The 72,089-nt window shown below is 42.9% G+C and overlaps 1 protein-coding gene across 4 annotated transcripts; it reads right to left on the bottom strand.

Annotated features, from left to right (window-relative positions):
- Positions 1-23,540: 23,540 nt before the first annotated feature.
- Positions 23,541-55,069, bottom strand: stxbp6l (syntaxin binding protein 6 (amisyn), like). Of its 4 annotated transcripts, XR_011603323.1 has the most exons (9): positions 54,765-55,069; positions 53,306-53,464; positions 35,514-35,644; positions 34,940-35,267; positions 34,751-34,846; positions 33,431-33,520; positions 32,841-32,900; positions 29,324-29,452; positions 29,009-29,074 (listed from the first exon to the last, which is right to left on the bottom strand). XR_011603323.1 is itself a non-coding variant. In XM_070986877.1 (7 exons), the coding sequence occupies exons 2-7, from the start codon at positions 53,448-53,450 to the stop codon at positions 24,756-24,758; spliced, it is 882 nt and encodes a 293-aa protein (XP_070842978.1). In that variant the 5' UTR covers positions 53,451-53,464; positions 54,765-55,069; the 3' UTR covers positions 23,541-24,755. The 4 variants fall into 4 exon arrangements, 2 of the variants coding, with proteins under 2 accessions (XP_070842978.1, XP_070842980.1); XR_011603324.1 differs by lacking the exon at positions 29,324-29,452; XM_070986877.1 differs by lacking the exons at positions 29,009-29,074; positions 29,324-29,452; positions 32,841-32,900; positions 33,431-33,520 and adding exons at positions 23,541-24,779; positions 24,941-25,098.
- Between the last annotated feature and the right edge of the window lie 17,020 nt (positions 55,070-72,089).

The raw sequence follows: 72,089 nt of genomic DNA, 5'->3' as shown, positions 1-72,089 counted from the left end.
CATAAGTAGCTACATAAGTTTCTCACACGTAGGCCCGATAAGGAGGATGGTAAGCAAAACACAAATGCACTTTAGTTAGAACAGAAAAAAAACACATTTATTACACGCAACACAAAAATGAAAAAATAATTGTCTCTTTCCTTTCCAGTTCAGTTCTGTTAAGTCAGGTCAATATGTCTTTTTGTTAAAGTCATATCTCAGTTCAGTTAGGGGCCCCCTTTTTAGTCTTTTATTTTCGCTCAACCTTATCTGTCTCTTTGAGTGGAAATCCAGCACATCCCAGGACACCATTGGATTTTCTCCCTCCACATGCGACAGCAGAGATCCTCACCAAACCTCCTGCTCGCTGGAAAATCTTCGTGGTTGTCCTCATCAGAGAGCAACACACAAAAAAACCAACCTGCATACCATATAAATGAACCTTAGTTAATATCAAATAGTCTCTCTCAGTATGCAGGTTAATCTGGAAATTACTTCTTCATACTCACTGCTGGCTTACATGTTCACATATTAAACACAAACAACATGCCCATAATTAAAAAGCATTTCTTGAGCAATATTGTCCACCAGCAGCAGTAACTTATATTATAAAATGCGTTACAGTGCCCTTTGTCTTAGTCACACGTTTCTCCGATTGTTTTTTTTTTCAATGCTCACATACTGTACATGTTAAGCTAGCAGTAGCTAGCGCTAACCAAGAAGAACAATTACACTCACTGAAGAATTTAAACACTTCAACATTAATCCTCCTCTCTTGCTTCGGCAACCAAACGTCCCGGAAAAAACAGGTAAGTATCTCTCGAACAATATTAAACCATCCAAAAATCACTTTTCTCCTTTTTTTTCTCTCCTCCCATAGCTCTGTATACATGCTCCAACTCCATCGTCTTCTTCTACTGCATACCACTGCGTATGATCCCACTCCATCTCTGTCTCCCGCTTAGCTACTGAGAAAAGCTTGTTCTATGGCATTTACCACCCAACTTTGGATTTCCAGTGAAACACCACCCACACAACATTTCAACTGTAACTGAACATCTGTAAAACACAAGTGTAATTACAAAAAAATGAAAAATAAAAAAATGAATGGAAATGTAACTATAACTGTACAAATGAAATGAACAAATGAGTTTAACAATAAAATAAATCATATGTTAAATTCAATGGGGTGACATCCGTAAGAACAGGGATGTGACCAACAACCATATCTAGAATTTTGGCACCAGGCCAGCAGTATGTAATTCCATTTAGAATTTACGTAAACCTTATGATGGAGTCCCCAACTAAGAGAAACTCCAAGTTTGGAGGACCCTCATCAAGGCTGGGGACAGCATTCTTTGAAACACTGTTCCCGTTGATGACCATAGTGGGGTCCTTTGCAGTCAAGGCATCCAGGGAGTCAGAGACAAGAGCAGTGCTATTGAAGTCACGGATTGTTTCAGTCGCTTAACCAGAAAGGCAAGGGTGCTTGTCCTCCAGGGATGCCAAATGGGAGCTGGCAGAGTTAGCCGGGGTTGCGCAAGGTGGGTTGGTTTGCTGTCGACAGGCTATCGACGCGAATGACATCTTGGATCAAAGAGAGGAAGGGAGATCTATGCTTTCCCTCCACCACATCAGCCCAGGAGTTGTTTAGAGGCTCACTAGGGTACACAGATAAAGCATTTTTGACGAGTACGAGCATGATACGAGTAAAACTCGTCAATATCCGTGCTCGTGCTGAAGGAAAATCCTCATTGGGTAACTGAATGTCTTCACGCTCTGTGATTGGCCAGTCACACACAGCGCCCGCCCCTCCCTCCACACACGTCTCTGCAGCCAGAGCTATGCCCTACTCTCGCACACACACAGACAGTGACTGATCTCTCTGTGCTTGGCTTGACTCTAGCTCACGTTGCTCTCTTCAGTGCGCCTTAGGTTTTCTTCAGCTCGCCTCTATTTCGGTTTGTATGATATTTAAAGTTACTTGGTGAACTTAACGTACGCGGTGCATTTGACAAGATAGAGCTGAAAACAGCTCATGTCGTCGGTCACTGCCACCACTCCAGTTGGGTTTTTTTTTTTTACCGTCTGCTTGCTCTTAGTTTGGCTGGTGATATAAAGTCAGTTGGAAAACTTTGCTCATACTGAACGCCGTGCTTTTGAGAAGAATACAGTGAAAAAGGCTGACATATTATTTCCCTGTTTGCCATCACTGGATGTTTGCATGAATCACCAAGTTCACACAGATCATTAAAAAATAAACAGTCTTACAGACCACTTACACACATACACACATATAGCTGAACACACAAAGTAGCCTATATTGATATTTTTATTGTATGTGGCTGCATGCAGTATCTGACACTTTCTCACTGCAGTTCATAAAAATAAGTATAATGTTAAAAAAAATACAAATTAAGCTTTATATACTGTATATAGGCTTTTTATAGGCTTTGCATACAGTAGGTATTTTAACTGTTACACAGCACACACACACACACACACACACACACACACACACACACACACACCTTAATCAACATTGTTTAACTTTGTGTGGAAAAAAAATGCCAAGAACGTTGGGTAGTAAAATTAAATCAACGCCCACTTCCAGTTTAGGCCAACTCCAAGTACAGATACAGATAATTTAGTTGATTGAACAGATACAGATAGTGGTGTACTCGCTCATCCCTAAGGCTCACGTTGGCTAGTCGGACAATGAGCTGCATTTGCTTTTAGGTTGATATGATGAAGTCGTTACAGAGGAACATTAATGCGTTGTGTCCACTTGATAAATGTTCCTGAGGGAATCCTGAGGGAAATATCAGACTCTTTAGCTGCTAGATGTGCCACAATGTTCACCAGGTAGTCTCTGTTTGGGGTGTGAAACTCAAATACACGGTTAGCCAAAACTAAAAAAGGAAATGTTCCAAGTCGAGGGCCAGACTGGTTCAATGTTTGTGAAAACTGACTGAAATGACCTGATTGCACATATTGAACCTGGAACTAACACAGCCTATAAGTTATTGCTTATAAAACAACATTAATCATTAAATAAATTAAAAATCAATTGCATTCATTTCTGAAGGCTTTATTCAATTCAATTCAATTCAATTCAATTCAATTCAATTCAATTCAATTCAATTCAATTTATTTGTATAGTGCCAAATCACAACAAAAGTTTTCTCAGGACACTTTGTATATAGAGCTGGTACAGGCCAAGCTCTTTTATCTACAGAGACTCAACAATTCCCTCATGAGCAAGCACTTGCACTGCATGAAAAGTCACATTTCCGTCAATTTCCGTCACTGTAAATTGCCGTGGAAGTTCTCTCTCAGCCCCTGTGACTATGAGGTGTTAAAATGCAAATGTAAATGCTGCAAAGCTATACAAATGCAAATTGGGATTTTTTTTTGTGTGTGTGTGTGTGTGTGTGTGTGTTCTGTGCCTACAGAATACAAAGATTTATTTTTTTTCATGAGGATTTAAAAGTGTGTTTAAATAATTTTATAGGTTACATACAGGATAAGTGTCTTGACTCTCAAAGGCCTTTAATTTTCCACTTAAATTGCTCAATCAAAATTGTGAAAATTAAAGCATCTACAGTTCTTGGACACTGGTCACAATTTTTTTCGCATCTTGCCACCACAACACCAGATGAACAATGCTTGTGTGATTAGCTTGCAAAATTCCAGCAGGGTAAGTCCACTGATGATTCTTTAAGTAGGAATAAAAAGGGAACACACCAAAGTAACTTTTCTTTTTTTTTTTTATTTTCGATGATGTCACTTTAAAGAAGTTTACATGTTTTATAAAATATTCAGGTACAAAAATAGAAAATCAAAGTACCTAGCATGTTTTTCATTTATGCAGCAAAAATGGTCTCGTGAGAGATTCCAAGAGCGCGACCTCGCATATGATTGGATGCCTCCTCTGACGCAAGGACGTCAGCAGAAAATGACCTCGGCGCGTCTGTGAACGCGAATCGAGCTTGGATTAGAACAGTTACGTTTCGGGTCCTGCTAAACTTTAACTCTGTTCATACAATGGCCGGACGTCGTCTTCAGTTCACCCCCGAAGGCACTCCTCTGTGACGAGTGGATGGCCTGGCTACGGAGCGACCATATCCAGAAAGTCCAAACAATTTAGAGAAGAAACTGCTAGCGCCTTCAGTGGATTGTCTCGGCTGCTAACGCAGCTGATCGCGCAGTTGGCGAGGAGAATGACCGTGATAAAAGCCAGACTGCTCGCTCTGGAGGAGCAGCCCTGACCGAACTGCAGCTGCGGAGACGAAGAGACGGGTGCGTAAGTTACGTAAGTAACGTTAGCATTTGGTACTACATTGCGCAGTTTTTAGGGCGCCAAATCTTTATTCTTATTGCACTACATTACGAACATTTGGTAAACATTCACGTTACATTTAACGTTACAATGTATTTTGTATTTTAAAGGAAAAGGTGCGACGTCTGCACAATAGCAATGGAAACGACAGGCGATATGAATCTGAGCAGGGGTAAGTTAATAAAATACACAGGAAATATTCTGCAGAATATAAGTAAACGTAAACATTGCGGGACCTGTACTTTTTGTGTTTTACAGACTAAACTCGCCCCACAACGAAATGGTGACGTCATATTTGATGGCGACTTTAACTGGGAGTCCAGACATGGATGGTGTGGACAGCAGTCTTTTAAACCCTTTCTGTTGTTTCTTGTTGTTGTTTTTACTGAAGCCTGTCTTAATTATTTCAAACCAATATATATTTTCTTCCAGCGGCCTGTAAGACATATTATGAGACAGTGCGGAGGAGCTTCAGGTATGCCCAGGCAGCTCTTTCAGTTCAGGCAGCAGCTGTGAAGATTTCAGCTCACAGCAGACAGAGAAGGAAGCGGGTAAGAGTCCCATGAATGCCGCTTTATTTTCACAACAATGTAAAAATGGGCTCTTATTTATTAGCTGCATTGTTTTTGACAAACATGCTCACATATGTTATCATGTGTCATTGTTTCTTAGCAGTACTAACACCTGTATTAACGCCTGTATTTACAGCTGCTGGAAGCAAGAAGGAGTGTCCTAGCTCTCCAAACTCTGCCAGACACTGCAAGATCGGCTGGAGAGTGACCCAAAGTATGTGGCGACACACCGCAAGGGGCTTCGCATCGAGTCCCCTTCAAAGCGACAGGCGCCAACTCAGTATGACCCAGAGCCAGCAAAGAAGCATTTCCATAGGCCTTAGACTCTTTTTCATGCACCATGGACGAGCGGCATGGCCCAACCCAGAGACTCTTATCAGTGAACCCCTCTTGATCCTTGTTAATGTGTGTGTTTACGATTTCATTAAAGACTTTTTTTCAAAATGTTTCCATCAACTGTGTTCTTTGTGTTCTTCTCTGTGGTAGTGTAGAAGGTGGATCGCCAAATAAATCAATGAATCATCAATCAAATAAAATATATATATCATTTATATTTTATATATACATAAATATAACAATATAATAACTATTTTTAATATATTAATTTATTATATAGTATTTAATTTAATATGTATTTATTATTACTATTACTATTATTATTATTATTATTATTTGTGGTGCACAGATGACCAATAGCAGCAGAGTTGTCATCCAATCACATGATCACTCACTCATGTGATTGGAGTTGCTATCCAATCACATGATGGTTTCCTTTTAAAATGCCTGTGGAATCATCCAATGGTTGTTTGTGAAGTCAGCAGGCCAGCCTGAGTAGATCAACGTCGGTAGCATTCATGTGCTAATTAGAGCTATTCGTACCTTCGCAAAGGCGCGATTAACCACGCCCCCCCTCCGACAGATGGTTTGTTTCCGATGATATACAGAGCCGGCGAAGTTCCCCGTAAACTTGCCGTAAATCGCCGTAAATCGCTGAAAATCAACGAACTTCGCAGGGATTTACGGGTCGAAAATGTGGTTTTTCATGCAGTGTTGGTGACAGCAGCGAGGAAAAAGTTCCTTTTAACAGGCAGAAACCTCAGGGCAGCCTGATAGTAAGGAATTGCAATAATCCAGCCTGGAAGTTACGAATGCATGGACTAGTTTTTCTGCATCATTTTGAGACAAAATATGCCTGATTTTTGCAATGTTCCGTAGGTGAAAAAAGGCAGTCCTTGAAATTTGTTTTACATGGGAGTGAAAGGACATGTCCTGATCAAAGATAACTCCCAGATTATTTACAGTGGTGCTGGAGACCAGCACAATGCCATCCATAACTGCTATGTCATCACAAAGTGACTTTCTAAGATGTTTAGGGCCTACTACTATAACTTCAGTTTTATCCGAGTTTAGCATCAGAAAATTGCAGGTCATCCAGGTCTTTATGTCCTGAAGGCATGCTTGTAGTCTAGTTAACTGACTGGATTCTTCTGGCTTCATTGATAAATATAGCTGGGTATCATCTGCATAGCAATGAAAATTTATTGAGTGCTTCCTGATAATCTTCCCTAAAGGAAGCATATATAAGGTGAATAGAATTGGTCCAAGCACAGAACCCTGCAGAACTCCATAGCTGACTGTAGCGAGCACAGAGGAGTCGTCATTAACGTGTACAAAGTGAGAGTGCTCAGACAAGTAGGATTTAAACTAGCTTAGCGCAGTTCCCTTAATGCCAATGAAGTGTTCCGGTCTCTGCAATAGGATACCATGGTCAATGGTGTCAAATGCAGCACCAAGATCCAATAAGACTAGTACAGGAACAAATCCTTTATCAGATGCAATTAGAAGGTCATTTGTAACTTTGACCAGTGCTTTGGTGCATTGGTGACACGGCTCACAGCTCGAAGGTCCCGGGTTAGATTCCCACTGTGGGCGCTGGGGGCGTGTCCTCCATCATGCCTTCGGTGCCTGCTGCTCGAGGAAAAAGGGCCTCTCTGTGTGGAGTTTGCATGCTCTCCCCGTGTTCACCTGATTAGCAACTGCTTTCTCAAGAGTTTTTGATAGAAAGGGAAGGTTGGATATCAGTCTGTAGTTGGCTAAAACCCCTGGATCAAGAGTAGGCTTTTTAAGTAGAGGTTTTTATCTACTTTAAAGGACTGTGGTATGTAGCCTGTTGATAAAGACAAATTGATCATGTCTAATACGGAAGAGTCAATTAAAGGTAAGACTTCTTTAAGCAGCTTTGTTGGGATGGGGTCTAAAATGCAGGTTGATGAGTTTGATGAAGAAATTATTGAAATTAGTTGGTGAAGGTCGAGAGGTGTAAAATAGTCTAAAACTGCGACAGGTTGAATAACAGTTTCTACGGTTTCTGTGTTTGAAGACAAAACAGTAACTGTTGATGGCAGGAGCCGATGAATTTTGGCTCTAATACTAAGAATTTTATCATTAAAGAAGCTCATGAAGTCTTTACTGTTCAGAGCTAAAGGAATACATGGTTCAACAGAATTATGGCTCTCTCTCAGCCTGGCTACAGTGCTGAAGAGAAACCTGGGATTGTTCTTATTTTCCTCTATTAGTGCAGAGTAATAGGCTGCCCGAGCACTGCGGAGGGCTTTCCTGTATATTTTAAGACTGTCTTGCCAGGCGAACCGAAATTCTTCCAATTTGGTAGACCGCCATTTCCTTTCTATTTTTCATGAAATTTGCTTTAATTTGCGGGTTTGAGGAGTATACCATGGAGCTAACCTCCTCTGTTTAATTATGTTCTTTTTTTAGGGGAGTAACAGAGTCAAGTGTCATTCGCAATGAACCTGTAGAACTATTAACCAGGTAGTCATTTTGGGGTGGACAAAGGTTAGCATAGGAATCCTCTGTTGTATTAAGACATGGCTTTGAATTAAATGCAGATGGGATCATATCCTTAAATTCAGCTACAGCACTATCAGACAGGAGTCTGGTATCAGAATTTTTGCCTTCTGGCTGGTAGTCTGATAATATGAATTCAAAAGTTATTAAATCATGGTCCAATAAAAGAGGATTCTGTGAGGAGACTATTAATCTATTTCTTATCCATGTATCTTATCTGCAGTTTTCCATTGTAATTTCAAAGGAAAACATTTTCCCACAGGCCAACAACAGCCAAAAATAATTGCCTTCAAAGAAAAACCAAACATGCCCAGTGGTAGCAAGAAAAGAGTACAAAAAGTAAGCATATATTAAACCTGAGTTTGCTGCTCTCTGATGCACATTAGTCTAAGCCAGATGAGAGTTGAGATATATATAATTGTGTTTCTTTACTGCCATTCTTGTACTTTCTCTTAATGCAATTTCCTGACAAATTAAGGATCTGATAAATTCATATCCAACATTGTTGAACACGACAGAGCATGGTGATGTCTGCCACCAGGTGAAATTTCTTAGCTGTCACATCACAACACAATACTCACTAAGGATTAATAGGTTGGCCTGGAGCCACCCCAAATGAAATGTGTATAATAATAATCATAATAACAAAAACAATAATAATAATAATAATAATCACAAATCATCATTTTATTTGTAGAGTGGTTTTAACAATGCTCAAAGACCCTTTACAAGAGAAGGTGTTGTGGTCCTGATTTTGTGTTTTCTGTTTTTGCTTCCTCTGACCTTCTCTCTCCCTCTCTGGTAGTGCGAGTGACAAGGGGCGGAGCGATCTCCTGGAGCGCTGCTCTCCCGGCACACCTGCAGCTCGTTCTGCCTAATTCACCTGGCTTCTTAAGCCACCCTCTGGTAATCTCCAGTGCCGGAGAATTCTCGCAGATCCCCGCACGCGGAGCGCCTCCCGAGTTCTTCTGTCTCTCGTCACAAGTTGTTCGCTTTCCAGTTCTCGAGTTCCAGTTTGATTAAGTATTATTTTTGTTGTACTTTGTATCTCGGCTTTTTCCCAGTTATTGGTGATTTTGTGTTGTGTTTTAGTTGTTACTTTTCTAGTGAAAATCTCAGTTGTTACTTTGTTTTTGCATCGTTCTGCTGAACTGATTTTTGTTGTTACTTTGTGAATAAACCGTTTCTTTTTGACACTCTGCTCCTGGGTCCTGCTTCTCCATTGTCTGGCCGTAACAGAAGGGTCAGACAAAAACAACAAGACCATAGGCAGTGCTGGGTTCCCTCCCTTCTTCCCTTGTGTTTTCCCTGTGTGTCCTTGCCCCCTTGTGGTCTTGTCTGTCTTTCCCTGTTTGTTCAGGTCTGTTCTGTGAGCAGCTCCTGCCTGCCCAGCTCCTCCAGCCCTCCCTCCTCTTGCACCTGCAAGTCATCACCTCATCTACGCTCAATCAGCTTTGTATTTCACCCCAGCTCGGTCCACCAGTATTCGTTGGATTGTCTGCTTGTCTCAAGTGGTACACTCTTCTGCCATTCTTCCTCCTCCTGAAACTGCTTGCTTGTACTTACTCAGTGTTTTCTATGTACTTTGCCCTTAGGAGCCTCGTCCTGTTAAGCCCTCAGCCCAGCCCAGCCTTGCCGAGTGAGAGGAATTGGATCGCGACCTACTGGAGCATTTTCTGCTCTCTCCCTTTGTTGCCAGTTCTTGGACACTTTTTGTTACATTATTTATTAAGCGATCTAACCAGAGCGTTTTATGCTCTCGCCTTTTGTTGCCAGTTTTTGTGGAGACTTGTTGTTATTAAACCAATTGATTTTTGCTACCACCCTGTTCTCCTGTGCATTCTCTGAGTTCCATCACTGTGAGTTCATTCTTCAGGTCCGAGTGTGTTCGCATACATAACACATACAGGATTATTAGAACACAATCAATAAAAGCAAAGCAGAGAAGAAGAAACAAGCCAAAAACAAAAAGAACAAGCAAAAAAAGAAAACATTGGGGGATTGTATGGGTGGAGCACGTCAGTAAGGTAGGAGGGGGTGAGGTTGTGAAGGGATTTGAAGGTGAGGAGGAGCAGTTTATATTGAATGCGGTGAGGGATGGGGAGCCAGTGGAGGTTCTGGAGGACAGAGGTGATGTGGTCATGAGAACGGGTTTGAGTGAGGAGTCGGGCAGCAGAATTTTGGATGCACTGGGGTCTATTGAAAGCTTTGGAGGTGGAACCGAAAAAAAGAATGCTGTTACAGTAGTCTAGGCAGGAAGTGACAAAGGCGTAAATGAGGGTTTCGGTAGCTGAAAGAGAGAGATCGGCGGAGATGGGCAATGTTGCAGAGGTGGAAGAATGCAGTTTTGGTTATGTGATTGATGTGGGGTTCAAATGTGACGTTTGTGTCAAGTATCATGCTGAGGTTGCAGATGTGTGGGGAGGGAGACAGAGTGTTGTTTTCGATGGTGATGGAGAGGACCTTGTGAGGGATTTGGGGTCAATTATGATGAGTTCGGATTTGTCACAGTTAAGTTTGAGAAAGTTTGTTTGTATCCAGAGTTTAATTTCGGCCAGGCAGTTGGTGAGAGTGGTGTGGGTTAGGGTGGAGATGGTTTTGGTGGAGATGTAAAGTTGAATGTCATCAGTGTAAAAGTGGAAATGAAGCTTGTGGCAACGGATAATGTCTCAAGGGGGAGGAGGTAGAGGATGAAGAGGAGAGGACCAAGCACCGAACCTTGAGGGACACTGTGGGACTGGGGGGCAGTGGAGGAGGTGCAGTTATTGATCTTGAAGATTTAAACCAGGTGAGGGCGGTGCCAGTGATGTTGAGGGAGGATTGGAGACAGGAGAGGAGGATGGAGTGGTTGATGGTGTCAAAGGCTGTAGAGAGGTCGAGGAGGATGAGGATATTGAGGTGTCCAGCATCTGAGGAGAGGAGGAGATCATTTGTGACTTTGAGAAGAGCTGTTTCTGTGCTGTGTTTAGTGCGGAATCCAGATTGAAAAGTTTCATAGAGGTCATTGGAGGTGAGATGGGTTTTCCACTGGGCAACAACCACACGTTCTAGAGTTTTTGATAAGATGGGGAGGTTGGAGACAGGCTGGAAATTATTGGGGGAGTTTGGATCAAGTCCAGGTTTCTTGAGGATGTGTGTAACAGATGCAAGTTTGAGAGGTAGGGGGACAGAGCCAGTACTGAGTGTGAGGTGTTGATGATTTTGGTGATGAGGGGGGAGATGACAGGGAGGCAGTTCTTGAGGAAGGTGGATGGGATGGGGTCCAGGCAAGATGAAGAGTTATTTGTTCTGGAGATGTATTTGGACAGTTCCAGGGGGGAGACAGGAGAGAAATGAACCAGAGGGGAAATGTTGCGAGGGAATGTGGGGAGGAGAGAGGGAGGAAGGAGGGGTGGGTGAGGTGGATAAGTCCATTGGTTTATACCAGGTTTCAGTGAGACAGAGGAAGTCTAAGTTATTGTCAATGATGAGTTTGTTAAGAATAAGGCTTTTATTGTTGAGGGAGCAAGTGTTAAGGAGGGCAAGTCTGCTGCCTGGTTGTGGATGACACGGAAGTGAGTGGAGATTGGGGCTGGGCTGTTTCACGTGCTGTTTGTTGTGATGACATTGTGGGAAGTTGCAGAAGCAGCAGGTCCAAATGGAGGGAATGGAGTTCAGAGGCAAGAAATTGTGGTTCAATAAACGACCGGAGCTTTTATGATAACAGGAATGGAGGTCTTCATGAGTGTGGAAGTGTTGTGGGTCCGTGGTGGAGGTGAAGAGCGGATGGGTGTTTTTTTGGTTTTTGTACTTATGCTTGTGCTCTTCTCTCCACCTTCCCCCTCCCTCTTGTGGTTTTCTCACTACAGGTGCGACAGGTGACGGGGCTGGCCAATCTCTGCCTTTGCTGGTCTTCAGATAAGGTACACCTGTGTCTCATCCTCATTAATCATCTCTCCATAAAACACTGGTCATCCCTCCACCTTGTCACCAGATTATTCCCAGTCACCTCGCCTACATCTTATCGTGGTTCTCTTGGTTACTGTCTCCTGTGGGTCGCAGCCTCCAGTTCTTGTTTCGCCCGTTACTCTGAGGACAGCCGACTCTCATCTCCTCCGTCTTTGTTTTTTGAGAGCTGTTTTTTTGTGTTATGCCTTAGCCAGCGGTATCTTCTGTTAAACATTAAAAACTGTGAAAACTGTTTGACTGTGTCCAGCTCTGCTACTGTTGGTCCAAATTTACAACCCGTAACGGAATAATCTGGCCTAGATGGACACAGCAGACTCAGACTGAATCAAACAGATCCTCTCCTCTCTACGCCAGGTGATGGAAGCGCCACAACGGCTCTTCACAAGTGTTTCCCAGCTCGGCGATTGGATGGATCATGTGGCAACCCAACTCACTCATCTCACTGCTTCAGCCTCTCCGCCGCATCCGCCTCCGCCTCCGACTGCGCTTCCTGCTGCACTGCCTCCCGCTGCTCAGCCCGTCACCTCCTCTCTCCTGCCTCGCGAGCCCTACATTCCCACTTCTAACAGGTATTCTGGGGATTTCTGTACTTGTAATCAGTTTCTGCACCAGTGTAATCTGGAAAATTTACAGGGTGATTCCATACTTTTTTCCTCAGAACTGAGTGATTCCATAATTTTTTCCCTCTGCTTGGTCTAAAAAAGTAACTGTTACTGACTACCACAATTTTTTTTTGTTGATTTCTTTTAGTGTTTCTTAAAGCCAAAAAGTTGCCATTTGAAATGACTTTAGTTTTGTGTCATGTCTGTGAACTGCTTTTTTTCTACAAAATTAAACAACTGAATGAACATCCTCAAAAAAACAAAAAAAGAGTTTGTGTGTTGATAAAGCCACCGCCTGGTCTCTTGCCATCTCCCTCAACAATCCGACTTTGTGTTCTAATTACCAAGCTTTTATTGCAGAGATGCGGCAAGTTTTCGATCACTCGGTCAAGGGTAAGGAGGCGGTTAGTCAGCTGCTGTCTCTCACCCAAGGGAGAGGTTCAGTGTCGCAATACGCTTTAGAGTTTCGCATATTGGCAGCAGAGAATGGGTGGTGAGGGTGCACTTCCCAGAGTGTTTTATAAGGGGCTATCAGATGAGGTAAAAGACGAGCTAGCAGCCAAGGATGAGACTAGTTCACTGGAGGAGCTAATAAGGTTAGCCACGCAGTTAGACAATAGACTCAGGGAGAGGTGCAGGGAGAGAGCGAAGAAGCAGATTGCTGCCATCCATCCGTCCACTCTTTGCCACTGCCTGCGGTTGTTGCCACCCTCACCTGCACCTGCACCATCCAAGAGGGTTACCAGCGGACGGGAAGGGGATCCTTCGCTGGCTCCAGTCTTCGCTGATGAACCCATGCTCCTGGGGCGTTCCAGGCTCACCCTGGCGGAAAGGCAGCGCCGGCTCCATCTGGGTCTCTGCCTCTACTGTGGCAACGAGGGACATCACCGTAGACCCGCCCCTCTTTGCCAAAAGAGTAGGCTCACCAACCGATCAGTGGGGTATTGGTGAGCTGTTCTGCTTAAACCCCCGCAATACGTCTTCAGCTGAGTGGTATGCTGCACTGGTCACACGTTGCACTCCCCATACACATCTTAGTTGATTCCGGAGCAGATGACAGCCTCATGACTCTGATCTAGCCAAGCAGATCAATATTCCCCTGGTCATGTTGCCAGCTCCCAAGGAGGTTGTGGCTCTGGACGGCTGGCTTATTTCCTCAGTCACCCACCGCACTGCTCCCATTTCTCTCACACTTTCTGGTAATCATTCTGGTAATTCCCTGGTTAGAGCATCACAACCCCATTATTGATTGGTCCACTACTTCCATTACTTCCTGGAGCAGTTTTTGTCATCAGAACTGTCTTAAGTCTGCCATCTCTACCACTGTTTCTGCTTCCTCCTCTCCTGTTGGGGCAGGGTTTTTCTTTGTCGAAAAGAAGGACAAGACTCTTCAACCCACCCTCTCTATGACGCAGTAGTTTTCACTAGGCTAGACCTTCGGAACGCCTATCACTTGGTTCGGATAAGAGAGGGGGATGAATGGAAGACTGCTTTCAACACCCACCTGGGCCACTTCAAATACCAGGTCATGCCTTTTGGCCTCACAAATGCTACAGCAGTGTTCCAGGCCCTAATTAATGATGTTCTGAGAGACATGTTAAACAGATTTGTGTTTGTTTATTTAGATGATATTTAGATTTTTTCCAGAGACATTAACAAGCATGTGGTGCATGTGAGAACGGTTTTACAGAGGTTGTGGGACAATAAGCTGTTTGCTAAGGCGGAAAAGTGTGAGTTTCATGTGTCTTCTGTTTCTTTTCTAGGCTATATTGTGGAGAAGGGCGAGCTCAAACCGGACCTGGCCAAGATTAAGGCCGTGGTGGACTGGCCCACTCCTCTTAACTGCAAACAGCTCCAAAGGTTCCTGGGGTTAAGGACTACGGTGGGTTGGCGAACCCCTGAACTCAACTGTCATCTGTTAAATGCTCTTTTGTGTGGTCGCCTGTGGCTCAGACCACCTTTAACCAACTTAAGACTATGTTTTCCAGTGCACCTGTACTAATACACTACTGACCCTCAACTGCAGTTTGTGGTTGAGGTGGACACCTCAGATTCAGGGATTAGGGCAGTCCTCTCTCAGCACTCTCCTGTAGACCAGAAGCTCCATCCCTGCACTTTTTTCTCCCAGTGCCTCACCCCTGCTGAGAAAAACTCTGATGGGGTGAACAGGTAACTCCTCGCAGTCATGCTCGCTTTCCAGGAGTGGAGACACTGGCTTGGTGCAGTACACCCATTCATCGTTTGGACTGATCATAAAAACCTCTCGTATCACTATTCTGCATGCAGGCTTAATTCTCGCCAGGCTCGGTGGGCTCTGTTTCTTGGAAGGTTCAACTTCACCCTCACCTACTGACCCGGATCCTGGAACATCAAGCCAGATCTCTCCAGTTCGCACAATTGGTTGATGACACCCCGGTGGAGACCATTTTGCCATCAGTCTGTGTGGTCGGAGCGGCCAGGTGGAGGATTGAGCAGGTGGTCCAGGAGGCCCAGCAGGATCATCTGACGCCGGAGGGTTGTCCTGAGGGTCATCTCTTCATGTCTGCCCCAGCAAGGTCTTCAGTGCTCCAGTGGGAGCATTCCTCCAAGTTGGCGTGCCATCCCAGCGCTCACCGAACCCTCTCCTTACTGCAGCAGCATTTTTGTTGGCCATCCATGGCTGCGGACACCAGAGAGTTTGTCGCTGTCTGTCCTGTCTTTGCTCACTGTAAGTCTGCTCACCAAGCTCCAGCCGACTTCCTCCATCCCTTGCCCATACCGCATCAGCCCTGGTCTCATATCTCAGTTGACTTTGTCACCGGTCTCCCACCATCAGCTGGCAACACTGTAATCCTCATAGTGGTGGACTGGTTCTCGAAAGCAGTTCATTTCATCCCCCTAGTAAAACTAGAGACCGCCAATCTTCTGGTGCAGCATGTCTTCCGCCTCCATCGCATTCCCCAGGACATTGTTTCAGACTGAGGACCCCAGTTCGCCTCCCAGGTGTGGAAGGCGTTTTGCCAGGCAGCCTCAGCCAGCCTGTCTTCTGGTTACCACCCTCAGACCAATGGCCAGTCAGAGTGGCCAATCAGGAGTCCTCCCTACGATGCGTGGCAGCTCACCTCCCTGCTTCCTGGTCCACTCACCTGCCCTGGATCAAGTACACTCACAGCTCCCTGGTCAGCTCCACCACAGGTATGTTACCATTCATGGTAGCTAATGGGTTCCAGCCTCCCCTATTTCCCTGCCAGGAAACATAAGCGCCCGCCGAGTCTGGCAAGAAGCCCATGCCGCTCTCACAAGGACTGCCACTCGAAACCAGCAGATTGCCAACCATCGCCGGACCCTGCCCCCGAATACAAGGTCGGTCAACAGGTCTGGTTGTTGTCTCGGGACCTCCCTTTGCAAGTGGACCCCAAGAAACTCGCTCCCCGGTTTATTGGTTCCTATACCATTGAACGGTGATCAATCCCAGTGTTACGAGACTCAAACTGCCATCTTCTCTGTAATGTTCACCTTTCTTTCCATGTGTCTCTCCTCAAGCCAGTGCCCCACAGCATCCTGACTGTGTCCGGCTCCGCTACTGTTGGTCCAAATTTACAACCCATAATGGGAATGATGGAATACGGCTGCTGTGGGATCCAGTTGGGGAGCGTGGAGGAGGACTGGCTGGATTGACAGGCGCAGCATTCAAACGAAGGGATGCGGTGAAACCCAGGAGTATGAACCACAGAAGCAGCAGCATGCCAGTGAGCTGAAAAAGAGGGGAAACCAGAGCCAGCAAAACAGAGGACAGTAGATGGTCGAAAAGCCAGACGGCACAGTGGCCACAGTGTGGACTGTACAACTCAGGGAGATGACTAACATGCCCGGGCTCCAACAGGAACCCACAGTGGTGAATGGGTGGCCGAAAATCCAGCACAGGGGAGGAGACAGAGGAGAAACTTAATTCAGAGTAAGTTTAATTTTGAAATCCTGTGTTATCTACATTCAGTAAATCTGCAATTTAACTTTCATTTTGATAATATTAATTTCATTTAAAATAAGTAATTTTAGTAATAAAATGTTAATCTTTTCCAAAGTGAGGTCCACATGTATATAAATAGATTTTTAAAAGTTGTAAAAGTTGTGTAGCAGAACTGACCTGTAACTGACCTTCTTTCACATTCCTTCAGGGGAGCAAGAGACACTGACACTTATACTTCAAAGGTTACCTTTCACCCAGGATGTTTCTCATGAAGATGCTAATTCTTTCTTGATAGCTCCATGAGAGATAAGGACGGTAAAACCGTCTGAATGGACAAGTGCCAGGTCTCAGAGGAAGCTCGAAAATCAGATAATGCTGATAGGTTGCAAATTAGACATTCCTGAAGCAAACTGTTTTTTAATGTCTGTGTGCCTCTTTTCTATCAAACCAGGATAATGAAATCTATATGTTTGAGTTATTTTTGGATGCTCTTACAGTACTAAACCCATAATGTGTATGATATCAATGCTTTCCCAGTGTTTCTAGCTTATAAAATGACAAAGTTGTGATTTTAATTCTCCTTAACAATTTGAGTTTCCACCATGGAAGCATACTGCCATCTAGAGGTTTGTAGCGATTAAGTTGTATATGCTTGACATGAGACAGTTACAATAATAGTAATAATCATCTGGGCAAATATAGTGTGCCTTTCTTTATTTCTTTTTCCTATTAAGTTAGTTATACCCTTAGTCTTCATGTATGTTAGGATGAGTATTGAAAAGCCTTTGAAAAGTGATCATTTAGAATACATGTGATTGACCATGGTGAGAAGCAGATGAGTCCCTTGTACGAATCATTAGTTGATTCTCACTCTATAAAATGAAATTACGTCGCTTGCCTGCAAACCATCCCACATGCGTGACAGTCTATTGGTCATTAGACACGCCCTGGAGCAAATATACTGTCCGCAGTGTGCAGCAGACTTGCAGTCTTCTCTAACTCTTCTGTCAGTCTTGTGCTAGTCAAGTCTTCCTCTTCATTCGTCCAGTTATTCCTTTTCTCTCGTTACTTCTCATTGTTTTAATCTTGTTTTCATCTTGTCTCGTTGTCCTCTCAGTTTTTTTAGTTGCTGTTCATAGTTATGCCTAGTAGCTTGATTTCTTTATTCAGAAAACATTCTTTTTCTAGTTTTTTTAATCTTTGTGAAACTTTAATTTTTGCTCGCCACGTTAAGCCACATAACTTTTCAAAAGTTAAATTGTAGTCACATAATAATAATTTTGGAGACACTTTCGACCGGCCATCAAAGAGACTCTCAACTTTATTATTAACCTAAAGTTGTTGCCATACGGCCGCCAACTCTCCACACCGAAGGCCTGTAGCCAGCCTTGACCCACCGGTCTGGGTTATATAACCATCAGAAGCTGTTCCTCATCTGTTGCCAACACCGGAGGTCTTCCAGCTCCTGAAACATCCCTGTCCAGTATCGGCTCTCAGCTGCGGTTCGATAGGTTCACCTGTTGGACCACAGCACAGATCGGAACCACGAACAACAGCCTGGGGCCCCTTCGGGTCAGTTTGAAGCAGACATCTGCCGGACGTCGCTGGCAAAGTAGGCATGCTTATGCGGGTTTGAATAACGAGTTGGTTTTGTAAGGTTATAATACTCTCAATTTTCTTAGAGGTTAATGAACTGTTTCCCCATACAGTTGGTTACTTCATTTCCTATTTAGACTGACTTATATGCCAAAATCTAATATTTATTGGTTAAGTAAATCTCACTGAAATCTCATCAATTATATTTCAGATTTGTTTGTGTCAGCTATGTTTGTGTTTGGAGGCTGATGTAACCAGGGGCCCATTGCACAAAACTAGGATAAGGGATTAAGCTGGGATATGTTGCTTATCCTGGCTCAACTTATCCGTGATCCGGTTGCACAAAAGCAGGATAGTGGAAAGTGGGATATGTTATGGGATAAGTTACCATGGAGATTTATTCTGTGGAGCCAGCCTGCTCCAGACCAGGCTAAGTTCCAGGATCTATTTAATCTCATCCCTTATCTCAGTCAGCAGTTATCACAAACGGAATCCAATAGTTATTCCACTGCCCACTACACATTGTTATCACATTCAACTAGATCCATGGTCATTATTTAAACATTAACACAAAACATAGACATCATTAATTTCAATTTTAATTAATTTCATTAATTTCAATCATTGTAGATAAAAGATGATTTTAGATGATGTTGCAATCATCAGATAGACAGTTTCCCATAGACTATATATAAAATACATATCCAATATAAATATAAATACACATCAAAGAGTAACATGATGTTCCTTTATTGAATAAGGATAAATCAAAGCATATATACGACGCAGAGGCGTGGGACGGTTGCTTCTGCAAAGTCCATTCATTTCTGATAATGGACACCTCGTCGGGCACAAAAGAAATACATATTAAATCAATTATTAATAAGTCAATGTTGTTTCTTTACCGTTAAAATCGTAAGAAGCAGCTGAGTGGACTATTTAATATCTCTCATTGTGACGCGTTGCCAAGGTAACTGGCTCTGGCCACAGAACATGCAGCTCGGTTGGCTGCAGCTGTTATATTAGGCCTAATCAGTGGAGGGAAGTGAGATGACGTTATGTTATGTGATATAAAGTATCATTTCAGAGGGCAAGTGCACCTCTTACCGCTTGTGTGTGTCCAGAGGATGATGCGAAATTTTGTTTCAAAGAATCAAAGTCCACAGATAGTTTCCTAAATCATTTTTTATTGCAAGAAATATTATCCACCATTGACTCTGATCATTAAATGTGTATCAAGCAAGTTAGTCTATCCTAAATCGTTTTTATAAATATTATCCACCATTTACTCTGTATCAAGCAAGTAAGTAAGTAAGTAAGGTAAGCAAGACAGTTTCTGTTTTTCACTTTTTAACGAACACCCTGCAGCCAATCAGAATCGAGTATTCACCCAGACCATGGAGTTATACAGTCTGATGGAGTTACATTTACACAATTTCACTTACAATTTCAACTGATTCATAATCAGAGTACAACTACGTTTTTGGAGATGTTAATCAACTATTTGTATTGTAATTGTCATGGTTTTCAGTGGAGTAGTGAATGGGTATTTATGCGCTACTTACGCAATCAGGCAGTCTGCAATACTTTGCCATGCTTTCTCTTGTTGTTTTATAGCTGTGGTGGTGTTGCCTCTCTTTTTAATTTGTTCCTTCACCTCCTCGTTAGCCTCCATGAGGACTTCTGCCTCCAACAGGGAAAAGTACGCCGCTCTAGTTGCCATAGTGAATCAGTGAATCTGCGATCGATGGCGGGGTCTATTTGAGGAAGCCGCGTGCACATACTTATCCAGGATAGGTTTCACCTGGCTTTTTGAATCCGTGTCTGCTCATCTTGGCTTGGTCTTTGTGCAACCGATTAAGCCTGGATGCTCATGTTTTGGATTGGTTGAACTCAGCTCAGTCACTTATCCTGGATGTCTTAATCCTACTTTTGTGCAATGGGCCCCTGGTTGAAATTGTATTTTTATTTGTACGTTTGAAATGTCACCAAATCCTGAATTTTGTTCTTTATATGTTTAAGGTGTGAGCTGGACGGTGGCACAGCAGGTAGTGCGTGTGCCTCACAGCAAGAAGGTCGCAATCTGTGTGAAGTTTGCATGTTCTTCCCGTGCATGCGTGGGTTCTCTCCAGGCACTCCGGCTTCCTCCCACAGACCAAAAACATGCTCATTAGGTTGACTGGTGACTCTAAATTGCCCCTAGTGTGAATGGTGTGTGTATGTGCCCTGCGATCGGCTGGCGACCGGTCCAGGGTGTACCCGCCTCTCGCCCGTTGACAGCCGAGAGGGATAAGCGGCATAGAAAATGGATGGATGGATGGATGTTTAAGGTGTGTTTTATCTCCTACATTTATGCCTGCATGTTGTATTCAGACCTAAGTCTAAATACTTGTACTGTCACTTTAAGAGGTCGCAGGCCCGTAAATCCCATCGAAGTTCGTTGATTTTCGGCGATTTACGGCAAGTTTACGGGGAACTTCGCCGGCTTCGAATATCGTTGGAAATGAACCAACCTTCGGCGGGGGGCGTGGTTAATTGCGCCTTTGCGAAGGTGCGAATAGCTCTAATTAGCACATGAATGCTACCGACGTTGATCTACTCAGGCTGGCCTGCTGACTTCGCAAACAATCATTGGATGATTCCACAGGCATTTTAAAAGGAAACCATCATGTGATTGGATAGCAACTCCAATCACATGAGTGAGCGATCATGTGATTGGATGACAACTCTGCTGCTATTGGTCATCTGTGCGCCATGAATAATAATAATAATAATAATAAATACATCCATCCATTATCTATACCGCTTATCCCTTTCGGGGTTGCGGGGGGCTGGGGCCTATCCCATCTACAATGGGCGAGAGGCGGGGTACACCCTGAACTGGTCGCCAGCCGATTGCAGGGCCACATGTAAGGACAAACAAACATTCACACTCACATTCACACCTACGGACAATTTAGAGTCATCAATTAACCTAATGAGCATGTTTTTGGTCTGTGGGAGGAAGCCGGAGTACCCGGAGAGAACCCATGCATGCATGGGAAGAACATGCAAACTTCACACAGAAAGGCCCCGCCTGACCCAGGGATCGAACCGGCAACCTTCTTGCTGTGAGGCACGCGCACTACCTGCTGCGCCACCGTGCAGCCCATAATAAATACATAGTAAATTAAATACCATATAATAAATTAATATATTAAAAATAGTTATTATATTGTTATATTTATGTATATATAAAATATAAATGATATATATATTTTATTTGATTGATGATTTATTTGGCGATCCACCTTCTACACTACCACACAGTAGAACACAAAGAACACAGTTGACAGAAACATTTTGAAAAAAAGTCTTTAATGAAATCGTGACACACACATTAACCAGGATGAACCAAGTAAAATCAGTGACTACTGGAGAAAAAAAGCAAGGAAATGTGCAGAGGGGTTCACTGATAAGAGTCTGGGTTGGGCCATGCCGCTCGTCCATGGTGCATGAAAAAGATTCTAAGGCCTCTGGAAATGCTTCTTTGCTGCCTCTGGGTCATACTGAGTTGGCGCCTGTCACTTTGAAGGGGACTCGATGCGAAGCCTCTTGCGGTGTGTCGCCACATACTTTGGGTCGCTCTCCAGCCACTCTTGCAGTGTCTGGCAGAGTTTGGAGAGCTAGGACATTCCTTCTTGCTTCCAGCAGCTGTAAATACAGGTGTTAATATAATATTAGTACTGCTAAGAAACAATAACACATGATAACATATGTGAGCATGTTTGTCAAAAACAATGCAACTAATAAATAAAATTCAGCCTATTTTTACATTGTTGTGAAAATAAAGCGGCATTCATGGGATTCTTACCCGCTTCCTTCTCTGTCTGCTGAGAGCTGAAATCTTCACTGTTGCTGCCTGAACTGAAAGAGCTGGCTGGGCATACCTGAAGCTCCTCCGCACCGTCTCATAATATGTCTTATAGGCCGCTGGAAGAAAATATATATTCGTCTGAAATAATTAAGACAGGTTTCAGTAAAAACAACAACAAGAAACAACAGAAAGTCTTACATAAAAAGACTGCTGTCCACACCATCCATGTCTGGACTCCCAGTTAAAGTCACCATCAATATGACGTCACCGTTTTGTTGTGGGGCGAGTTTAGTCTGTAAAACACAAAAAGTACAAACAGGTCATCCAACGTTTACATTTACTTACATTCTGCAGAATGTATCCTGTGTATTTCTGTGTATTTTATTAACTTACCCCTGCTCAGGTTCATATCGCCTGTCGTTTCCGTCACTATTGTGCAGACGTCGCACCTTTTCCTTTAAAATACAAAATACATTGTAATGTTAAATGTAACATGAACGGTTACCAAACGTTCGGAACGTAGTGCAATAAGAATAATAAAGGTTTGGCGCCCTAAAAACTGCACGATGTAGTATTAAATGCTAACGTTACTTACTGCAACTTATGCACCCGTCTCTTTGTTTCGGCAGCTGCAGTTCGGTCGGGGCTGCTCCTGCAGAGCAAGCAGTCTGGCTTTTATCACAGCCATTCTCCTCGCCAACTGCGCGATCAGCTGCGTTAGCAGCCGAGACAACCCACTGAAGGCGCTCAGCAGTTTCTTCTCTAAATTGTTTGGACTTTCTGGATATGGTCACTCCGCAGCCAGGCCGTCCACTCGTCGCAGAGGAGTGCCTTCGGGGGTGAACTGAAGACGACGTCCGGCCATTGTATGAACAGAGTTAAAGTTTAGCAAGACCCAAAACGTAACTGTTCTAATCCAAGCTTGATTCGCGTTCACAGACGGGCCAAGGTCGTTTTCTGCCGATGTCATTGCGTCAGAGGAGGCGTCCAATCATATGCGAGGTCGCGCTCTCGGAATTTCTCGCGAGACCATTTTTGTTGCGTAGAGTGAAAAACATGCTGTGATTTTGTTAGGTACTTTGATTTTCTATTTTTGTACCTGAATATTTTATAAAACATGTAAACTTCTTTAAACTGACATCATCGAAAATAAAAAAAGAAAAGTTACTTTGGTGTGTTCCCTTTTTATTCCTACTTAAAGAATCATCAGTGGACTTACTCTGCTGGAATTTTGCAAGCTAATCACACAAGCATTGTTCATCTGGTGTTGTGGTGGCAAAATGTGAAAAATTGTGACCAGTGTCCAAAAACTGTAAATGCTTTAATTTTCACAATTTGATTGAGCAATTTAAGTGGAAAATTAAAGGCCTTTGAGAGTCAAGACACTTATCCTGTATGTAACCTATAAAAATTATTTAAACACACTTTTAAATCCTCATGAAAAAAAAATAAATCTTTGTACTCTGTAGGCACAGAACACACACACACACACACACACAAAAATCCCAATTTGCATTTATATAGCTTTGCAGCATTTACATTTGCATTTTAACACCTCATGGTCACAGGGGCTGAGAGAGAACTTCCACAGCAATTTACAGTGACGGAAATTGACAGAAATGTTGCTTTTCATGCAGTGCCAGTTCAACACAGAACACAACACAGAACATACAAGGGTTAACGGATGTGCATCTAATCAGATATCAAACAGTTGAAGACAAAGCACGCCCGTTACACTGAGTATGTCTTGTTTTTTTTCTCTGAGTGCCATCTTGTGGTCGAAGGCTGAACAGCTAATAAGTGGGTGAGTGTAAATAAAGGCACAGTTCAACATACAAGTCCAGGCTTATTTAATTGGTTCAAGACAGAAGTAGTACCACTAAGTCAAAACAGCAGAGACATTTACATCACATACATTAAACTGTAGCCAAAAGCAATAAACAAAGCATAAAAAAATTACTCCAGGTCCAAATTGAGTTAAACTTATAGGAACAAATACTTAACTCCATTTCTCAATCAGTTTTACACCAAATTACTAGAAAAGTAATGTAAACATTAAGGGTTTCAACTAAGGTCAACATTTGGACCTTCTAAGTCATCCTGACTTTTCTACACAGACCAGCATTGCTCACTACAGAAGTTCTCTCAATGTAAAATACACTAGCTTACCTGATCCACCTTCACAAACTCTCAAGACATCTGATGCAAACTTAAAAACCACAAAGACATACACAGACCAGAGGACACAGTACAGCAGACAAAATATAAAGTGATATGTTGGTGAGTGTTCAAGACATACTGATATCAACATAGAGGAGAACACAGATTTGACAACGTGACATGGCACTGTGCAGTAAACTGCATGCGCACACATACATATCAGGAATACAGAATGATGACAACAAGTGGTAATAACAAAGTGCAGAGTAATGTAAAATCAAACATTTAGTGCAGTTAATCAAATTAAGTCCAAACTTTGTGAAAATACATAACCAAACAAACAAATAATAAATAAATCACCATTCAACCCTAAGCAGTGCTACCTGTCACATAGATCTTAGGTTTGACAGGTATCTTTTCAGACAATATAATAAGTGCTTGGTAAAAACAATTTAATTACAAAATAAATTAAAACTCAATTGGAGTGTTAAAAACTAACTATACACACAAAAGAAATGTTAAGTAACTATCTTAACTCTTATATCTTAACACTTATCTCAACAACTTTCTTTTTCCCATGAACAGCAAGGGATTCAACAGGCAAAACATTCAAATTGAACGCAGTGCAGATGATCCTCAAACCATAAGACAGATGTGAATAGAATAGAGTATCTAGTTATCTCTTTTGCACTCAGTTAGAAAAGGAGCAGTTTAGTGACAGTCCAAAGCCTATAAGAGTCATTCTTCTTCAGCTGTCTTCTCGCAAACATGCTTTTATGAGGTGTTAGCTGGTTTGGCTGGGCCCAGACTGCATCAGACAGTGTTAGTGTTCATGTTACAGAATTCCTCTTTAACATCTTGAAGAACTCCATTAATCCTTCAGCATACTCTACTTTGAATACTTCAGGGCCAGCTGCATGGGAAATACAATATCAAATATGTCTGTTGTAATAAAAACTATGCAAACACATGCAAATCTGAACTCTGATAATATACATGTATGTAATAAAGATAACAATTATTTTGCTTGGAGAACATGTGTATTTGGTAGGGATAGATGTATTTTTACGACACCTTGTGAGCAGTGTCTGCAAACTGCTGGGCTCTGTGCATCAGCTCCACAGTCTTGTTCTCAACACGAGTCAGTTTGTCTCCACGTTCCCCCAGAGACACATTCACCCTCTGAACTACATTACCCATACTGCTCCCTGTGACACGCTGTACAGGCTGACCTGTTCATACACACAAAAAAGAGAAAGCATGTAAAAAGAAATGTATTCAAGTGAGCAGTCAGAGTATTGGAAGTAAGAAATCATCAAAATAGTGTACACAACATAAGTCCTCCCCATGCAAAACTTTTACTCCTCATATCATAGGAAAGCAGCAGGTTAAACATACACATAAACTTAAAATATATACAATAAAGATGAATAAGAATGATAATAATAATAATTTATATATATATATATATATATATATATATATATATATATATATATATATATATATATATATATATATATATATATATATATATATATATATTTGATACAAGTCGATACAAAACTGAGTTGGTAAACAGTCAGCTCAAGAATCAGTTGATGGGAGTTTGTGAAGTTCCCCAACAGCAATCCGCTGAAATGAATTCAAGCATTTTCTTCTGTTTCTTTGCATTGTCTATGCCAATTGAACCATGAATTAGCAAGACAAACAGGTTTTGAGGAACATTTATTTATGGTTAATTTATTGTTTATATGTTTAGATTTATTTATCACTTACAACTTGCACATAATTTTTTCTGGCATATAGTTTATAGCTCTGCCTCTCTATCTCTCTTTAAGAATATATATATATATATATATATATATATATATATATATATATATATATATATATATATATATATATAATGATGACAATATAATATAATATAATATAATATAATATAATATAATATAATATAATATAATATAAGTATATAAACAAAGAATAACAGCAATTCTTAAAGAGAGATAGAGAGGCAGAGCTATAAACTATATGCCAGAAAAAATATGTGCAAGTTGTAAGTGATAAATAAATCTAAACATGTAAACAATAAACTGTAAGGCAATAACAGTTAGGCAACACCTGAAATCCTGCAGGAAGACAAATTCTGCTCTCTTGGACCAAACCATAAATAAATGTTCCTCAAAACCTGTTTGTCTTGCTAATTCATGGTTCAATTGGCATAGACAATGCAAAGAAACAGAAGAAAATGCTTGAATTCATTTCAGCGGATTGCTATTGGGGAACTTCACAAACTCCCATCAACTGATTCTTGAGTTGACTGTTTACCAACTCAGTTTTGTATCGACTTGTATCAAATATAATATAATCACATTTTGATTGGCACTTCCTGTGTCAGAAAGTACTACCCCTCTGAAGTGCCTGTGAGCAGGAGCATGACTACTGAACTCTCCAGACATTTTTCATACATAATTCACTAGAGCATCATACTGTACTGTCATTGTCACAGCTTGACTGCGGTTAAGCAGGAGGTCCTGTATAACTATAATTTGGTGCCTTGCTACAGCCTGGCACATCAACCACCCACTGCCCCTGTCAGTGGGTTCAATGGTGCAACATGCTCCCTTTCAGTCTCAGAGCCCCAGGCTTCCTAAAGACTGGCTATTGTACTGACATCTCCGAAAATAAACAAAGCCTGCTTTCATCTGACCGCCACATCACAGAGGCGCTTTTCTCTTACAAGCAGAGAGGTACACAGTGAGGACAATAGACAAAAAAGACAGCAGGGAAAATGACTCAGGGAGACACAAGCCCATGATGACATGACCTGAGGAGTTATGGTGGTATACAGTGAAGGTAGGGTGCAAACCTGTGACTGGAAGTTTGTTGTTTCAATCCCAGTCTGAGTCTACCTGTTTAGTGAAGAAAATTGTTGATAATGTTTGACCATTGACTACACTGAGCATCTTCTATACAGATGTTTTTAATGGATTCGAGGCACTCATACCTCCTCTCTTTCTGCTAAATATCCATGTAGGGCTGTAGCTATGAATTCTGAACAGCCTGAAAGAATGATGCTATTCCCCTTGCTCAGAGGAGGTACATAGCCATGTTTTTCAAAACAGATTTTTTCAAATTTAATCTATACATCTCTCTACACTGGCCACATAATAGCTCACAGTTCACTCACACTTCACACACTTAAACATAACCAAAACTGTATTTTTATGCTTGAAGTCTATTTTTGTGCATTTTTTGTAGTTGAACTACAGTGATTGTGGGTTGGATTCTGAGTGTTGCCATAAGAGTTGGCCTACCCAGTGTTGTGCTTCAGCACAGACACTGACACAGGACTGAAACTACCGGTCTGCCAATGTGCTGCTTTCACTAGAATCTGTCTTGACCAGGGACACTTCATCATGTGGACAGGAGGAGCTGGGGGTGCAACTGCCAACCCTGTGATGACTGGATGACTTGCTCTAGCTTCCGAGGCACAGCCACCAAAATCACTGAACATGTATTACCAAAAAAGCAACACACTCACACACTGCTTTTTTTTTCCTTTGTAATGCTACAGTCTGTGTGGTCAGCTTGTTGTCAGACTGATACTGGATAGTCTGATGCTGAGATGAGAGCTTTTGCTCTCATCTCCTTGTGACTATGAATGGTTAGAGTTTCACTTTTGTTCACAAAAGTCTGATAACATATGGAAAGATTTGTTATTGGTACTGACTGGTGAAACTGTGAAATCCATGTCTGGTACAACCCTGCTTCCAGAAGATGAGCCAATGTGTAGATATAAACAGAATACAATTATTTGCAAACAGTGTTTACCAAGAACGGTTTTATTGAGTGTTTCTGAGCAAATGTAGTAATATCCTTTATGCAGTCATGGGTTTCATAAAGTGGTGAACCTCGCTCCATCTTTGCTTGTGATTGACCGAGCCTTTCAAGGATGCCCCTTAATACCCAATCATGATACTATAACCTGTTACCAATGAATCTGTTTACCTATGGAATGTTCCAAACCCGTGTGTATAAAGGTTTTGTTGCCCCTATCCTAAAATGTTGGAAACATGTTACGAAAGGGGCATAAAAAATTTAAGGGGCATAAAATTTGGAGAAAGTGTAATTCATGTAATGAACTTGCTGAGGTAGAACATTAAAGATATTGTACTGTGTATAATGTTGCATCTATGTATTACAAAGTGTCCCAGCTGTAGGGAATTGGCATTCTCACTACTCTGGTACAGTGACCATTTCAAAAGAAAGTAAAATAATGCACCAGACACATCCAGATGGTTGAGGTACATAGTGTTGTACCCCCGCAGTTATCCGCCGTCACCCCCAGGCACAGGCTGCTGTTTGTATGGCATGGTCCACGTAAGATTTGTGGCTGGCTAAATTTCCCATAAGTGTACAGACTCACCAGAATTATTATTTGTGACAACATTCTTTTTTTTAATCATTTTTATTCTTTACAAGTGGACTATACTAGTGCTCTATGGGGTGCCCACTGTGTTTTGTTTATTCAAATTAATTTAGTGATTTGTACTATTTCCCGATTTAGTGTTGATTTGTTTAAGCTGTGTTTTCTTTGTTTTGTTCTTTTGCCCCTTGGGGTTGGTTGGCTTACGTCACTGCATGACCTCCAACTCCTGGGCAAAGTATATTAGATTTGCTTTTGGTTTATTGATTTAATTGAATTGTTGATCATTTTTCTTTGGTAATTGTCAAGGGTTTTTGTTGGGATTCATTTGTGAGGGTTGAGTTTTGATTTAATATCTATATTGCTTTTGGTCAGTTGGGTGTGTGCAGGTGGGGCGTGAGTGTGTTTTATTGATTTTGTGTGTGTGTGTGTGTGTGTGTGTGTGTGTGTGTGTGTGTGTGTGTGTGTGTGTGTGTGTGTGTGTGTGTGTGTGTGTGTGTGTGTGTGTGGTCAAATTGGCAATTTTAGTTTGTGGACCTATATGGGCCAACCCTAACTGTGTTCTCTCTGTTGGGCAGGAGCGATGGATTGCAAGCCAGTAGCAGGCGGACCTCCTGGTGGTGGTGTCCCCTCACTCTTCTTATTGTTTGCTGTGTATTGTTTGATTTAGTTAGACTTCACAGATGGTGTGTTTCCTTTTTTTGGACCTGTTCTCGTTTCCTTTTTGGTCCGTCCTCCATGGTAAGCTCCCCTCCGCTTTGCTCCTCAGGTCCCTACGCACAGTAGATGTAGTTATCACAGTTGCTTGTTCATAATCAAGAATCGTTTTAATATATATATTGTTGGCAATAAACATTGGTACGTCTATTTTGGATTCCTGTCTCTCTCAGTATGTTAGTGGACCTCTGAGCCTTATTCTTGGTGTCCCTGGTAAGGGTTAAATCATTACTTCCTGGGTAACATTCCCCTGGAATGGTGGTGGTGTTGTCGGCAAACCAAGCATCCCTTGGTATATTGCCCACCTCCAACTTGCCACATTAGCACAAGTTGATTAGTGTGCGTCAGTCTCAATAGCACAAATGAAATGCCAATGCTGGTCAACCCTTCTGCATCCTTGAAATTTGTTGTTCAGGAGTGGTTCAAGTTCTCAGCTACAAGAGCAAGAGACAAGACAGAGACAGTGTATTTTTATTACTATACCATTGTAGGGTATGTGAATGGAAACACATTAATTTCACAGCTTAATGCAGTTAAATACATAAATGAAACAGCATTGCTGTCTGTTCAAAATAAATGAAAAGAATGTTGTGATTGTGTGATTGTGATTGTTAGTGTGACTCCTACACCTGGGTATGAACTGAAGTGTGACTGTGTACTGTTGCACTTCAGAATGCAATAAACTAAACAAAAATACAACTGAATAAAAAGGGTTATGATCACATTACTGTAATGCCAGAATCAGACTACACGAATCTAGCCTGATTTTGAGATGATATTGTCATGGCTAACAAGCATTTTGGCCTCCAGTGTAGTCCAGTGTAGTCTGACACACAGAGCACAGAGCACAGTTAGGACGAACACAGCGAAGAGGAGGAGGAAGACAAATACTGAAGTTACTGCTGTCAGTCGGGATAAGGAAAGACAAGGAGAGAGGAAAGTTCGATGAACTGTGGCAGCAGTCCCAAGCCAAAAAAGGCAAATGTTTTTGAGAAAAAGCAGAAGCACTTTCTCTGCCAGACGAGTAGCTGGCTATGCTCTTATAACATTATCCCCGGTCCTAATTACGGGAATATGCTTATCATTACTTCAGTAGCAGCATGATTAACTAGCTGCTCCTTGAAAAATAAATAACTATGGATATAAAATGACTATGTGAAACTCATTGTACCTATCATAACTGTTAACCAGATGTCATCAAGTACATGTGTAAATAATGACTGGCATCGTCTCTTGCATTTGCTTTGAATGTTATATTGCATCCACAGCTGAGCAGGCAGACATACCCCTCAAACTGCAAGAAGTGGAGGCTTGGTTTCTGCTGTCTTTATAGTCTACACCAACAGATACAGATAAATTCTAGGCAGTGGGCCGGTAACCACAATATTTTGAGGAAATGGAATGAGGTTTGAGGTAGGGAAAACCCAAAGATGTTGCTAACTAATGAATCTTAGCTGATTGATGACTGACTGACTAATTGATGGGTGGATGTCATGATATTGTTGGTTATAACAGGTTGGTTCAAGCTTACATAAGCATGTCATATTTTGTTTTACAGGAAAAAAAATGATTGCATTTTGATAGAACAAGTTTTTTTGCTTTTTTTTTTTTGCTTTTTTTTTTTTACATGTTTTAGCTGTGTCTCTATTCAGGGACTGCATTATTTGAAGGATCACGGAGGCCTTCACAGATCACAAAGGCTTAACCGAACATTGTTAAATGAGAGAGTCTGGCCTTGTGTGACAAAGTGCCACTCCTGTTGCTCAACCTTGACAACTGCAAATGCAAATGATAATGATAATGATAATGATAGTAGAAATACTAGCAGAAATGGAGCTTGAATTCTTCTTTTATATATATCTTTTATATAATTTTTTTGTTGTGCAATGTATTGGAAAAAAGGAGAAGCTTCAACACTGGTGCTGGCGTGTGATGTATCTCAGGCTGAGAGAGGACCATGGCCAGATAAAATAAGATTGGTTAAGCTGTGCACTTTTAGCCAACAATAATATTAACATTAGCCAGTTAAAAACTGATAGTTAACATATTTTATTGGGCTAATTACATTTCAATTTGACAATACAGCTTCATATTTAAACTAATCAATGGTGGAATGTAAGTAAGTACATTTATTCACATGTATTTCAGTACAAATTTGTGGTACTTGTACGAGTATTTTTATTTTATGCAAATTTATACTTCTGCTCCACTATATCTCAGAGAACTGTTTTTCTGAGCTCATGAAAAGTTGACCATTGACAGGACAGTGACATTATAAATATATGATCTATCATTGTAGATTAAACTACAGTAAATAAAGCACTATATAAATACAGTCCATTTACACTCCACATATAACTTCTAAATGAGCTCAACCTTAAATATCTACAGCAGTAAAATGCAAAATACATATTAATGCAGAAGTAATACTAATCCAAAAACATCACAAGTTAACCATATTACTGCACAATGAGAACTTTCATACTTCAAACTTCAAGCACATTTTTGCTGATAATACTGACATTCGTTCACTTAGGTACAGTTTTGAATGTGGTATTATTTATTTGTAGTATTTTAACAGAATTTAACAGAATTAGTATGTTTTGCTTAAATAACAGATCTGAAAACTTCTTCCACCGCTAAAAATAACCCTAATTTTACTGTGATATTAAAAAATGGCTATGTCATATGTCTATTAAATTGATAGGCTTTAAGCCTTATCTATAAAGCTGTCAACACTTAATATCTGGCTGTTGTTTATTTTACATTAAAGATGAACATGAGCATTCCTGTGGTGGACAGGTTTTATAACTAGCAGGACACACGGCCTGATTTTTGACTGAGCAGGAAGGCCCTGGCAGTGCTGTTGGACCTGAGACACAGATGGGGTGCCACAATTGAGACATTGGTGTTTCTCCTCTGCCTGGCAAATGGTCACCATGCAGGGTGGTCTCCAGTTTTTGAAATGCCTTGTTCCACTGTCCACCACATCGTACAGTCACTGAGCAGGCTGGGGCCATTTTCCACAAGCTCATCTCCCAAAGTTCACTGAAGACCTGGAGGCAGTAACTTGTGGGTTTGCAGGGCTCACAAAACACACCTTCTTGGTGGTGCTGGAGGTCATCCACACCTCTGTATCTCACATAAGTGATCACTCAGGATTTTTTAAAATACTGAAGAAGAATAAATCAAACAGGATAAATTATTTTCTCTTTTTTACCATTTTACCATGAGGGGAAGAATGGTTTTGAAACATTGTCAGTGGTGCTCGCTAGCATGACTAATTGTCTACACAGGTGTCTGCCCTTTATTGCGGCAGTCCATCCAGGTCCAGGAATTCCCTGTCAGCTGAACAAACACGTAAATAAATATGCGTGTACTATAAATAAAATAAACAATGTTAAAATAAACAATGTGTTTAAAAATGCTCAAATTATTTAATAATTTAACAATAAATAGATAACAATTTACCAATTTATTTTTCAACTAATTTCTTGAGAATAGCCTGTTTATTCTTTCCCCTGCTTCCCTGCTCTCTTGTGGTCTTCTCTCCTCTGCCTCTCTCTGTCTCAGCAACCTCATCTTCTCTCTTGTTCTCTGTCTTTCTGTTTCTGGGTGGCTTCCCACCTTCTCTTCCTCCTCCTCTTAGCTCTGGTGTATTGCAGCAGTCATAACGCAGAGGAGATCATTCATGGCAGTTAACAACAGCAGCAAAACAAATTTTGCAAAAGTCTGTTTCTTAACATGTATGATTAAAGCATATATAATCTTGATTAAAAATTATTATTAATGATTATTAATTTATTATTATTAATATTGTACCTTTTGGGGGGCTGTGAGGGAGCCACCTTCACCAAAAAGTCATTTTTCTCCAGAATTGTCCTAATCACAGAGCAAAAACATGAGAAAAGACTTATTAATAATGTTAAAATATGGATGCAAACTTAGTAAGACTGGAAAATGTGACATAGCTGGACAGGCATGATATCCCCCGGAAATCTTTTTTTTTTTTTTTTTAAGGTGATAGGGTATGCCTTTTGTCTTTTCATAGTTTTTTTTCCATTCCTCTTTCCCTTACTGTTATTTGTCATTTTGTTTGTATCCCCTGTCTGTCTGAAACTGGCCATATCTTCCACGCTTTCTACTAAGAATATTCTAGCAAGCTTTTGCCTAGGTATATTTGGCCTTTTGTTATTGACAAGATTGTTAACACTTGAGCAGTGACTCTTAAGCTTCCAGCATCCATGAGGGTGCCTCCTACCTTTCACGTCTCCCAGTTAAAGCCCATCACTACCAATGACCTCTGCCCTCCTGCTGATCCCCCTCCACCACCCAAGTTCATCGATGGAGATGAGAGCTAATTTACATGATGGTCAAATGGAGATAAAGTGAATGGGCTATCACTGGCTTACCTCCAAGCTTCGTTGGCTAAGTTTTTGGTCCCAGTGAAGAAGTGGTCATTCTCCTCCTGCAAGCTGATAAACTGAGATGTATGCTCCTTTCTGCTTAAAACAAAATGTTATAGTAAGTTTTGCTTCATACCACCAAACAAAAGCAGTTTAAGCAGCAAGACAACCAAATTCAGGGTAGCTGTGTAATCTACAAAATCGCCTCAAAGTCAACCTCTGAACCTTTTCAATTTGAAAGTGGAGGCTTTAAAGGGTTTACTTTCAAAGGCTGTAATTTAGGTCAGATGTGGGCAGATGAACTGCATCAAGTGCAGTGGCTCTAAGTAACTAACTTGAGTTAGCTAGCAAACAACATCATGTAACATCACTAGCATAATGTAGCCTATTTTTTTTATTTATTTTTTTTTATTCACACCCCTTGCTTTTTTAAGATTTGTATCCTTTGATATTTGAGTGAGTTGAAACCCAGTACTTACATTTTAAAGTGTAATCTTTGGCTGCTGCTGCTCTTTCTTTTAGGGAGTCCACCATATTTGTCTTTTGGGAAAAACATCCAATCATCATCAGCATACACTGAATCTTGGGATAGTTTGGGTCGTGAAGGATCCAGTCATTGGATCCCCAAATTCAGAAAAGAAGGGTGCAATTCTCGGCCGCATTTGAAGGAGTCTTTGAAATTGGATAGCTTTGTCATAACGCACTTGGTCTTCAAATGCAGCCTTTGAAGGATGCGATCCCTGAATTGATACACAGCTATGGTTAAAAAAGGTGCACAATATGACCGGATATGATCTAAAATGATTAAATCAACATTTTTTATTTTAGCTTGACTTCAATTACTGCATCTCTTAATTAGTAGTATCCACCGTTGAGTTAATGGATTACTCATGTAATTTAGTGTGTCACATCATTCAAGTTGAGGGACTTATAAGAAATAGAACAGAATGGTCAAGTACCAGAGCCTGAATTATCCCTACTTTTAATCCCTAGTATTGGCTAGTCTCCAAAAATAATGGATCTTGTATTTCCCATAATGTAACAGCATCTTTTCACCGACTGCACTGTAAACACTCACATCTTTCTTCACACACCATAATTTCTCCACACCTCCAGTTCATCACACAGCATTTCTGGTATAAATATGTAATCCCCAAGCACAATTGAAAGGAATCCTGGTGATACCATTGAGGTCATTTTCCCAGACTCGTCAAAGCTCCTCCAGAGCCACAGAGGACATTATACAAATGTTTTCACAGGCTGAGCAGTACAAACCATGACTAATAAACTTACATGACTTTGATGCCCTTTTAATCACAGCCTTACCTCGGCCTAGTGATCTTTGGTTTGCAAACATCATGTTCTTCAAACGATTCAAGAAGGCTTTGCAGCGGTAGATGACCAGATTCATGGTGCAAGCATCTAAAGCAAGAAGGACAGCACATTACAACTGGGTTCATTTACATATGAACAGAATGTTTTGTATCATAAACCTCAGTAATTATGTGATAATACCTCCTGTGAGTTTGGACTGGCAGTTGATGAACTCTGCATGTCTGGGAGGAACATGGCTCTTTCGTCGGGCCTGCAGGGTTCTGGATACAGAGCTTGGTGGGGAGTCACCGGGACCAGCTCGGACCTCATGAGGAGCACACTGACTTCCTCTCCTCTGGCGGCCTTCCTTGCCCAGTTTCCCTGCCTTTCCCAAATTCCCTGCTTTTCCCTCCCAGTAGGTCTGGCAGGCATGATACAGGATCTGGATGAAGATACACTTCTCTGCTGATGAGCTGGCTACCCACTGGTCCACAGCATTGTCAAAAACCAGGTCAAACTCTGGGCTGTCCTGGAAGAGCAGAGTACAGTAGAATGAATCCAGGACACATTTGCTTAAATGATGCTTTTATTCAAAGTGACTTACTGTAAGTGCACTCAACAATGTGAATGCAACCCCAAAATTGCAAGATTCATGCAGTTAGTGGGAAGCTTATTCCACCATTGTGGAACCAGGACAGCCAAGATTTTCACGTATTGTTACAGATATGTTGATAGACCACTACAGGTAAGAACAGAAAGTCTGAATGTGACTGACCTTGTTGGGGTTGATGCCATTGACCTGTCTGAGCTGCTCCACTGTCCAATGGGACCTCCTGGTGAAGGAGGATGAGTCACCAAACTGTTTCACCTTTGTAATGAGAAGCTGATGTGGCCTTGTGTTTGTCACTAGGTAAACAGATCATATACAGAAAATGAAAAGTTTTTCTATCTTCAATACAAGTTAAAAAACTCATTCCAGACGCAGATCAAACAAGGTGGCATGTGCTGCCAGCTGCCATCAGTAAAAAATGCTTTGCCACCCCAGCTGCCATCGCTCTTTGGGAAAATCTAATTCAAAATATATATATGAAAAGATGTGCCTGGTCAGAAATTTACAAGGGCAAACTTCAAATGTCCAAGTGCAAGGGAATGCAGCAAGAGATCCCTTTAGACTCAAGAACAAGAAGTTGTAATTATGAGAGGGAAATTTATGATCTAGAAGATCAAAAACAGAATTTACCTCGATAACATAAGAAAAAACAAACATCCTTGAAACACTGTGGTGCCAGGAGCTGCGAGTGGACACAAGAACAGAAACAGTCTGATTTTAACCCAGCAGCTTTCTGTGTAGCCTCTCCAGGTCTCGCATGCCACACACAACATGAAAAAAAACAGAGGGCAGAGGTTGTTGTCACTTTTGTTATGCATGACCTCCAAGCAGTTACAAGCCTTTTTGCTGTGTCTATGACTGGAAACATGGCAACATCTGTGAGCTGCACAGACTGAAGTGACTGAAATAATTGCACAGTTTGAAAAGACAATTGAAATGCTGCATGAAAATGAATATGAGAACAAACAATTCATTGACTCCAGAGCAGCTTCTGTACATGTTGCTGAAGAAAACTGGCACTTTTATACATGTGATCACGTTAGCAGTACAGCATCCTGGCACAGATTTGGTTCACACATTGTCCTGAATGTGTCATACCATCACTGGATCAGCTGTTGAGGCTCCCAAACTAGCCTTTTGAAATAATGCTTCTTACTGGCACAGAACTGGTGCCAGACCGAGAGCACTGACTTCAGTTAGGACTTGGGTTGACGTCATCCGCTGCTATGGCAAATCCCCCAATAAATTAAAACAGAGGGCACCAACGCTCACTCCATCACCTGAACTCATATTGCAAAACTCTCATTGCAAAACACGTACAAACTACTGACTCCTCACAAGCAAAATAGGGTTAGGGTTGCATAGGGTTAACTTCACTCTGCCTCTGTCCTGCTTCCAATTCCCCAATCATCTTACTGTGGTTTGCCTGTTACCCGCTTCTTTCTAAACTGTCAGCGTCCCAGAGTGTACTCCACTCTTTTCACACCCCAACCAATGACATGCTCTTGGCATGCTGTCCCAACACAAGAATGCACAGATAAGTCCCAAGATCAGCCTACACGGGCAGAAAGTCTCACTCGACCCTCTGTTCACAACACCTAAGGCAATTAGAGGGTGTCCCTTTGTAGTTGAAATGTCTGTCATCTTCAGCTCTTGTGAAGGAATGCAGGGGGAAGAAGGTCAGTCAGTTAGGCTGGGAGATAAAACGATAACGATATGTCTCGCAATAGACACGAAATCAACATCAATAAAAATGTGTTCGATAAAACATTCCTTAACTTTTTTTCTTCATCGGAAGAAACCAGAAGTTGTGAAGCAAGGTTGGTTGCATGAACAAAGGCACTCACTCTCAGGTAACCGAGCAACGTAATGAGTAATCACTGATCAGTGGGAGTGACATGCCAATCATATAACAGTATCAAGTTCGGTTGCGCCATCTCGTCTTGTGTTGATTCTTCGTGAGGAGTGAGATGAGAAATAGAAAGTGAGTGCAGCAGCGAGCGAAGAAATTGGCGATAAAACAGAGATAGTCAGCTCGCCAGTATGGCAATTTTTTGGATTTTATAAGTCGGACTGTAGTCAGACCAATGTGGTCTGTAAATTATGCAAGCCTGTCAATCCCAACAAAATCGGTAATACCACAAACTTCTTTAACTACCTTAGCCGCGCTCACCCTTTGGAGCGCAGCCATATTCGCCAACATCCAACAACATCTGCAACCGCAGCACCACTGCACAAGCAGCAGACCACCATGCAGAGGTGTTCTGCTTCAGTGCCTTATGACAAATCATCTAAAAGGCAAAAAGACATAATGGAGGCAGCGGCATATCATATAGCTAAAGACATGCTTCCTCTGAGCACTGTGGAGAAGCCAGGTTATAAAAATCTGTTACATGTGCTTTTTTTTTTCCTTTGAACACACTCGCAATAAAAATTAATAGTTCATGTATGCTCCTCCTTGAACTGCCACCTTATCGTGGTGGAGGAGTTTGAGTACCCGAATGATCCTAGAGGCTATGTTGTCCGGGGCTTAATGCCCCTGGTAGGGTCTCCCAAGGCAAACAGGTTCTAGGTGACGGGTCAGACTAAGAGCAGTTCAAAAAGCCCCTATGAAGGAAATCAAATCAAGGAAGCGTACGTCGCCCGGATTGGCGTCACCGGGGCCCCGCCCTGGAGCCAGGCCTGGGGTTGGGGCTCGCAGGCGAGCGCCTGGTGGCTGGGTCTTTGCCCACGGGACCCGGCCGGGCACAGCCCGAAGGAGCGACGTGGGCTCGCCTTCCCGTAGGCCCACCACCCGCAGGAAGGATCAGAAGGGGCTGGTGCTATGTGATATGGGTAGCAGTCGTGGGCGGGGGCCCTGACGACCCAAACCCTGGACAACGACTCTGGCTATGGGGACATGGAATGTCACCTCACTGTGGGGGAAAGAGCCTGAGCTAGTGCGGGAGGTTGAGCGGTACCGGCTAGAGATAGTCGGGCTGACCTCCACGCACAGTCTGGGCTCTGGAACCCAACTCCTTGAGAGAGGCTGGACTCTCTTCTACTCTGGAGTTGCCCGCGGTGAGAGGCGGCGAGCTGGTGTGGGCTTGCTTATAGCCCCCCAGCTCAGCCGGCATGTGTTGGAGTTCTCCCCGCTGAGCGAGAGGGTCGCTTCCCTGCGCCTTCGGGTTGAGGATAGGTCTCTCACTGTTGTTTCGGCCTACGGGCCGAACAGTAGCGTAGAGTACCCGGCCTTCTTGGAGTCCCTGGAGGGGTACTAGAAAGTGCTCCAACCGGGGACTCCATTGTTCTGCTGGGAGACTTCAATGCTCACGTGGGCAGCAACAGTGACACCTGGAGGGGTGTGATTGGGAGGAACGGCCTCCCCGATCTGAACCCGAGTGGTGTTCTGTTATTGGATTTCTGTGCTAGTCACAGTTTGTCCATAACGAACACCATGTTCAAGCATAAGGGTGTCCATCAGTGCACGTGGCACCAGGACACCCTAGGCCGGAGGTGAATGATCGACTTTGTAGTCGTATCATCTGACCTTCGGCGGTATGTCTTGGACACTCGGGTAAAGAGAGGGGCTGAGCTGTCAACTGATCACCACCTGGTGGCGAGTTGGATACGCTGGCAGGGGAAGAAGCGGAACAGACTTGGCAGACCCAAATGTACCGTGAGGGTCTGTTGGGAACGTCTGGCGGAACCCGCTGTCAGGGAAGTTTTCAACTCCCACCTCCGGGAGAGCTTCAACCAGATCCCAAGGGAGGTTGGAGACATTGAGTCCGAATGGACCATGTTCTCCACTTCCATTGTTGATGCAGCCGTCCGTAGCTGTGGCCGTAAAGTCGGCGGTGCCTGTCGTGGCAGCAACTCCAGAACCCGGTGGTGGACACCGGAAGTAAGGGATGCCGTCAAGCTGAAGAAGGAGTCCTATCGGGCCTGGTTGGCTCATAGGACTCCTGAGGCAGCTGATGGGTACCAGCAGGCCAAGCGTGCGGCAGCTCGGGCAAAAACTCGGGTCTGGGAGGAGTTCGGGGAGGCCATGGAGGAGGACTACCGGTTGGCCTCGAGGAAATTATGGCAAACCGTTCGGCGCCTCAGGAGGGGGAAGCAGCTTTTTGTCATCACTGTTTACAGTGGAGGTGGGGAGCTGTTGACCTCGACTGGGGATATTGTCCGGCGGTGGAAGGAATACTTCGAGGATCTCCTCAATCCCACGGTCATGTCTTCCATAGAGGAAGCAGAGACTGGGGACTTGGAGGTCGATTCATTCATCACCGGGGCTGAAGTCACCAAGGCAGTTCGTAAGCTCCTCGGTGGCAAAGCGCCGGGGGTGGATGAGATCCGCCCTGAGTACCTCAAGTCTCTGGATGTTGTAGGACTGTCTTGGTTGACACGCCTCTGCAGCATCGCGTGGCAGATGGGGACAGTGCCTCTGGACTGGCAGACTGGGGTGGTGGTCCCTCTTTTTAAAAAGGGGGATCGGAGGGTGTGTTCCAACTATCGGGGATCACACTCCTCAGCCTCCCTGGGAAAGTCTATTCCAGGGTACTGGAGAGGAGAATCCGGCCGATAGTCGAACCCCGGATTCAAGAGGAACAATGCGGTTTTCGTCCTGGCCGTGGAACACTGGACCAGCTCTATACCCTCCACAGAGTGCTTGAGGGTTCATGGGAGTTTGCCCAACCAGTCCACATGTGCTTCGTGGACTTGGAGAAGGCATTCGACCGTGTCCCTCGCGTCATTCTGTGGGAGGTGCTCCAGGAGTATGGGGTTGGAGGCCCTCTGTTGAGGGCTGTACAGTCCCTGTACAACCGGAGCAGGAGCTTGGTCCGCATTGCCGGCAGTAAGCCGGACCTGTTCCCGGTGCATGTTGGACTCCGGCAGGGCTGCCCTTTGTCACCGGTTCTGTTCATCATTTTTATGGACAGGATTTCTAGGCGCAGCCAGGGGCCGGAGGGGGTTCAGTTCGGGGGCCGGCAGATTTCGTCTCTGCTTTTCGCGGATGATATTGTCTTGTTGGCTACCTCGAGCCAGGACCTCAGCATGCGCTGGGGCGGTTCGCAGCCGAGTGTGAAGCAGCTGGGATGAGAGTCAGCACCTCCAAGTCCGAGGCCATGGTTCTCGACCGGAAAAAGGTGGCTTGCTCCCTTCAGGTTGGGGGAGAGTTCCTGCCTCAAGTGGAGGAGTTTAAGTATCTTGGGATCCTGTTCACGAGTGAGGGAAGGATGGAACGTGAGATTGACAGGTGGATCGGTGCAGCGGCTGCAGTAATGAGGTCGCTGTATCGGTCTGTCGTGGTAAAGAAGGAGCGGAGCCTAAAGGCAAAGCTCTCGATTTACCAGTCAATCTACGTTCCTACCCTCACCTATGGTCATGAACTTTGGGTCATGACCGAAAGAACGAGGTCCTGGATACAAGCGGCTGAAATGAGTTTCCTCCACAGGGTGGCGGGGCGCTCCCTTAGAGATAGGGTGAGGAGCTCTGTCACCCGGGAGGAGCTCAGAGTAGAGTCGCTGCTCCTCCGCATCGAGAGGAGACAGCTGAGGTGGCTCGGGCATCTCTATTGGATGCCCCCTGGACGCCTCCCTAGGGAGGTGTTCCAGGCATGTCCCACTGGGAGGAGGCCCCGGGGAAGACCCAGGACACGCTGGGGTGACTATGTCACTTGGCTGGCCTGGGAACGCCTCGGGATCCCCCCGGAAGAGCTGGGGGAAGTGTCTGGGGAGAGGGAAGTCTGGGTGTCCCTGCTCAGACTGCTCCCCCCGCAACCCGGCCCCGGATAAGCGGAAGACAATGGATGGATGGATGGAGTTCATGTATGTTTAGAGTAAGAAGAGTGACTAAAGTTATTCATATGTCTAGGCCGGTTTTATAGTTCAATGTTCTGGCACTTTCATTATTATCTACCTTTCTTTTCCCGTTTCTTCAGCTGGCTCGGTGCGGAGAGGCAAGACCATCGGCTCGGGGGCGAGGCACACGAGTCGCACCTGCAGCTCATCGGCAATTAGCCAGCTTCATATGCTCTACTCACACTCATTCCTGTGCCAGACTATTCTTCAGCCGTGATCTCTTGTGTCTCTCGCTCTCGAGCCTACCTTTAGCCTGTTGTTTTTGTAGTGTGAGATTTAAATGTATTTGTGTCATCCGCCAGTTTTTTGTATTGAGCGTGTTTTCTGTTACAAGCAATAGTAAGTCTTGTCTCTCCCTTTTGGAGTTTTTTCTGTTTGATTGTATATTTTGAGTTTCCTGTTGTAGGGAATCCTCCGCCAGTTTTTGTATTGGGCGTGTTTTCTGTTACAAGCAACACACTTTCTGCTATGTTTACACTGCACATATCTGAAAACATTTTATTCACCAGAAGGTGAATCAACTTGTGAACTTCCTGCACTAAACCTGCAGAAAAAAAGTTCTCAGGTTTCTCTCTGTTTACATTTTAACACTTTTTTTTTTTTACATTTATTATTTGAGTGTTTTCCATGGTTGTGTTGACATTTCCTTTCCTTTTTGCCTTGATAGCCGAGGGAATTATAATCAGAGGAAGGTTAAATTTAAAATAAAAATGTTTAAATTTAATATATTTTTCTCCTGGTCCTTATTTTAAATAGGTCATAAAAAATATCAATAATTATCGATATCGACCGATATGAAACACTTATATCGTGATACAGTTTTCAGCCATATCGCCCAGCCCTAGTTGAGGACATGTTCTGCTACAACATATTCAAGAAGATTTCATGCTTACAAAAGTTCAACACAGTCACTAATATTGAGTATGGCCACCCCTTACAAGGATCTGTGCAATAAGACGTTGTGGCATAATGTCCACAAGCTTGTTGATGTTATCAGTGGGCAGGGCGTCCCACTCTTCACTCAGAGCCTGGGCTAACTCCCATAGAGTTTGAGGAATACTGTACCTCTCACTGATGGCTCGGCCTAAGGCATCCCAGGCATGCTCAAAAGGGTTCATATCAGGGGAGCAAGCAAGCCATGGTATCTGCTGCGCCCCCTCTGCATCAAGATATTCTCTCACTGCAGCTGCCCTATGTGCTCTAGCGTTGTCATCTTGCAGACAAAAGTTGTTCCCATAGACCCATCTTGCATGTGGGAAGCAATAGTTCTCCAGGATGTCCCTGTACACAACGGTGTTGACGTTTCCATTCAGCACCACCAATGGTGTCTTTCCTCCATAATGAATCCCAGCCCATACCATCACTGAGCCACCACCAGCTTAAGTGGTTTCCTGGATGCAGTCATCGCAAAGGTTTTCACCACGTAATTGCCAAACCCATTGTCTTCCATCTGTATAGTTAGGGATATAGCGACTCTCGATAACACTTCGCCAGTGCCCAAGCTGTAATCTTTTGTGTTCCCTAGCCCAGCAGAGTCGAGCAACTCTGTGGTGAACAGTTAGGCATGGACACTTGGTCATTTCTCCTGCTCAGTAACCATACTGAAGCAACCTTTGATTTACAGTTTGGCAGGAAACGTTGATTCCATGGTGTCTTCTCCACAGACGATGAAGGGGGCTCACTGGCATTTTCCAGTTTCTACAGCACAGATTAAGCAGTTGCCGATCATCTCGTCTCGTCAAATGACCCTCCTTTCGATAAACTTTGAGGAATTTTACAGACCATTTAAATAGAAATAGGAATAAACAGAGGATTGTGTCTGAAAACAAAATCATTCCAGCAGCAGTGTATTAAACAACAATAACCACAGACATCATCACTCAATTGTCTATCAAAAATGAGACAGACACCATGCTCACTCAACACTGCCCCCACCCACCCACAGTTCTCTGCATCAAACTGTGAAGAACTTGCATTATTCTTCATTAACAAAATCATCTCACTTAGAGCCAGCATTGCTGCTGATGTAAACACAGATGACGTCAAACTCTAATGTATGCAACCATGAGAAAATTCATCTGTATTACATTAACTGAGCTCTGCAAGACTGTCACTGAATCTAACTTGTCCACCTCATTTGTTGACCCTGTACCCACAGCATTTTCAAAATGGATGTTTTTAGTCACGTCCTGAAGATCATAAATACATCTCTGCAAATAGGCATCTTACCAGATGCATTTGAAACAGCTGTTGTGAAACCCTTGAATGAATAAAATCCAACCTAGATAGTAACATACCCACCAACTACAGTGGGGGAAATAAGTATTCGACCCCTTGCTGATTTGGCAGGTTTGCCCACTTAAAAAGAATGCAGCAATCTATAATTTTAATCATATGTACATTCTAACAGTAAGAGACGGAATCCCAAACAAAATTCCAGAAAATCACATCATATGAATTTATAAAAATTCAAAACCATCTGATGAGGAAAAATAAGTATTTGACCCCCTACCAAACAGCAAGTATTCTGGCTCCCACAAGCCAGTTAGTCTTTCTTTAAGACACACCCCCAATCCCGACTAATTATTTACATCAAATACACCTGCCTTACCTCGTTACCTGTATAAAAGACACCTGTCCACACCCAAACCACCATGGGCAAGATCAAAGAGCTGTCTAAGGACATCAGGGACAAGATTGTTGACCTGCACAAGGCTGGGATGGGCTACAAGAGAATCGGAAAGCAACTTGGAGAGAAAAGATCAACTGTCCCTTATGGGGTGTCCCTGATTATGCAAACGGTGAGGAATCATCCTAGAACCACAATGGGGGAACTGGTTAATGAACTGAAGGCAGCTGAGACCACAGTTACAAAAGAAACGGTTGGTAACACACTACGCTGTCATGGATTGAAATCCTGCAGCGCACGCAAGGTCCCCCTGCTCAAAAAGGCACATGTACAGGCCCGCCTGAAGTTCGCCATTGACCACCTGGACGACTCAGAAGAAGCCTGGAAGAAGGTGATGCGGTCAGACGAGACCAAAATAGAACTTTTTGGGCTCAACTCAACTTGCCGTGTTTGGAGGGCAAAGATCACAGAGTACAATCCAAAGAACATCATCCCAACTTTCAAGCATGGTCGTGGCAACATCATGCTTTGGGGGTGCTTTTCAGCCAAGGGGGCGGGACAACTCCATCTCATTGAGGGGAGGATGGACGGTGATCTTCTGTCTCTCACTGTTAAAATTAACCTATCATTAAAATTATAGACCGTTGCACTCTTTGTGAGTGGGCAAACCTGCAAAATCAGCAAGGGGTCAAATACTTATTTCCCCCACTGTATAGGCCAATGTTCAGTCTTCCATTCAATAGATAGCTTCAGTGCAAATTAACTCCTTTCTTTAGAAACTAATATCCCGGAGAAATTCTACTGAAGTTCTAGTGAAAAGAAGGTCTCAATTTTGGTCTTGTTACACCTAAGTGCAGCTTGTGATATGATTGGTCATGATGTCTTAGTCAATCGTCTTGAATAGTTGGCTGGTCTTCTTGACTTTGTGTTAAAACTCTTCAAAACATACATAAACAGAGAAAGTTCTATGTTCTACTACTCTCAGAGGGTGTATTCAGACCAGGAAAGTCCTTTGGTCTGCTGTCTTTGGTTCGGACCAAAATACAATGTTTCTTTTTTGGTTTGGTGCGGTTCCTTTTCACATTGCAATTTTCGCAAGAGCCCCGTTTGCAGAACTTTTGGAGCATCTGAGGAGTACTGAATGTATTAAAAATGCATCAGCATTTTTATGTGTGTTTTCCAGCATACTTTTTATGTTGTCGTCTGCCCAAATCTCCAAAAGACATTTCGTCTCCTCTTCGCTCCATGTTGAGCCACTACTCATTTTAAACCAATGGTCTGATAACGTGCTGCTAATCTTGGAGTTTCACATATCAAGTGAACTGCACCAGGGTTCGTTTGGAAGCGAACCAAGACCACCTCTCCAGCTGGGTCTCATTCTGGCTGTTTGGTCTGCACCAGAGTTCAATGGTTTGTATTCACACCAGCCCAAAAGGTCCAGTTTGGTTTGAATCAAACAAGGCAGGTGTGAATACACCCTAAGAAACATGACATCTATTTTGGGGTTGCACATGGGAGCTGCCTTGGTCCATTACTGTTCTCACTATACATGCGGTCACTTGACACCATTAGGGTGCAGAATTTATGTTTCCAGAGTTATGTAGATTATACACAACTGTACATCTGTGCTGAACCAAATGATGCTGCAGCTATTGACTTTGGCAATAAATAAATGAATAAATTAGCAATCCAGAAGATAAATGAGGACAAAATAGAAATCCTACTAGTACTACAAAATTAGAGATACCGTTTAATAATCTTCATTTTTCCACCTCAGAAACATAGCTAAAGTACAGCTCATTTATAAATCAAAAAGATGCTGAAAAACTGATTCATACCGTTATTTTCGAGCCTACTCAATTACTGTAAGGCATTATTTACTGGCCTCCAAAAAAAAACTGCTGCAGCAGTGTTTTGAGAACCAAGAGGAGAGAGCACATTTGTCCAGCTTTAACTGCTTTGCACTGGCTTCTCGTAACATTTAGAATTGATTTTAAGGTCCTCCAGCTTTTATACATAGTGCTTAATGGGCTAGGATCAAGCCACATTTCTAAATCCCATGTCCATTGTTTTCCTTCAAGAACATTGCGATCATGTGACGCTGGTTTATTGTAGGTTCCCAGCAACAGCCAAAAGGAAATCGGGGAGGCAGCCTTTGTCAATTACATCCTGAAGCTCTGGAACACAATACATATATACAGTATATCAGGGAAGCCAGCTCGCAGATTATTTTTAAGAGAAAGCTAAAAACTTATGTCGTCACTTTAGCCTTTAACAATCTATGACTTTCCTGTTACATGTCTGGAACTTTTGTGCTTTGCCTCACACATGTGCACTCTTTTAATTTATTGTATTTCAGCTTGAATTTATTCATTCTATGTACTCTATGTATTTTTTATTTAATCTTGTTACTGCTATTCAATTCTCTTATTTTCCATCTTAAGTTATGCATTGTCATTATTTTCATCCATACTCTACCTTATTTTTACAATTATTATGAGGTGGGTTTTGTTCTCCATCTCAGTTTACATAAATTTTCTGTCCTTATTTTTATGTTCATTCTATGTCTTTTCTATGTGAAGCACTTGGTGAATCTGATTTTCTTGTTGGAACACACTTTTCATCATTTTTTATTTTAAGCTATCACTGTTTCATGGCTGAATATTCTCCAGTTGCTCCAGAACGCTGCAGCACGTGTTCTGACAAAAACGAGGAAGAGAGATCATATTTCTCTAATATTAGCCACTCTGCACTGGCTGCCTGCACCTTCTTATCTTAAAGAGCTCATAGTGCCTTATTACCCCACTTTAACACTGTGTTCCCTGAATGCAGGCCTACTTACAGTTCCTTAAGTCTCCAAAAGCAGAACAGGAGCCAGTGCATTTAGCTATCAAGCTCCTCTCCTCTGGAACCATCTTCCAGTCTTTGTCCGACATCTGCTTCCAGAAAAAACGACCTTACGATGCTAAGTCAGTGCCATTAGCCAACACCTCACTTAACAATGGAAATACTAACATTACATCGGTGCTAGCCAGCAGCTCAGCTAACAACAGCTCAATTCCCGCTCCCGCTCATAAGTCTGTTGCTGCCGTTCCTTCCCTCAGGCCAGGTGGAGAGGATGCCGACAGAGATGCTGCCTCTTCAACTACCGTTACAATTTTCAAATGACGACTGTTAGCACTTTGTAATAGCAGCAGGACCTTATAAATTATGTTAATAACATGTCAGGGCTCAGTTTTACCTTTTGCCTGTTAACTTTACTGTATGTCATGGCAGAAACAGTCAGTCACACATTGAGGGGAACAAATTGGCAGCAGGGCACCACAAAATAGAAATAGATTACGCATCTCTCAATTACTTGAATGCTTCTATTATTTTTGCAGTATTTTGGCAGCTGCCTTGGTTGGTGAGTCTTTATGGAATTCTTCAATTAACTAAGTTCAATAATATTCAGATTATGGTAATTGTATCATTGTTACAGCCTATTGTTCTATTTTTTGGAGACACCAGTAATGACTTTCCAGACCTGTGGACAGAGAGAAGATTTTACATCCAAGAACCCTTGGTTAGGATATAAAAACAGAAAATTGGGTAGGTTTAGGTAGATGTTAGTTTTGGCAGCTTCTGAAACAGTGGACACAGAGAAATATATACAGTGTGTTTGTCTGTGTGAGCCCTTTTCACACCTCTTCCTCCTGCTGCCAGACTGACTGGACTCCATGGACTACAGACCTGTGGCACTGACCTCCTGCATCATGAAGACACTGGAGAAACTCGTCCTGGAGCAGTTCCGGCCCATGGTCAAACCACTACTGGACCCCCTCCAGTTCGCCTATCAGCCCTGACTTGGAGTTGAGGTTGCCATAATCTGCCTGCTCAACCGTGTCTATGCCCACCTGGACAAGCCAACGAGCACTGTGAGGGTTATGTTTTTTGACTTCTCCAGTGCATTGAACACCATTTGTCCAGTTCTACTGGGTGACAAGCTGAAAGCAATGCAAGTGGACACCCCCTTTGTGTCCTGGATTGTGGACTACCTAACTGGCAGACCACAGTATGTGCACCTGCAACACTGTGGGCAAGTGGATTTTCGTAAACCGGCGGAGTCATGCACTCACGTCACCAATGCCTAACATGCAGGTTTCCACAGTGTCTGGCATTTCACTGCGATCAATAATTAGCAACAGCCATGATTCAATGCAACTATCTGAGTCAGCACATACAGTCAGACCTAAATGTATATATTTTCATCAGTATCTAACATGACCACATCGCAAGCGCGTTCGGCACGTGTAATGGTCACTCAACCTGACCGAATGTACACAGGTGAAACAGGGATGCAAACTAATCAATTAACGTCGCTGTGCCAACCAGAAACAGCCGTGGCATCCTACAGAGCATATATACTGCATATATCTCAGAGCACTCGAGAGACAGACACATGGAAAAAACGTAAGTGATGATCATTGTCCGCTATTACCCACGTCATTTCATTCCAAATACAAATAGTAATGCTTAACATTATCTACAAAGATGGAGTACATCATTGCTTTGAGGAGGATGAGGAGGAGGAGGAGGCTGAGGATTTACCGTCTAAGGACCTCATATTTAGACATGAGTGACGTCAGTCTCCTCCTGGGAGAAGTTTGGGCGTCGGACACTTTCCTGCGCAGGCTCAGTCATCCTCGAAAACTTGCCATGCGCCTCGCCAGCGGCGAGTGAGGCGAGGCACTGGTGTGATTGGTGAAGATTTGACTCAGCTGTGTCAAACCCATTCCACGCCTTCTCCCCTCCCTCTTTCCGAGTTGCGCCGCTGGGTGGGACTGAGATGAGAAGGGGGAGGAGATGCGCCGTCGGCGCAGTGCACGAAAATACCAAAGTCTGCGCCACCACAGCCCATCAGCAAAGCGGACCTGACTTTGCGCCACGACTGCGCCACGGTGGAGTCAAAAATAGAGCCCTGTGTGTCAGACAGAGAGGTCAGCAACAGTAGTGCCCCGCAGGGGACTGTTCTCTCTCCCTTCCTCTTTACCCTCTACACCACGGACTTCAACTATTGCACAAAGACCTGCCACCTTCAGAAGTTTTCTGATGACTCTGCGATAGTTGAATGTATCAGTAAGGGTGATGAGGATGAGTACAGGGCTACTGTGGACAACTTTGTCACGTGGTGTGAGCAGAACCATCTGCAACTAAACATGGCAAAGACTAAGGAACTGGTAGTGGACCTGGGGAGAACCAAGGCACCAGTGACCCCTGTTTCCATCCACGGGGTCAGTGTGGACATTGTGGAGGGCTACAAGTACCTGGGGGTACATATTGACAATAAACTGGATTGGACAAAGAAAACTGATGCTCATTATAGGAAGGGCCAGAGTCGTCTCTATTTTCTGATGCGACTGAGGTCCTTCAACATCTGCCGGACTATGCTCAGGATTTTCTATGAGTCTGTGGTTGCTAGTGCTATTTTCCATGCTGTTGTGGGCTGCGGCAGCAGGCTGAGGATGGCGGATGCCAACAGACTCAACAAACTGATCTGCAAGGCCAGTGATGTTGTGGGTATGGGGTGTGACTCTCTGACGGTGGTGTCAGAGAGGAGGATGCTGACTAAGCTATGGACTATCTTGGACAACGTCTCACACCCACTCCATGATGTGCTGGTTGGGCACAAGAGTACTTTCAGTGAGAGACTCATCCCACCAAAATGCAAGACTGAACACCACAGAAAATCATTCCTCCCTGGGGCCATCAAAATGTACAATTCCTCCCTCTGAATGGCCCTTATCTCAGTATATATATTTGTTTAGGTATATATATATGGCGCAGCAGGTAGTCCCCGGGTCAGGTGGGGCCTTTCTGTGTGAAGTTTGCATGTTCTTCCCGTGCATGCGTGGGTTCTCTCCGGGTACTCCGGCTTCCTTCCGTAGGTGTGAGTGTGAATGTTTGTTTGTCCTTGAATGTGGCCCTGCAATCGGCTAGCGACCGTTTCAGGGTGTACCCCGCCTCTCGCCCATTGTAGCTGGGATAGGCTCCAGCTTCCCGCAACCCCCGAAAGGGCTAGGCGGTATCGATAATGGATGGATATATATATATTTCTCTTTTAATTGCAATTACATGTTTACATGTTTATCTCTTCTTCATCTCTTCTATTTCTTCTATTCTTTTAAGGAGCATTGTAACAAAAACAATTTCCACCGGGATCAATAAAGTATATCTGATTCTGATTCTGATGATTACTGGGCAACATTTGTATCTGATGGAGCCAGCATCATGTTAGGAAAAAAGTCAGGAGTAGCAACCAGATTGACCTTGAGATTCAAGAAGTTTTTTGTATGGCACTGTATGACCCATAGACTTGAACTAGCTGTGTCAGATGCAATTGATGAGGTGAATTCTGTCAATCACTTTTTTGCAGAAGCTATATTCTCTGTGAAGTGTGTCAAACAAAAAATAATGTGAACTGAAAGATGCAGCAGCTGAAGAAGACTCAACAACTTCACATTGGCAGAGTCTTGGCTGTACGAAGGGTGGCCAGTAGCTTTCGGACTGTTCATGCTGTTTGGACTTCACTAGGAGCTCTTGTGCAGCACTTTAAGAATGCTTGTTTTGATGAGAGGAGGTCGAACAAAGTGAGGCAAAAGTACAGAGGTTTATTAGACCGTGTTCAAAGCCCTGAATTCAATTTCAATTTTCAATTTTATTTGTATAGCACCAAATCACAACAGAAATTGTCTTAGGACACTTTCCATTTAGAACTGGTACATGCTGAGCTCTTTTATCTACAGAGACGCAACAGTTCCCTCATGAGCAAGCACTTGGCGACAGTGGTGAGGAAAAACTTCCTTTTAACAGCAGAAACATCAGGCAGAACCAGGCTCTGAGTGAGGGGCCTTCTGCCTCAACCGGTTGGGTGAGAGAATATCTTTGTGACCTAGGGCTCATGTATGATACACTCTATGAACTATCCTGAAGTGTCCTTTCACAGGAGCTTCAGGCTCATTCTATAACTCTCCTTAGAACACAGCATCTGCTAAAATGTACAATCTGAGTGATACAGTCATTTAAAGAGAGTCCAGGTGAGAAATAGGATGAGGCTTTAGAAGCAAAAGAGAGTGGGGAGGTCTATAGCCTTGAAAAGAAATCCAAAACTCAAGTCTATCAATCCAAACCAGTTCTTAGAAAGCCTCTTGAACAATCTTGAGCAACACTTGTCTTTCAAAGATGAGACCATCAAGGACCTCAGCATTCTTGACCAGAGTAAATGGCGATCAAACCTCAGCATCTGCCATGGTGAGGAAGAAGTTAAGCAACTGTGGAAGTGATTTAAGTTGTATACAGACTAAGCACTGAATGGAATGCAAGCAGTCCTGAGAGAGCCCAACAGTGAGCCCAAGGACCTAAAACTGCTCCTTAACTGTATGAAAATGTTACCTGTCAGCACAGCAGAGTGTGAGAGGAACTTTAGCCTTATGAACAATATAGGCACAGACAAGAGGGCTGTCCTACCGGACTCAAACTTAATGATGATTAACATCAACGGCCCCCCTACTTCCAAGTTTGATCCTAGATCCTGCACTGACAATAAATCTTGTGTTCAAAGTCAGTTAGTATTTGTTATTTGATGTTTATATAAGTATTGCACGACTTACCTAAGTACCTACCTGATGTTAAGCCCCTTTAGCCAAAAATATGAGCACTTATTTAGAAAACCAGCATTGAGTTGAGAGAGTATATCACTGTGGTGTAAGTGTTTGTATTGCAATATATTGTTGAATTCTTTGAATGATGATGATATTTGATATTTAGCTATATATACCTAAAGAGGTACTGAATATGTCTGATCTTTGTAAATAGTGGTCAGCTGTTAGGAATGTGCCTTTATAGCCCTGTACATTTTTCAGTCTAATTTTTGTTTGTTTGTTTGTTTGTTTGTTTGTTTGTTTGTTTGTTTGTTTGTTTGTTTGTTTGTTTGTTTGTTTAAGGTGAAGAATGAGTAATTTTTGCAAACTGCAGCTTGACAAATAATGTTAACTTTATAATGGTGGCACACTCTGGTCTACACTATCTGTTGCAGATCAGCTGCTCCAAGAGACCCAAACAAAGTGAGAGAATAGCTGTCCAATTGGCATGTGTGGATGGACTAAGGAATAAGGAATAGTTCACTCAAAATGCATAATTATGTAGTTGTCTTGCCCTATAGTCTATGGGCCAGTATTGATCATAAAAATCTGCACCCCTTCTGTGGCTAATGTTAATTTCATAATGATCGTTAACTCCTCTGGAGCAAACTGGACTGATTTCATAGTTTTTACTTATATATTCCTATTGATAACTATTTATTGTACATAGTGTTGTCTGTGATATTTGTGTGTTTTTGTGTGTTTTTATGCCACTGTCAAAGTGGTGAAGTTTGAAGGAAATTAAAGAAGTCTAAGTCTAACTTACTCCTTGAAGTCAAGCAGCAGAAGTTAAGTGACACTGTGGAAATACTACTGGCACTTTTTTGGGTTAACTAAATATGCGAAAGGGGTTTTACATGTCAGGGTTAATAACACAGGCTGTTTATCCGCTTTTTAAAAAAATTAAGACTATACCCACTACTAGGCACCACTACACCACTGGTCATATCACATCTCTATCCTGGTTAAGAATGCTCAGAAATGATTGGAATTCTCAACGAAACTTTAAAAAAGCAAAATTTGCATGCCAAGCTCTTAACTTCAGCTTTAACAGAGAAGCGAGATGTCTGTGCAGAGCTCAAAGGATACTCAAAGACAATACTAATCCTAGCAATTGTAATTACGATTACAATTAGTCATTTGGCAGACGCTTTAATCCAAAGTGACGTAATTTACAGACCGATGGCACATAATCAGGGGCAGTTTGTTGGGGTTCAGTATCTTGCCCAAAGATACTTCGGCATGTGGACCACCAACCACCAATCTCCTGGTTGGCAGATGACTGCTCTACCTCCTGAGCCACAGCCACCCCCCTAGCAACAGCTTGTTTGCCCAGCTACCATCTGGCAAGCGATACACAAGTATCCACTGTTGGACCACCTGGCAACTGGGCAGCTTTTTTGTTTTGTGTACAGCTTAAATGGGCTACAACTTGCATTTTGTTATACAACTCTGTGTTGTATAATGACAAAATAAATCAACCATGAACCTTGAAAAAATAAACCTTGAACTCTACAAATTCCCTTTTCAAGAAAGTGATGAATAATAAGTGAACATATTTTACTGTTGTAAATGAAGGCATGCACTAACAGATATAAATCAAGCTGCAACATTAAGTCATTCCTGCCAATTTGAAGTTTGAAAAGAAAATTTGGAAAAATGCTTGTCAGAAGGTTTAATGACAAGTTAATTTTGTTTTCTCTTTCTGTTTAAATACATTACAAACATGATTAGAAGTAGCACACATACTGTAGAATGCATTTGGAGTAGAGGTGAGCAGTCTGTCATGAATTCTGTTTTACAAAATTTTACCTGAAACACAGATGAATGTGGTGTAGGCTTCAGGAGGCAGGAAAGACATCCTCTTCCTTTTCCTCCTCCGCACCTCCACTGCCACCAGCATCCGCTCATTACGAGGGAGGAAGACTTCTTTGTTGATGGTAGACTGAATATTCATTGTAGTCCTGTGACCTGCACAGGTGATAGACAGACATAACTGTGCTTGTTAGGCTTGTTTAGAAATTGCAGTGTATACAGGAAAAACGACTAATAGAAGAAGAAAGAAGAGGAAGAAACATCCTTTATTTGTCACAATGAACACAACATGCAGAGTTGGGGGGGAAACTGCACACGCCATGCATATGTGAAATTCTTTCTCCGCTTTTAACCCGTCAGTGGTCAGTCCTTCCTCCGTGCAGACCAGGAGCGGTGGGCTGCCAGCCGACCAGCACCGGGGGACCACTTCCTTTGTCATCATCATTGGTCAGATGGTGATCTTCTTGCATGTTTTTAGTGACTGGGATACCCCAGGTGAGCACGGGGAGAATATGCAAACTCCACACAGAAAGGCCCTTTTTCCTTGAGCAGCAGGCACCGAAGGCATGGTGGAGGACACACCACTAGTGCCCACAGCGGGAATCAAACCAGGACCTTCTAGCTGTGAGGTGACAGTGTTTCCACCATGCTACCGTGCCACCAACTAATTCTAACCATGTTTGTAGTGTATTTAAACAGAAAGAGAAAACAAAATTAACTTGTCATTAAACCTTCTGACAAGCATTTTTCCAATAGAGCTTGAAGTTAAAAAAAACAGGTGAATGGATTTCTGCATGTGGTGCTGAAACACAAGTTAACAATGACTTTGAAAACTTCACAGTATAATGGTTTCATAAAGAACTTCATGTGTTTACTTTTTTGTGTGCTATAGTGACTATTCACTGACTCACAACTATTCAAAAAATATTTAAGTGTTAGTATCTTCATGTGTGTAAGACATCAGCACTTACATAAGTAACAGAAGATAAATAAAAACACATGTAAAAATGTTCGACATCATCTGATATGAAACGAAAATGATTTGTCAGCTGACAGAAAATGAATCAACAACAATTCTAATAATTTATTGTCACTTGTCCAGCACAAACACCAATCATTATCTGGATGCTGCCTCTCTATTGTGAGGATTTGCTGATTTTCTGTGTTCTATCACAGTAAAGTGTCTTTGCATTTTGCTCTGGTCAGAGAAAACAAGACCTCTGAAAATGTCGCCTCGGCTCTTGGAAACAGTGATACTGATGGAAATCAGTTTCATTTTTATAAGGTAACCAGATGATACACCCACTGTTAAACATGCATTTTAGTAGCCTAAAGGCACACAAAAAAACAATAAAAAGTAGCTAATGATAGATTAATCTTTTCATTTTAAACTGTGCATTTATGAAATGATTCTACATAAGTAAATCAAAAAGTCTTTAGCTACAAGTAAGCTTACCCGGTCTCGTAGTTTTCTCCACCCAAAAGCCTGATTCTTGACTCTTGTAGTAGCGTCTACTAAAGGAAGACTGTCTTGTTAGCCCAAATGTTAAATTAGCAGTCTGTTAAATTCATTAAATTTTCCCAGGATTCCATCATGAATTTCCCAAGTACACCACACAGCGTGCCTTGCTCTGAAGGCGCAAATAATCCATAGTCCATCCCATTTCAAGAGGTTGGCATGCACGTGGTAAAAGGGTGCAAGTCAGAGAACAGTCTCCATCTGTCTCATAGACAGAGCCAGAGCAGGCTGGCTTTTAAACTGCAGTGGCAGGGTTGCTACCAGCTGAGAAAATTGATGTGTGGTGATTTTCTATGGAGACTGTATCTGAAACTGATTCTCAATTTGTATTTGTGTACATTCCAGCAATCTGCAAACATGAATTCAGATCTGTAAATGTGTATTAGATTTGCACATATGTAAAATATCCTATGATTTTCAACACAGCCAAGTCAAGCGTTTCTTGTGCTGTCACTACTCACACTATTCACAAAACATAAAATTAACCACTGAAAGAACTATGAAGCAGCATTTGATCTGCTACAGTGTATCATTACATCATAAAATCTTGTGAAATGGTAAATGCACATCAGTTTCAAAGATGTGCCACCTATGGGACATCTACATAAAAAGAAATACAGAATATCACTTTGCTCTAAATCAGTCAAAGATTAATTAGTATTAAAATGACCACAGTAATTACAGGAATTGGAGGTTAACAAAACACTTGTGTAAGAAAGGCTCCGGTAAAGACCGTGGTGTATAGATCAAAAGATTGCTTAGTGTCTTTTCTGTCTTTGCAGGTCGAGATGCGTTTCCAACACAATAGCACAACAAAGGATGTGTTGTGCCACCTTTCAGAAATTAAAGCTCTACAGTGTCCCACAATACAGAAATACAGCTGAGTCACAGCAAGAGAAACTCGACATGCAGTAACACACTAAGTTTAGTGGTTGTTTGGCAAACAGGCAGGCATGAGTAATGTCTCTTACAAAGGTTCTGCAAACCTAATTTTTCATTTATGTAACATTGTGTTCCACTATTTACATTATCAAGCATGGCACTCAAATCAAATCAAATCAAACTTTATTTATATAGCACTTTTCATACATAATAAAATGCTACACAAAGTGCTTTGCAGGAGTTAAAAAACAATATAAATCAAAATAAAGCAACAATAAAAACCCATCCCTCCCACCCTCCGTATGTACAAACACCCACCCTCAACTACATGCATACACACATGCACACGCGCGCACACACGCACACACACACGTACACACACACATTCTTACTGCAGACAATAGCAGGGGTAACGAGACATGGCGGGCACTAATGATTGAGGAGAACGCCACCTTTGGGGTCGTCCACACCGAGAGACATCAGGGACTGTGAGCACACCAAGGTAGGGAGTTGCCTGACCAGCCGGGCCAAAAGGGCCTGAGGACAGCACCCCCTGCAACAGATCATCACATCTCTCAGGAAACACTGGAATTAAAAAATACACATTTAAAAGAAGAAAAGTTCGTAAGATGATAAGTAAAGTAAATAAAATAGGGTAAAATAATACAACATATAAAACATGAGCATTGAATGAAATAAGATGAGTGAAGGAAATAAATAGTAAATAAACTATAAATGAAAAATATAGATAAAATATAAATAAAATGAATAAATGAAATAAATAGTAAATAAACATGTCGTTAAAACATACAGCTAAAATATGATAAGATAAGAAGCCTGATTAAAGGAATGAGATAAATCAAATATATCAATTGAAAGCCTGATTAAAAAAGTGAGCCTTGAGCCTCTTTTTAAAAACATCAACAGTCTCTGCGACCCTGAGGTTCTCCAGCAGGCTGTTCCACGGTCAGGGGCCATAATGACTAAAAGCCGCCTCCCCGTGTGTTTTAGTTCTTACTTTTGGTATGGTTAAGAGGCCGGAGCCGGAGGACCTCAGGGTCTGCGAGGGTTGATATGGTATAAGAAGGTCAGAAAAATAAGAAGGCCCGAGACCATTAAGACATTTGAAAACTAATAAAAGAACCTTAAAATCTATCCTGAAACGCATGGGGAGCCAATGCAGCGATTTTAAAACTGGTGTAATGTGCTCCCGCCCTCTGGTCCTCGTCAGCACTCGTGCAGCTGAATTTTGTAGTAGTTGAAAATTTGAGGTACTCTTTTTGGGAAGACCAGAGAGCAGGGCATTACAATAATCTAAGCGACAAGAGATGAAAGCATGCATCAGCACCTTCGTGCTGGCCTGAGAGAGAAATGGGCGGACTATTAATATTATATATCTTATATCTTATATTCTTAAGATGGTAAAAACCTATCTTTGTTATGTTTTTGATGTGTGGAATAAAAGTAAGCTCAGAGTCAAAAATCACGCCCAGACTTTTTACAGAATGTGTTGGTTTAAGATCTTTTAGTTTTGGTAAAAGTTTCTCTCTCTGGCCTTCAGGACCAGTGACTAAGACCTCTGTTTTGTCCTGATTGAGCTGAAGGAAATTTTCTGCCATCCATGACTTGATGTCTAAAATGCAGTTAAAAAGGGCATCAATTGGCCCTGTGTCATCAGGAGACATGGCAATGTACAGTTGCGTATCATCGGCATAACTATGGAAGCTGATGCCGTGCCTCCTGATGACGTCCCTGAGGGGTAGGATGTACAGATTAAAAAGAGTTGGACCTAAAATTGACCCCTGGGGAACTCCACACTTGATCTCATGGGCACCTGAGGAACATGCATCCCAACTTACAAAGAAGTGTCGGTCAGTGAGGTATGAGACGAACCAGTTAAAAGCAGTACCTGAGAGGCTGACCAGGTGCCTCAGTCTATTTAATAAAATGTGATGGTCTACTGTATCGAAGGCAGCAGTTAGATCCAGTAGTACCAAGACTGTGAGCTTGTGTTTATCTAAGTTACATCTGATATCATTTAAAATCTTTAATAGGGCTGTCTCGGTACTGTGGTTCATCCTAAAACCAGACTGATACCTTTCTAAAATGTTCTTTTTGTTTAAAAAATCATTTACTTGGTTAAAAACCAGTTTTTCTAAAATTTTACTTAAAAAAGGTAAGTTGGATACAGGTTGGAGAGCAATTCACCATGTATAACAGCTGTTCCTCAAAGAACCCATAGAGCGTTTTTAAAAATCGGTGTGGGAATTGGGTCTAAAAGGCAGGTTGTGGGGTTTACCTGGGAGAAAACTCGACCAAGTGTCCTTGCATCAACCAGGGCAAAACTCTCCAGTGTTTCCTCAGGTAAAACCTGTGATCCAGACGTATTGGTAGTTAAAACCTGTTGAGATAAAGGACTGGATCTGATGTTATCAATTTTGCACCTGAAGTGGTCTGCAAAGTCTTCACACAGGGTATTTGTTTTTGTCTTATGAGATCTGTTAAAATCACTGTTTATTAAAAGATCAATTGTGGAGAAGAGAAATTTTGGATTATTTTTGTGGGCAGAGATTAGCTTTTTGAAGTGAGAATTTCTTGCCTGTTTAATGGTGTTATTGTAAGTTTTGAGGTGATGACGGAAAATTTCATAGTGGACTGTTTTGATTTTCTCCATTTCCTCTCAGCACTCCTGCAGTTTCTTTTCAGATGCTTAATTTCTTCATTTCTCCACGGAGGTGTAGGTTTTTTCTTAATTGTTTTTGTTAAAAGAGGAGCCACTGCGTCCAGCGTTGACTTCAGATTACTGTTAAAATTGTCAACGATAAAATCACATTGTGCTGGTAAAATCTCTGCAGGAGTGCTCTGTAGAATCTGGATAAAATTTGCAGCCACTTCAGGAGTTAGGTAGCGTTTCCTCACTGTTCTCACTGGTGCCTCCCGCTGATTAAAACTGGTGATGTTAAAAAACACACAGAAGTGATCGGACACCGGCAGATCCACAACAGAGGACACCCCCCCAGACAGGCCATAAATTATGATCAGGTCCAGGGTGTGCCCCCTACTGTGGGTCGGCTGTGTAACGTGCTGTTTAAAATCCATACAGTTTAAGAGGTTTAATAATTCTCTGGATACTGGGTCCGAGTTGTTGTCAATGTGTAGATTAAAATCACCAGCTATTAAAATCCTGTTGTAGGTGGTGTGAATGACTGATAAGAACTCAGAGAATTTGCTGATAAAAGAGGATGAATACTGGGGTGGTCTGTAGACCGTTACACAAAGAATAGGAGGACTGCTAAAAACAAAGGCATGGTGCTCAAATGATGTAAAACTGTTAGAAGGAACTGCATTTGCAGACATTGTAGTTCTTGTAATAGATGCAGTTCCGTCTCCCTTTTTGCCCCTCCTAGTAGAGAATAAAAAGTAAAAATTTGGTGGGGAAGCCTCAGTGAGAACAACAGGTGCATCAGTACCGAGCCATGTCTCTGTAAGGAGAATACCATTTAGGTTTTTGTCTAAAATTAAGTCATTTATGATAAAAGATTTGTTTAAAAGAGAGCGCACATTCAGCACAGCCAATTTGATAGCTGTGCTGAACGTGCGCTCATCATGGTGTTTTAAAGGAATGTTAAAAACAGTGCTGGGTCTAAAAACATTCCTGGGCTTTGAATGTCTGTGTGAAGTGATTGATGTAATGATGTGAATGTCCTGAGGTTTCGATGGAGAAGAGGGGGTTAATGACGGGAAGGTGTGCATGGTGTGGGTGAAACATGTAGTGGGTGAGGGTGAGGGCGAGTGTGGAGCAGAGGGCTTGTGTGCAAGAGTCATACCTGTTAGTCAGGAGGTGGCTGAAGTGCAGGACCGGACAGTGAGGTCAATGTTGACTGATAAAAGCCGTGAACCCTCCTGGTTGGGGTGTAGGTTGTCCCGTTTAAAAAGGCAAGGCCTGTTTAAAAATGCTATAAAATTGTCCACATACAGGATGTTTCTTCTCAGGCAGTAACCCTTCAGCCACAGGTGCAGCTGGCAAAGCCAGCTGGTGATGACGTCACCATTGCGTGGTTGGGGAAGCGGGCCGGAGATAATCAGTTGCTTCCCAGTGTCCAGCAGGCGGTCGATCAGCGACACAAAATCCTTTTTTAGGACCTCCGACTGATGATTTCTGAGGTCATTGATGCCTGCCTCCAAGACCAGTGTGGAGGCTGGGCTGTGTTCCGCACACAGTTGGAGAGCGGCGGGACAAGGGCAGGAAGTGGAAGGTGCCGATGTCTTAGGCTTGGCTCCCTTTCGGTGCCAGCGGGACTCGGCCTGTGCTGGTGCCGGAGTTCCGGTGGTGATCGAGCCCGTCCTTGGCAGGGTGGTGTTATTTGTGGCCGCCATGTTCCGATCACTAGCACCGGATCGCCTCAGGTAGGTGATATGTTTCACCTGGGTCGTGGGGACAGTGGAGAAATCCAGGAGGATTTTGTCTTTCTCCCTGAAGTTGGCCCGCAGACCGGAGATGCTCTCCCTCAGTTTCGAGTGTGGACCTGCAAGTGAGAACAGCCTCTCACAAAGGACAGAAGTGGCAGGGCTGGTCAGATACTTGCGGGCCAGGACAGACAGCTGTGGGTGGGCCCCTGCTCGACTTGATCACCACTGCAGTGAGCAGTCTGTCTCGCTGATGGGGGGCTCTGCTCTGTACAGGCTCAGGGCCCGGGTACACTGCATTTCATCATCTGATTTAGAGTCTGAAGACAATGAAGAAAGAAGGAGACTCCTCTTCTTTCCTGGCTCCTGTGTGGGGTCTGGAGCATCTCTCTTAGACTGTTCCTGCAGCAGGGCCTCAAGGCTGGTCCAAACCTCTTCTCGCTCACCCCTTCCTAGACACTTTAAATCCTTAAAGTGTGGGTCAAGAACAGTAGCCATCCTCAGCCATTCATGGTTGAGTGTAGCTATGCACTGGGATAGGTCCTTCACGAAGGCAGTCTTGAATTTCACCATGTAGACTATGTCCTCATCAGAGACCTCCATGGTGTGATGCAGGTGGCAGAGAGCAGGTAAAACCACTGAACATGAGACATAGGTCTCACCTCCAAGGAGCTCAGTCACAAATCTGCAGTGGACACAGACAGTTGAGGAAATTGATTATTATTATTATTATTCTACTAATTAACTGTCAACTACAAGAGCTTTTCAAAGGAACAGTAATGATAAATCACATTAATAAAATAGTTTTGTTTGCCTGCATGGTTCAAGGACGGTCACCAGCTTTTGCAGTTTCACCAGCTCTGCTACAGTCAACATGACAAGCTTGTGCTTCTGTCTGCCTAAAGCAGCGTTTACAGCCTCTTGGTTCTTTAGGAGTCGAGAGATCATATCCAGCGTTGAATTCCACCTTGTGGATACGTCCTGTATGAGTGGCTCTTTTTCTTGCCCAAGTTTTGTTTTTTCCTGGTGTAGTTCCGCTGTATTGGCAGGGCTGTGTTTAAAGTGACCCACTATCTTGGGACATTTTGCCAAAGCATCAGTAAACCCACTGTCAACAAGGCTAACAGTGATGGTTCTTTGCAAGATGTGAGCAACACAAGGCATGTGTTGGAATAGGAGGTGTCTTGCTGCAGCCATCATGGTTCTTGCACTGTCTGTTCCAATTGTGGTGACCTTTTGTTGAATTTCCCAGGCCTCTGCCACAGAGACAAACTGCTCAGCGCAGTTTTCAGTATAGTGTCTGGTGTTTGTCTTCTGCACAGTCAGGGCAAAAGATTGAAGATGCCATTCTCCGTCTGTGACATTAGCAATGTGTGCAGTGACACCGACGTAATTAGAGTTGCTTATGGAGGTCCAATGATCCCCAGTCAGAGCCACAAATTCGGCTTTCTGCAGTGCATCTAGTTTTGCTTGCTTTTCGGTGTCATAAAGCTGCTGGATTTTGCTTGAAGTCGTCTTTCAGCACGGCAGCTGAAAAGTTTGATCAGACGTTGCTATCTGTAGCACATTTTCTAACCCCTTATCTTCTACCACCAAAAGTGGTCTACAGTCCAGAGCAATCCATTTTGCCAGTGAATTTGTGAGTTTGTCAGATGTCGACTTACTAATTTTGGCCCTGAGTCCAGTCATTTGCTCCAGTGTGGGTTGCCAGCACCACTTGCTCGTACTCGGACCAGGACTGCTAGCACTAACAGCTCCAGCGGTTTCTGTGCTCTCTGCAACATGCTTTGCATTCAGGTGGTACCGTAGGCTTGATGTGCTTTGGTGGTAGGCAAATTCTTTTTTGCACAATTTGCACAAAACCACGCTCTTATCAAGGCCTCCATCAGACAGTTTTTTAAAATGAAACTTGCGCTCCATTAGTCCAAGCAATGTACTCTCATCGGATTCCTCCATGTTAGTTGTTATTGGCCTCCTAGCTCTGACGCATCTTGTGCATCAGTGTGATCAGTGGACCAGGAACTCGTGCACTTACAAACGTTCCGTGTTGTCTGGAGTGCAAACTGCGATTAAATGCGTAAATTTTTTGACGCATTTTTTTTGTGATTAATTAATCATAATTAACGCGTTAAAGTCCCACCCCTAATACCCCATATATATATATATATATGTATATATATATATATATATATATATATATATATATGTATATATATATAGCGCCAGGTGAACTAGGTGATCCAATTTAATTTACTTGTAGAATTAGCACTGTAATGGCTGTCTCTTGTCGAGGTTACGCTGTCACTTTAAGATCAGCTAATCAGCAATTCACGTGAGAGTGTGTAGCTCCCACGATATTTAAAAAAAAAAAAAAAAAAAAAAAAAACCTGGAAGTGTCAGCGACGGAGTGAAAAACTTGTGTTGAGGTGTGTACTTTGGCCAATCTGTTGGAAAAATATCCCTATAGACGTGGTAAGTTACAAGGAATGGTGATCAATTTTAGTAGTTAAGAGTACAACTAAGCTAACTGAGTGATGAATTTGTATGTGCGCCGATTAATGCAGATTGATGAAACGTGGTAGACGCGATATCCCTACCACGCTGAGAGCAACACTGAACAGCAGGGCAGCGTAAGTGACGGTAACATGAAATACACAGAAGAATTTAATCATATCACAGTCGGGTATGCTGACAATTCGATAAACTCTATTTTGTGTGATTCTGCTTAATCTAGAGGGGAGATAGAAGTCAGTGTTGGATTCCATGTGTGTACGTTTCAGCAGGCAGGCTGCGCACGAGAGTGAGTTCACCAATTTATTCCTGTAAAAATGTATTTTGAACTATTGTACATTTACTGGTGAATTGATGTGTTTTACTGCAAGATAACTTTGCAGGTTGTTTGGTTTAATACCTGTTTATGTGTGTTGTTTTTCTATTTGTTTTTACATAGAAATCAGCCACTACTGTTGTCTTAGGGTGACAAATTTAAGGGCATGAGTTCATTGAGTTGAGTTTTCATTAGGGAAAGTGTGTATTGTGTTTTGTTATCACTGTAAATTTATCTTGAACTCTAAAAATTGCAGAGTTAACGCTGTTCTTTATTTAGGACAGTCGGGGAATAAAAGACCCACAAAAAAAGTAAAAAAAGTAAAAAAAGTAATATCCGTTCCCATCACTCATTACTGGGTCTCATATATATATGTGTGTGTGTGTGTGTGTATATGTATATGTATATATATATTAGTGCTGTCAATCGATTAAAATATTTAATCGTGATTAATCTCATGAATCCATCCATCCATCCATTGTCGCTTATCCAGGGCCGGGTTGCGGGGGGAGCAGTCTGAGCAGGGACGCCCAGACTTCCCTCTCCCTGGACACTTCCTCCAGCTCTTCCAGGGGGATCCCGAGGCGTTCCCAGGCCAGCCGAGTGACATAGTCACCCCAGCATGTCCTGGGTCTTCCCCGGGGCCTCCTCCCAGTGGGACATGCCTGGAACACCTCCCTAGGCGTCCAGGGGGAATCCGATAGAGATGCCCGGGCCACCTCAGCTGACTCCTCTCGATGCAGAGGAGTAGCGACTCTACTCCGAGCTCCTCCCGGGTGACAGAGCTCCTCACCCTATCTCTAAGGGAGCGCCCCGCCACCCTGCGGAGGAAACTCATTTCAGCCGCTTGTATCCGGGACCTCGTTCTTACAGTCATGACCCAAAGTTCATGACCATAGGTGAGGGTAGGAACGTAGATTGACCAGTAAATCGAGAGCTTTGCCTTTCGGCTCAGCTCCTTCTTTACCACGACAGACCGATACAGCGACCGCATTACTGCAGCCGCTGCACCAATCCGCCTGTCAATCTCACGTTCCATCCTTCCCTCACTCGTGAACAGGATCCCAAGATACTTAAACTCCTCCACTTGAGGCAGGAACTCTCCCCCAACCTGAAGGGAGCAAGCCACCTTTTTCCGGTCGAGAACCATGGCCTCGGACTTAGAGGTGCTGACTCGAGGTAGCCAACAAGACAACATCATCCGCGAAAAGCAGAGACTCCCTCCGGCCCCTGGCTGCGCCTAGAAATCCTGTCCATAAAAATGATGAACAGAACCGGTGACAAAGGGCAGCCCTGCCGGAGTCCAACATGCACCGGGAACAGGTCCGACTTACTGCTGGCAATGCGGACCAAGCTCCTGGTCCGGTTGTACAGGGACTGTACAGCCCTCAACAGAGGGCCTCCAACCCCATACTCCCGGAGCACCTCCCACAGAATGACGCGAGGGACACGGTCGAATGCCTTCTCCAAGTCCACGAAGCACATGTGGACTGGTTGGGCAAACTCCCATGAACCCTCAAGCACCCTGTGGAGGGTATAGAGCTGGTCCAGTGTTCCACGGCCAGGACGAAAACCGCATTGTTCCTCTTGAATCCGGGGTTCGACTATCGGCCGGATTCTCCTTTCCAGTACCCTGGAATAGACTTTCCCAGGGAGGCTGAGGAGTGTGATCCCCCAATAGTTGGAACACACCCTCCGGTCCCCCTTTTTAAAAAGAGGGACCACCACCCCAGTCTGCCAGTCCAGAGGCACTGTCCCCGTCTGCCACGCGATGTTGCAGAGGCGTGTCAACCAAGACAGTCCTACAACATCCAGAGACTTGAGGTACTCAGGGCAGATCTCATCCACCCCCGGCGCTTTGCCACCGAGGAGCTTGCGAACTGCCTCAGTGACTTCAGCCCCGGTGATGAATGAATCGACCTCCAAGTCCCCAGTCTCTGCTTCCTCTACGGAAGACATGACCGTGGGATTGAGGAGATCCTCGAAGTATTCCTTCCACCACCGGACAATATCCCCAGTCGAGGTCAACAGCTCCCCACCTCCACTGTAAACAGTGTTGACAGAAAGCTGCTTCCCCCTCCTGAGGCGCCGAATGGTTTGCCAGAATTTCCTTGAGGCCAACCGGTAGTCCTCCTCCATGGCCTCCCCGAACTCCTCCCAGACCCGAGTTTTTGCCCGAGCTGCCGCACGCTTGGCCTGCTGGTACCCATCAGCTGCCTCAGGAGTCCTATGAGCCAACCAGGCCCGATAGGACTCCTTCTTCAGCTTGATGGCATCCCTTACTTCCGGTGTCCACCACCGGGTTCGGGGGTTGCCGCCACGACAGGCACCGCCGACTTTACGGCCACAGCTACGGACGGCTGCATCAACAATGGAAGTGGAGAACATGGTCCATTCGGACTCAATGTCTCCAACCTCCCTCGGGATCTGGTTGAAGCTCTCCCGTAGGTGGGAGTTGAAACTTCCCTGACAGTGGGTTCTGCCAGACGTTCCCAACAGACCCTCACAGTACGTTTGGGTCTGCCAAGTCTGTCCCGCTTCTTCCCCTGCCAGCGAATCCAACTCGCCACCAGGTGGTGATCAGTTGACAGCTCAGCCCCTCTCTTTACCCGAGTGTCCAAGACATACCGCCGAAGGTCAGATGATACGACTACAAAGTCGATCATTGACCTCCGGCCTAGGGTGTCCTGGTGCCACGTGCACTGATGGACACCCTTATGCTTGAACATGGTGTTCATTATGGAGAAACTGTGACTAGCACAGAAATCCAATAACAGAACACCACTCGGGTTCAGATCGGGGAGGCCGTTCCTCCCAATCACACCCCTTCAGGTGTCACTGTCGCTGCCCACATATATATATATATATATATATATATATATATATATATATATATATATATATATATATATATATATATATATATATATATATAGGAAGGAAGCGGGTAAGAGCGGGTAAGAGTCCCATGAATGCCGCTTTATTTTCACAACAATGTAAAAATGGGCTGAATTTTATTTATTAGCTGCATTGTTTTTGACAAACATGGTCACATATGTTATCATGTGTTATTGTTTTTTAGCAGTATTAATATTATATTAACACCTGTATTTACAGCTGCTGGAAGCAAGAAGGAGTGTCCTAGCTCTCCAAACTCTGCCAGACACTGCAAGAGCGGCTGGAGAGCGACCCAAAGTATGTGCACTGCAAGAGGCTTCGCATCGAGTCCCCTTCAAAGCGACATGCGCCAAACCAGTATGACCCAGAGGCAGCAAAGAAGCATTTCCAGAGGCCTTAGACTCTTTTTCATGCACCATGGACGAGCGGCATGGCCCAACCCAGACACTCTTATCAGTGAACCCCTCTGCACATTTCCTTGCTTTTTTCCCCAGTAGTCACTGATTTTACTTGGTTGATCCTTTTTAATGTGTGTGTCACGATTTCATTAAAGACTTTTTTTCAAAATGTTTCTGTCAACTGTGTTCTTTGTGTTCTACTGTGTGGTAGTGTAGAAGGTGGATCGCCAAATAAATCAATGAATCATCAATCAAATAAAATATATATATCATTTATATTTTATATATACATAAATATAACAATATAATAATTATTTTTAATATATTAATTTATTATATAGTATTTAAATTAATATGTAAGATGACCAATAGCAGCAGAGTTGTCATCCAATCACATGATCACTCACTCATGTGATTGGAGTTGCTATCCAATCATATGATGGTTTCCTTTTAAAATGTCTGTGGAATCATCCAATGGTTGTTTGTGAAGTTAGCAGGCCAGCCTGAGTAGATCAATGTCGGTAGCATTCATGTGCTAATTAGAGCTATTCACACCTTCGCGAAGGCGTGATTAACCACGCCCCCCGCCAACAGATGGTTCGTTTCCAACGATTTTCTAGATTACTGTTTAGTAATCTAACGTAAACAGTGTTGTTTACGTTAGATTACTGTTGTAAACAGTGTTGTTTACATTAGATTACTGACCGAGATGTATTCATTGACGTCTGATGTGTCTGTTATGTGCACTGTTTTCTCCTTTTCAGGCTAGACATGTCTCTCACATTAGAGGAGCTATGTGCAATAGCAAAAGTAAAATACAGTAGAGCAGTTGAGGCAAAGAGGAGGGTCAGCAGCAGTGAAGCGATAGACGATAAACTCTGTGATTTCCTTGAACCGAGTCAGACTGATGCATGTGTGTTAATACAGTATTAGATGACTCTTTGCCTCTATGGACTAATCTGATTTCAACACAAAATACCAAAAAAAATCTTAGATTAGGGTAATGTGCTATGTGGAAATGTAGGATAGCCTGCTATCAATAGTTTACGGATTTAGTGGGACATGAACGGGAGACTCGAGGCTCGTAAATGACCGGACATCATTGGAACGCATTATTTAAAAAACACGTATGTCCAATGTCACTCACAACAACGCACGTAAATCCGATTAAAATACTAAACGAGTTGCCAATCACCGTGTAACTATAGGTTTTCATTTCGAGTCCTAAGTGTGTATAATTACTGTGTTTTGGGTTTAATTTGTAAGTTAATTGACGAGTAAAACACTTTTTTCATGCTCCTGAAAAAAACGAGTTTTGGAGATACGTGCTTTTTATTGGACAGCGACAATATTATCCAGTTTGTTTAAGGAGCATACATTGGCAAGTACGATAGATGGTGTAGTCGACTTGTGTGGATTCGCCGCTAGCCTAGACTGGATACCCCCGCACTTTCCCTGCTTCCGCCTCCTTTCGCACCCCCTGCAGCACTTCCTCTGCGGGTGCGCTGCACTGCACTGGTCAACCATATCTGGGTGCCGTATGGGTTATGTGTGGGCTCAGTGGGCATGGGTTAGAACTGGTCAACCACATCTGGGTCCGGTAAGAGTTTTATATGGGCTAAGTGGGCATGGGCTGGAACTGTTCACCCATGTCTGGATCCCATATGGGCTATCTATGGGCTAAGTGGTTATGGGTTAGAACTGGGCAACCATGGTTGGGTCCCATTAGGATTATGTATGGGTGAAGTGGGCATGGGTTTGAACTGGTCAACCATATCTGGGTGCCGTATGGGTTATGTGTGGGCTCAGTGGGCATGGGTTAGAACTGGTCAACCACATCTGGGTCCGAAAAGAGCTTTGTATGGGCTAAGTGGGCATGGGCTGGAACTGGTTACCCATGTCTGGATCCCATATGGGCTATCTTTGGGCTAAGTAGGCATGGGTTAGAATTGGGCAACCATGGTTGGGTGCCATTAGGGTTATGTATGGGCTATGAGCCTTTTTGGTTTCTCATGACAGTAGTGCAAAACAGACGGATAAAATAACAAACCACGATGAAAAAATACAACTCATGTAATTATTTTATCATACCCCTGGCCAGTGGTGAACTTAAGGTGAACAGTCATTTGGGGGCTCATGCATCTACCAGTCTAATGTACCTTATATTGCATAATGTGTGACATATGCTGGTAAGCAGGACTCAAATGCAGAGATGCAGATTTCACAGTTTATTGAAAAAAGTAGCAACAGAAAAGAATAATCAAATCAGGTGACAGAAAAACTGGAAAGAAGAACGAAGTCTCTGCTGGAGGACATGACAGCTTCTAATAAAGAAAACACAAAACTCTGTTAAGGGAAAGCACACAGGCAAAAAAGGAAACAGGTGCTGGAGGGAAACTCAACAGACACCGTCAAGGAAACCAAAATCTCCACTCAGGGAAAAACACACAGGCTGGACTCAAAAACAGGTGCTGGAGAGAACTCAACAGTCACAGGTAAGACAACAAAACCTCAGCTGGGGGAAAAAGGCACACAAAAGGCAGGCAAACAAAAGGCAAACAAGCGCTGGAGAACAACTCGACAGACACTTAAGAACAAAAATCTCCGTCAAAGGGTAAGGCTCACAGGCAGGTAAAGCAAACTCACAGAATAACGACAGCACTGCACGACAGCAAGGCGGCTGGAGAACATGAGGCAGGAACTTGGAGATCAACTCTGAGGTGAGATACACAACCATGAGCAAGAGGATCATCTGGCACCAGAGTATGGGAGAAGCGTGAATAAGAAGGAGAGTCCTAATGAGGAAATTAGTGACAGGTGTGTCAGGTAGCTGCTCAACCCCAAAGAAGATCAGCCCCGCCCCTGCTGCGTTCCAGCCCTGGAAAACACGCAGAGACAGAGTCAGAGCAGATCACCAAAACCACAGCCACAACATAATGAGATACTCTACAAGGGATGAACAAAAGTCACTATCCTTCCTTTCTTCCATCACACTCGGTCAGTGTAATCCATATTGGATTAAACATCCTTTGCTATGGATATTGCAAACTCTAATATTGTGCTAAAGCATGGATGTGTGCAGATTTGAATTTGTTTCAACTTTTGTTTTCCTGATCTTCAGCCCCTGACTAAAGCATGTTCTCACTGACAAAATAATCTTGACTCTTCAACTCTTAACAAAGATTCATATACCCTTGGTTATACAATAGTAGTCAAGAAGAAGAAGAACGTACTTTTTATTATCACTACATCACGTATACATGCACCACACATTAAATGCACACGCCATGCTTTGTGAAATTTATTCTCCGCGTTTGACCCATCCTCGGTCTGTCGATCCTCCACGGCAGACCAGGAGCGGTGGGCTGCCAGCTGCCAGTGGTGCCCAGGGACCTGGTTCCTTTTCGTCACCATTGGTGAGGTGGCGATCTTCTTGCATGTTTTTAGTGGGGGTATTTTAAGGAGGATACCCCAGGTGAACACGGGGAGAACATGCAAACTCCACAAGACTCCAGTCAAGACTTGACATTTGTTAATCCAGGGTTAAATAAAGATTTATTTAAAAAAAGGAAAAAGAGATTTAAAGACACTATTGATAAATATGAGCTTTTGTGGCAAACCGTGTAATTTGCAGGCACTTCACACGTCAGCTAAATCATGACCTGTAGTAGATGTTTTTTTTTTTATCTATAAACTTTATTTCACAATTCACAGTTTATATTTCAAGCATTGAATTCAGTTTACAGTTTCAAGTTCATATTATAAAATTCACATTTAGATTCTTAGAACTCTTTGGAGGAAACACAAGCTTGCACCTGAAACTTCGCAAGCCAACAACGAATAAGGAACAGGTAAATAAAATAAATAAAAATAAATAAAATAAAATAAAATAAATATAGTTATAGGAAATTAAAATAATAATAATGATAATAAATTCAATTCAATATTCCTTCATTAGTCCCACAAGGGGAAATTCCATTTTACAGCAGCATCAATAAAGTGCAATGCAAATTCAAAACAAAAGTATATATACAAAAGAGTGGGATAAAAGAATAACATCATCCTTAGAAGTTATAAATAGTAAAAAGTGTTCACATAAGGGCAAAAAAACAGTGCTTGATGTTTTAAATGCGGGATCATGTCCACAGAAAGAGTTTATTAATATGTGCATGCTTTGGACAGGATAGTCCCCCACTTTGCGCGCTAAAAAAGCATTGCTAGCTAGCATTAGCCTATAAGCTAACATTAAGCTAAATTTATTGTCTATGCGTAATTTAATGTTATTCCTTGGTTCATCTACGCATTAAATGCATGGCGAGATGTCTCCGCTAGCTTGCAAAATTGCGATGTTAGCAAGGATTAGTTAAATCGCCCTAATAAATAATAATAAAAACTAGCTAGCACTAATGCTCACCGCAGTCCGAGTGTTAACAAACTGCTAACGCTCGGACTGGGGTGAGCATTAGTGCTAGCTAGCAATGTATTGTATTGCCAGCTAGAATTAGCCTAATAGGCTGTGGTCGTTGCGGCATTCCGTTAAAATATTATTTACCGGGAAGCCTATTTATAACATTTGGCAATGTATTGTATATTATAATATTTGTTTTTGCAGACATATGTAAACGGGCTTTGTACATGCTAATAATTGTACATGTCTGCTAATACATGATAGATACAGTCGGCGGGTTCTACATAGGATTGCATAACTGAGCAGTAAATAGCATTTTCTGCTTTGCCTCACAACATACTATATATTAAACCAAATGGACCCTGTGAAAATTTAAATGTGCTCATTTATAATCAAGCGCTGAAGCTCAGATGTGTTCTCTCTGTCTCAGTGTGTATGTGTGTGTGTAGATTGACAGGCACATGCAGACCTAGAGAGCAGTTACCTGCATTTGAGGAGAACTCAGTAAGTACACAAACAACACACACACTTTAGCATTTATCTTCACTTGTTACAGCATTGGTCTTTCACAGAAATAATGTAGAGCAATGGTTCCCAACTTTTTAGGCCATGACCCCCAAATAACCCATCGCATAGGCATTGCTTCATATGTAAAATTTCAATCTGTTGAGGCTTTAGTAGTTAAACGGCATATTTATATCCAATTGTCCTTAAACAAGTAGTATGTATTGAGACTTAAGTGTCAAATTTTTATCTGTTACAGGGAGAATTGAAATTATGGAATACAGTGATAGCTCTTGGACCAAGCGATGACAAATTAATGCCAAAGTTCAGGAGCACTTGCGGGTGGTGGAAACCTCCAAAAATGACTTCTCTTCAAATGAGTACATAGTTGCTTTTGAAACAAGCAGCAGAAGTTACGAGAATCAAGATGAACAGTTGACGTCTTGTACAGTTTGGGATACAATGGCCAATCAAGTCTTTGGGAATCTGAATGAAGAGTTGGGCCGTCGTGTGGAAAGGGACCAAGAATCAGATTCTGAGGATAGGTGCCAATTTTGAATTTTCATTTATTATTTATTTAGTAATATAGAGAGAAGTTAACTTCTTTAAATGTAAAATTATGTGTAGGAATCCCAAGTCCAAGGAGCACCCCCAGTCCCATCAGATTCTTCAGTCTGGACAGACAGGGATCAACTGCAGCCCTGATAAGCCCCGTCTCTGAAACCCTGAGTCTCTCCACCACAATTGGAAGACAGACTTCAAGATGCCTCAGCCCGAATGCAAGCCTAGTCGGGCACCGAGCCAGAGCTGCTGCCCCATTGAAAGCCAGACATCACGAGTCACTGCCCTGATTCAGAGCCCCAGCCAGACCCCAAGACAGAGCCACTTCTCTTCATCTCAGACACCAAGACCCACTACCCCTATGCACAGGCTGGGCG

The sequence above is a fragment of the Chaetodon trifascialis genome, chromosome 19 (genome assembly GCF_039877785.1).
Source record: "Chaetodon trifascialis isolate fChaTrf1 chromosome 19, fChaTrf1.hap1, whole genome shotgun sequence".
In the NCBI taxonomy this organism is placed as follows: Eukaryota; Metazoa; Chordata; class Actinopteri; order Chaetodontiformes; family Chaetodontidae; genus Chaetodon; species Chaetodon trifascialis.
This window is presented reverse-complemented; position numbering and strand designations above follow the sequence as displayed.

What these genes read in the sequence shown, in the direction of transcription:
- stxbp6l (XM_070986877.1), bottom strand. Translation starts at nt 53,450, where the DNA reads ATGAATATTCAGTCTACCATCAACAAAGAAGTCTTCCTCCCTCGTAAT. An exon ending in ATGGCATCAACCCCAACAAG is followed by an intron (nt 35,268 to 35,513) that starts GTCAGTCACATT and finishes CTGCTCTTCCAG; the next exon opens with GACAGCCCAGAGTTTGACCT. An exon ending in CCAAAGATCACTAGGCCGAG is followed by an intron (nt 25,099 to 34,750) that starts GTAAGGCTGTGA and finishes GTGTATGAACAG; the next exon opens with GTCAGCCTGTACAGCGTGTC.